At 43.8% G+C, this 72,089-nt stretch overlaps 1 protein-coding gene across 1 annotated transcript; it reads left to right on the forward strand.

Moving 5' to 3' along the window:
* Positions 1-10,534: 10,534 nt before the first annotated feature.
* On the forward strand, positions 10,535-14,471 carry DIRAS3 (DIRAS family GTPase 3). The gene is made up of 2 exons (XM_073358238.2): positions 10,535-10,654; positions 13,132-14,471. The coding sequence occupies exon 2, from the start codon at positions 13,222-13,224 to the stop codon at positions 13,816-13,818; it is 597 nt and encodes a 198-aa protein (XP_073214339.1). The 5' UTR covers positions 10,535-10,654; positions 13,132-13,221; the 3' UTR covers positions 13,819-14,471.
* The last annotated feature ends 57,618 nt before the right edge of the window (positions 14,472-72,089 follow it).

Here is a 72,089-nt window from a genome sequence, read left to right on the forward strand (position 1 = left end):
TTGGACTATCTCTTGGCATCCCAAGCAGGGGTTTGTGCCCTCGTCGGGCCCCGATGTTGTGTATATGTAAATGATAGCAGTTATGAAATCTATGAAAAGGTGGTACAGGCTGAAGCCCATGCCCGAGCCGGAGCACAGGTTGCCTATACTGCCCCAGAGAACAATTGGTTGCAAACCTTGTTTTCAGGCTGGGGTTTGTCGTCTTGGCTTGGTGGTTTATTTAGCCTGCTATTGAAAATTCTCTTTCCTGTATTGCTTGTATTACTGGTATTATGCTGTGCAGTCTCATGTGTCAGGGCCCTTTTGCAGAAGTTAATAAATCCTTCTCTTCAGGCTATCACAAAGTGCTTATGCAAAGTCATATTGTAAAGAAATAAGTAGCCCAAGTGAGAAAACTCAGAGCCAAGGCTGTTGAGTGTTCTCAAAGGGGGGAGTTGTTGGGGACACTGGGGCATGGCCACTAGGTAACTCGAGGGGATGGAAGACCACGAGTGTCGATGAAGCCCCCTCGCACTAGGCCCAGGTGTCCTTGGCCCCCCCTCCTGCCTGGAGGCACTCGCAGCAGCTCTGCGTACTAGGCCCAAGTGTCCTTGGCCCCCCCGCCTGGAGGCACACACAGCAGTTATGCTGAGAATCTGCAACAGTATGTTGCAGAGTCAGACTGCCTGAAACTAAACAAGGCCAAACAGGGGAGATATGGAAGAACAATGCTGAATAAAGCAGCTTTATGTATAGTTTAACAAATGATACAGAGAATCAGGGAACTAGCTGGGAACTGGATTGGCTAGCTATATGGATACTTGGGGCAGCTTGCTATTGGATAAGTATGCTGGGAAAAAGGATGTATAAAAGCCTGTGTAACTTCCTGCTCTGTTGTGCAGGATTTGAGATTTTATTCTCCCTGTACCTTTTTGCAGCTGCAAATAAACTTTTCTGCTTCTCCACCCCGTTGTGATTATTGGGTGCAGCACACCGGGTAACGAACCAACTCAAGCTGTTGTTCAGCCTCTTGGCACTGGGTGCCGGCAACACACTGTAGATTTTTCTCAGGCTAAAATGAATAGTGCATCATGGGAGTTACATGACTCAGGGTGCATTACATTGTAGACTAGCCAAATAATCTGGCCTATTGTGGGTAATGGGGGCATCAGGCTCCCAAACTACAACTCCCACAAGGCAATGCACACTATGTGGAATGCAGTTTAGTGTTGAACTGTCTCAAAACAAAGCATTTCAAGTCAGGTTAATAAACCAGAACTAAACATTTTGATGTTGGGAATGTCAAAATGTTCAGTTTCAATTGAAAATGTCTAAACAAATTTCTGAATCTATTCTTTTTTTCAGAATTTCCATATAATTCAAAATTTCAACTTTCTATCCCAATTTGGGGTGAAAATAAATACGGAAATGTTGGAATTTCCCAGGGGATAGAAATCTCATTTTTCACTCAGTTTTAGAAAAGACTCATTAGGTCATCTAATTCATGCTGGATGCAGAGCAGAGTGTTCCATGCTTAGTATCATCCCATTTCTCCTAGTTATATACCCTTGTATGACCCTAAATAACTGCTTTCAATCCTCAGAGCTACTCTTATATTACATCTTGAATACTGTCTCAGGTGGAAATCAGCTGCTGATCTCTGCTTAGATAAACAACCTTCTATGGCTAACTTCTGTATCAGATGCAGTTCCTGATATAAGTAAGGCACAATTGGACCCCTATTGTCAGTGTTGGTACTCTGTTTATAGGAAATCATTGTGCACCATGAATCACACATCTGTAGAAGAGTCATAAATAGACACCTGTACATACAGTATTATCTGATACAATAAAATGAAAGCTTGGCTATGAAGCGAAACATCTGTTTCTGGTGGGTGCTGCCACTCCTGTGGAAGGCTAACTACAGAATTTTGATCATTCAAAAAGCCCAGAACCTGTCCTGAAGATACAAGTGCTGAAGCTAATTCTGTCACAATTGTCTGATGGGACAAGACGGCTGTGCTACCAGCTGTTTGACTAATCACCTACCTACCATGGCTGTGGTGATGTGGCCCTAAAATGTTGCCCTTTTGACCCAAGTGGTTAGCCAAAAATGTAGGGTCTTGTGGAGATATTGGTGACTGAGTCAGGTATTTCTTTGATGCTATCCTGTTTATTACAACAAATATATGTAAAGGCCTGTTACTCTGAACACAGCAGGCATCAAACAAGAAGACCGTTTTGTTGGTCATAGTTCCAAGACCCTTTCCAGCCACTACTTTGCCCAGAAGCTCACTCTCCAGGCATTTTCAGGGCCACATTCCCAGCACTTGTGCTGACTGGGTTCTTGGTTTTCTGCTGCTTCTCTGTTTTTTCTGCCTCTCTCTCACTGACACACCTTCACAAGAGCTAGTGAAGCCCCTCTGCCTGGCACATGCCTTTGTTTTGGGTGATTTACATGTGCCCATCTTCGGGGTGGAGGCTGCTATTGTTTTAACTACCTGGTTAGATAAAAGAGCTTAACGGTTTCTTACAACTATTTTAAATGAAGGGAGGTGGTTACACCCCCCAGTTTCAATGACATTTAGGCCAATTCATAACCCCCCTTCCCTACCATCTCAGCTTCACTCATGACCTTTCTGGAGCCTAAAATGGTGACACCATAAACAACCCATCCCACACAAAACTGATGTCCAAACCAGAGGACTGCTGTAGTAGACTTTGTACTCTGACTAATGTTCTATAAATCATCAAAAGGACTGGGATATGTCAGTCCCATTCCCTTTGGTGCTGTTCTAAAAAGGTAGCCGGCTGAATCCCTGGAGTCTGATTAAATCTTTCCATCACCACATCAGACTGTGGGTGTGTAGGGTGGTGTGGATCCCTAGAATCTCACAAACCTGCTGAAACACTTTGATTTCAAAGTTTCTCATCTGAGCTGTGTGTAACTCACCTCCCCCAAATCTAGTGAAGAACTGCTGCCATGGCCTCTTAGTTCCTTACTGAGTAAGCCTCAGCCATTTTGTAATTTAGTCCCTAGCTATTAGCCAATATTGATTGGCAACCTTTGTCTTAGGCAAAGGCCCACGCACCTCAACAGCAATGCACTCCATTGTTGCTTCCACAAGATACAGCTTCATGGAACTCTCCCTGTCTTAAGTGGAACCCTTCTTTGCAATGCCCAAGATACTATGGTGCAGGTATTTTACTGATAGGTTGTGTACTTTCAAGTCCTTGTTACAGTGTTTCCCCAAATTAACGCTGTTTTCTTTTAATAGAAGTGTATTTGTTAGACACAGACTCTTCCTGTGAGTGGTGAAGCAGTCCCTCTTAAAGATGCCCGAGGGTTCAGGTTTCCCCAGTTACTTGTGGGGGTTTGAGCCAGTCCTGTTTTTCTGCCTACCCCACTTGGCAGAAGGGTTATGCTAGTTAGTCAACAGCACCTGCATGGTGAGGGGAACCCCAACAGTAGCTGCAGGAAGGAATGAGAATAACTAATAACCCTCCTCCTACATAACTAGCTCAGATAATGAGACCTGAGGCACATCTGCTAGCAGTCTGCTGTATCCACTCCTCCCATCTCTGAGTCATTGGCTGAGTCAGCTCTGTTTGCCACAACTGCAAAGAGGATTGGTTTTTGTTTGAATTAGTCAGGCACAGCTGGTGGCAAAACCTCCTCCTCCTCCACAGTGGCTAGAAATGAACTCTTTTTCAAGAGCTCCTAGACAAAATGGGAACAGGTGCTGTTTGGGAGTCTCTGTGTAATAGGCAACCATGCTGGGCCCATCAAGGAACCCTGGTGTGGAAAGCATAAATATGTGTCCCATTCTGCTCTCATTTAAATCAGTGAGAGTCAGTGGGTGTGACTTTGTACCAAAATGAAACCTATTTACAATATCTGGGGCCACTAGTGTGGCACCTACCTCTCTCCCTCCAGCCTGTGACCTATGGGAAAGAATCTGCAGGGTGGAACCAGCCAGAGACTAAAGCTAGCAGAGCAGCTGTAGAAGCAGTTTAAGCAGAGACTGATGGACACTAGTGGTGTTGTCAGACCCTCTTCTGTAGGGTTACCAGATAGCAACTGTGAAAAAATGGGACCCGGGGGCGGGGGGTAGGTAATAGGCACCTATATAAGAAAAAGTCCTAAAAAACTGGACTGTCCCTTTAAAAATGGGACATCTGGTCACCCTGCTTTTCTGCAGCTTTCACTCTGAATATTCTCTCCCCTGTGCTGTTGGCTCCAAACTTCTCCCTCCTTTTGTCTTTCCAATTAGCTAATCCCCTCCTAACAAAGCTCCCCTGAAAGATTTAAATGTCTAAAATGACAGGAACAACCAAAGTTGTGGCACTAACATATCACTTGCAGACCATCCCACTGTTATAACCCTAGCCTTTAGCCAATATCTGGTTAGATTGTAAGCTCCTGGGGCAGGAAACCACATCTTACTCTGTGGTTGTACAGCATCTAACACAACGGCCATTCTGCATTGGCCCCCAGGCACTGTTGTAATAAATATTCTAGCCATTTTATTTACTGAGCCTGAATAGAAATGCAGCCTCCAAAAGCCTGTGACATGGGATAAAGGAAGACTTCAGGGTGAGATGTTCCAAAGCTGCTGAGGGAATTTAGCCATACACCATCCCTTGAATGAATGGGAGCTGCATGGCTAAATCCTCTAATGAGTTTTGAAACACTCACATTTTTAGTCAAGTTCACTGGTAGACAAACTATCAAGCAGCTGGAACAGATCCATGCAGAACTGTGCGGCGGGGGGGCGGGGGGGGAGAATCAGCTTTTTTACTGAAGGGGAGCACACAATAAAACTGTTTCTTAATGTGCACTAATTCTGCAGTGGGCTGATGTGAGTGCTGGTAACAATTGCATCTCTGTACGTTAGAGGAGGGGTTGCCTTGAGGAAACATCAACCACTTTTAAATGTGTTGGCATCACTGGCCAGTACCTGCCAGTGTCGATGTCACTTCTGAGAATGAGACTTAGGTTGGTCTAAACCTAACACGTAGGTTGGCCTAGGTACGTTGCTCTGGGGTGTAAAAATTCACACCCTGAGAGATGTAGGTAAACCAACTTATGCCCCAGTGTAGACATTGCTAGCTCGACAAAAGAATTTTTCTGTCAACCTCGCTACAGCCTCTCGAGGGGACGGATTTACTATAGGACTGAAAAACCTCTTTCGACACAATAACAAGTGTCTATGCTACAGCTGTAGCATTTGTAGTGTCGATATACCCTTAGGTGCATAAGTTCCTGAGGCACTTTAGAAAATTTTTAACCTACACCTAAAATTGATCCTGGTAAGGCTCCGCCAGACGCCTCTTGCCACATTGACACTTTGTCATTTTCCATTATGCTTTTTGGAGGTCCAGAATATAGTTTCTAATCCACTTCCAGTCAAGGGAAATGAAATGGTAGATTCTCCATCTCCTGAAGTCATCAGATCAAGACTGGATCCTTCCTAGAAGATATGCTTCAGCCAAGCCCAATACTGGTGTAAGTGGATGTAATTCTATGGCCTGTGATACATAGGAGGTCAGACTGGATGATCTAATGGTCCCTTTTGGCCTTAAAATCTACGGATCTATGCCCTTGTTCCGATCAAAGCCAAGGTGAATTAATTTTTCATTTAACATTTTGTGAAATGCAATATTTAAGGCTTTATTCTCCAAATGCACGTAGAAGGCATAGGTACAGACTCTGGGCTGGAGCTACAGGGGCCAACTTTCCAATGTGCCAGGAGGTGCTCACTGCTCAAACCCTGGCTCTGCCACAGGCCCTGCCCCCACTTCACCCCCTCCTCTGAGCCTGCTATGCCCACACTCCTCCCCCTCCCCACACAGAGCCTCCTGCATGCCACGAAACAGCTGTGTGGGAGGGAGGGGGAGGCGCCAATTGGCAGGGCTGCCAGCTGGTAGGAGGTGCTGGGAGCGGAGGGGTAGAGCTGATGAGGGGCTGCTGATGTCTTACTGTGGCTCTTTGGCAACGTACATTGGTAAATTCTGGCTCCTTCTCAGGCTCAGGTTGGCCACCCCTGACATATTTCAAGGGACCACTCAAGGTGAACTGGCCATTAGATCAATAGTCTTTTTGTTTGCACTGACCTACTTTTTTGTTTTCTTTTTGCAGTTTTTCCCACCAGAAGATATCTTTTTAGGGTATTTTGGCATTTTATGAACTTCACTTGCTTTTCATAATGGAGCTCACAATTAGGGTAAATTTATAGGCCCAATTATTACAGCACCTCTCATGTCAGAGCTTGAAAGGTAGTCCTCAGAGAATAGCCTTACACTTATCATTAGCAGGTCTTGCATTGGGGGAATCCTGCCTCCCTAGAACTGGGGCTTTATGCTGCTATGGATGGTACCCATAGGCTGGCAGGTCTGTGGGGGACACAACAGTTAGCCACACCTAACTCCATTTAGCCTTCAATACAAGCTCTTTATTCTTCTGCTACATAAAAGCCTCCCTCCCCAAAAAGTGAGTGTCCTGACCTGGAATGATACTGCTGGGTCCTCTACACCTCAGTAGCCCATGGCTCATAACCCTCCTTAATCTCAAGGGTGTCACTGAACCTGCCTGCCCTGTTACAACCTTCTAACACTTACAGAGGTATTTCTTTCTTATGGGGCTGGGTGCTCACTGATGTCTTCCAGCTGGGAATCCAAGCCAATCATTTGCTGCTGCTTAGCTGGACCCACTGATTCCCAACACGTGCCTTCTAGGCTTCTCCTTAGGCCAGGGTTTACTGCTCCCAGGCTCTCCTCATGCCTTTAAAAGGGCAGCCCATCCTACTCTACAACATTTCACCACCAGTTTAAAGGGACTGGAGCAGCAATAATGACCCTCATTCTGCAGACTTAACTAATTAGCAGAGTCCTGCAGCTGGTGGAGGGACTTGTGAGTATATCCAACATTTTCTGCAACTAGGAACCTTGTGGCCTGCAAGGAGCAGCTGTATCAGGTAAACCAAAGTATGTTTCCTTCTCCCAAGTCATCAAGAGGTGTACTTGTACCAGCTGTGTTAGTCACACTTCATCAGTGCTCAGTAATGTCTCACTGATAAGACTAGAGTGTAAATAAGTAATAACTAGCCCTTTTTAAACCACAGGTTATTTGATATCCTGTACACCATTTGCTGATAGAGGATCCATCATCTGTTAAGCACGTATGTACAAGACACATATTAAGACAGTCCCTTCCTTGGAGAGCTGATGTTAGACATAGACAAGATGTGCTTGGAGGTGCAGACAGAGGAGTGTCATATATATATATATATATATATATATATATATATATATATATATATATATATATATACTTAGTATATTTTAAAGTGGAAAAAATCCAGATGCCTACTGGTGTGATGTCTAAGAGAAGTAAGGGCCATTTGTGTAGTTTGGGGGAGGTGAGAAATGGAAAGTCAGGCCATGAACAGTTGTTTATGGAGCACGATAATAATGTCCTTGCAGAGTTTTGGAAACACATTGGTTGGTTGATCTCTAAAGTGACACCTCAGACTCTATCCTATAAATACCTGGTTATGACATTTGTTAAGAAAAGCTTTCCATTGGCAGTTCAAGGGTCAGTTTGGGAGACATTATAGTCAATCAGTTCCATGTGTATGCTGCATATATATTGTCTCGATGGCAGCAGATCCCAACCCTGCCGTGCATAACAGTAATGTACTCAGACTCTTGTGACCGACATTCTAGGCTCCCTTTTTCCCTAGTGAAGGGTCTTCATCCTCCTGTGGATGAAGAGGAGACTGAGGAGACTTAGGTTCCATTCCCGGCTCTGCCACTGATCTGCTATGTGACTTTAGGCAAGTCACTTCCCCTCCTGGTGCCTCAATTTCCCCAACTGTAGCAGGGAGTACGGTCCTTGCTTTCCTTTGTGAAGTGCTTTGAAATGCGTGGATGAAAAGCTGCTAAATTAAAAGTCAAGTATTAACAATGGGCTTTGGCAGTGCCCACTGCACTGTCATCACCCGCATTCCCTTCAATCTGCTTTAATCGGCCGGGAAACCCCTCCAAAAACAAACTGCAGCTCGACAGGTTTAGGACATTCAAGCGCCATGGTGGGTTAGATGTACGCATACACCCTGGAATAGGTGGCAGCAGGCACTGAATCAGCCAAAGTTGGAGTCTAGTAATGTTACTCATACAAGGATGGAAACCACAGACTTCTGATCAGAAATGGGTTGAAAATGTGGGTGTAATAGGCTGGGTGGGTCTCCCCTTGTGGGTGGTCACCAGTCTGTTGTGTCAGATCTAACCGTTGGAACCATGTCCTCCTAAACTCCCCAGGCCTGGATGGCCCCTGATTGCTGCTCCTAACTCTGAGTTACTCAGCATACTCTCTAGGCCTCATGTTTTGGTGGTAGGCCCCTGCCATGCAGCCAACTGCCCTTGAAGTAGTGTCTCAGCCCTTCTGAGTCCCCGCAATAGTTTATGCATGCTCCCTTCAGCATTCTACCCTCGAGTACACTCCGGTGTATAGTCTAACTCTTTGGGAACCACATGACCATTAAAGTGAGGAACACAGGCTTTGCGAAGGAACTTCTTAAACACACTCATGCTTTACTCTTAGAAAGCACCAGTTATAGACTTAGGCAAAACAACAGACTCCTGAACACAATCCCCACTTAGTCTTGGGAATCTTGTGTCCCCATTTTGTGAATCTTGGGGCTTGGTCCAGGTCCTTCAGGGAGGCCAGGTCCCTCCTGCCTCCACTCCTCCTGTTGACTCCTCTGGTTCTGGTAATGAAATGGCTGCCCTTGCTAGAGAACATGTCACTTTTTAAATAAGCGACACCTCTTCTTTGTTCCTGTCCTTCCCTTGGGATTTTCCCTGCTGCAGCCCCATGTGGGATTGCTGGCAGAGAGTTGTTAAAAGCAAATGTTCTATGCCAGTTATAAAAGAGAGGTAATTGGCCACAGACCTATCATCCAAACTGTCACAGGGAGCACAGACACTCAGCTACACAGATGTAGTTTCCATTGTTCCGACAAAAACTGTCTCCACTAACAATGAGAACGTGTAGTCTTGGCTTTTTAGAACTTGTAACAAGGCACCTGTGACCTAGCGCTTTGATAGGCCCTTTTGCTAATCTAAATAAGAAAAACTCCATATGAAAATTTATCCTGAAACAAAATTAGGAATTTCCTGTCTCTTACACATATGAGGAAAGAAGACGAAATTGAATTGGAATAGTTCTATGGAAACAACCTCCATTCACTGGGGACAATACAATAGATGCTAACATAGGAATCCTATTTTTAGCTAAAGCAAATGTACACCAGCCCTATCCAATACATACTCAGGGATTTTAGCAAATAGCCAAGAAGAAGACAGGCAATTAATTTGTCTGCTTTTTAAATACAAATAAATAACGATAGGTCAGGATGTAAGAAAAAAGAAGCAGTGCCACACTGCACAACTAAATATAGAAAAATCTTCTCCCACTGTTATTTGTTAGTATAAAGAAGTGCTCAGAAAAGCCTTTTTATAATGAAGATCAGCACAGCTGCATGTGATGGGTTGGAAAACTTGTCCTGCTGGATAACAGAAGGTTAAATCACCCTGTCTCAGGCAATGAGGCTGGGACTATAAGGAGAAAGAACACCTGAGCTCTCTAATGAGGCAGCATAGCTTCCTTGAACTGCTGATCTACTAGAGATAGTCTTGGACTGCTTGTCCTGAACAAGATATCTGTGCAGAATGTCAGGAAGTTTCTGGCTGAATGTTACTTACGCTGCCCCTAAAGGAGGAGGGCATCTCCAATCTTAATAGCAGGTGATTTCAGTTTGAGGGGATGGAATAGAAGGGACAGTAGCACTCACAGTCAGCAGTGTAGTACTTATACCTTCAATTCCAGTGTTGGCTTCATTTTTTAAAATGATTTTTACTTGGGAGTAAACTGATTTTTTCACCCACGGGACGGTAAAAGGTGTAAAGAGAATTTGGGAAAGATCTAGCCACCACTGGGATAAGTACTTTGGTGCAAATAAGAAATGAATAACAATATTGGTTTTGGATCTGGCCGAGAAACACTTTAATGTCAAAACACCCAACTTGAGCCTAGCAGAGACAATAGCCTGCCTCAGAGAAAGCCCTGCTAGCATTTGCATTATACAGAGCTGCTTCTTCTAGCACTAAACTCTGTGTTTGGCTTTGGAAAAGTGCTCTAATAAACCCAGGCTGTTTTCCTCAGACAAGATAATAACCCTCCAGTGGAAGACTCGTCTCCTTTAACTATTATTATTCCACTCCAGCAGCATGAATGGGATGTTCCACTCCTAGAAAAACTGAATGAAATACAGGGTGACTGCAAGCAGGGGCGAGTCTGTGCGGCTCCATCACCTTGGAAATACAGCCAGGCAGCTGCTGGGGCAGGTGTGCCAGAGTGGCCCAGCTGCCAGGGCAGGGCAGGTCTCCCAGCAAGGACAGATTTGGAGGCTGGCTTTAGGGCTGCTACACAGGGGGAGCCAAGCTTGCCCTCTCCCTCGGTGCAGTGGTGCTTCCCAGCCTCTGCTCTCCATCGGGCACAAGTACAACAGTGGAATTTGTATTTCCATTGAGTGCCAGCCCTACACCAGCCTGCCTGTGGGTGTGAGCTGCCCCTGCACTAGCCAGCTTTTTGGAAGAGCAAAAGAATGAGGTAAAGATTCATATACACCTTTATTCTTTGTTGAGGCTTGGATGCAGAGAGTGGGGTGCTTTCATTGGCTGTTGCTAAAGCCCTGCGCTGTCTTCAGCTGTGCTGCAATAATCTTATTACTCATCAAAAAGCCAGCAGTGGTGCTGTTGCTTGCTGCCTCCTGGCTTTGGGAGGGCCTGGGGCTTCCACTTTCTCCTGCATATGGAGCTTGATAGCTGAACAGTACTGGCGTGACTTGCATGAGAGGAAGCTGCCTGTCTGGAGCTGGGAGCACTTGTTGTGTCTGCTTTACTGTTGGGGAGTGGAGGGGGTGAGAGTGGTGCATGTTTGGGGCTCGAATGTGGCAGGTAAGTGGGTGAAAGATGGAGCTGGCTAGGTCCTGCTGATATTTGCAGCCACACCCCCAAATGTATTACCAAAATAGCTACTTTCCTGCCACCAAAACACCCAGACCAGGACACATCCTGGTGCAACTGCTCTGGGTGCAAAACCCACCTGGATCCTGCCAATTTGGGCCCCAATCCCCCCAAATCTACCATGTAAGTAGAGAACATATCACTGCTTCTTCTGTACCTTTAAGAAGTCCAGACCTTGATGCAGAAACTTGGATCTGGGGATCCAGCCACATCCTGACAACTTTTGGCTTCATACGCAGAAATTGTACCATCAAAACAGAGAGCTCGTGTAGCTTTTACTATTCCTCCCAAGATATCCTCCTTCAAGAAAACTGCAATCCTCCACTTTGGCACTAGTGTCTTTGTAAATCTGGATAATTTTTGGCTGCATACTCTCCAGTCTTTCTACTTACACTTACTGTATATATGCACCTTCCCCTACATCACCATCATAATCTGGATCCTTACCTATCCTAGTGCAACAGCATTGCCAAAAAGGTGGTGGAGATGCACATTTCACAGCTCTCAGGTTTCAGAGTAGCAGCCGTGTTAGTCTGTATCTGCAAAAAGAAAAGGAGGACTTGTGGCACCTTAGAGACTAACCAATTTATTTGAGCATAAGCTTTCGTGAGCTACAGCTCACTTCATCGGATGCATTCAGTGGAAAAACACAACTCTGTAGAACACTGTAAACATACCATTGAAACAGCAACAAAATTAGGTCTATGTATTCTAAATAAACAGACTGCTAGAAACATCCTCCAGTCGGTGATGTCCCATAAATGATCAGAGGTGCAAGTTGTGAAATATACATCTCCACCCAGCCCCGCCCCCTAACTAAATAGGGCATTATTTCCTTAACAGCAACAAAATCAAAGCACCAGAGCCTAAACTGGAAAATATCAAGGCTTGGTGGCTTGACTGGGTACTGGGTGGGGGTGAAGGCTGTATTTTTTCCCTTTTAATATCACAGTTCACCTCTGTAGCTTTAAATGATTCCACCAGAATAAAACCCACACAGAAGTTCTGCTGATATACTTGACCAGTGGAATTATCATGGTTGGGGACAAAAATTGGCTAGATCTAACAGGAACCAGGTGCCACCTCTCGGTATCTGTCCGACTGTTTCTCTGTGGTGTATCAGAGTCTGGAATTTCTTTTTGGTGTAAAAGGTACCTCTGTACTCGTTCTCTATTTATTCAGTAGAATTTGAAGGTAGGAGCCAAAATGTGGCAGGATCCAGCAGAGTCCAGGTGCTGGATTTGGGCTTTGGGAGTCTGTTGTGTCAGGATGTATGGGGGTCCAGGCTTTCTGGGGCAGATTTTTTTTTTTTTAATCCTGATGGTCCAATTGAGGGGGGCTTGGATGCAAAAATCAGCAGGATCCAGGAAGATCCACCTTACCCCTTTTTTCTGAAGGGGACTGATGGTGCAGCCACTCCTGGTTATAGATGGCCCTAGTGTGTGACTGTCATGCCTGCATGCCTCACTGTTTGTACCAGCAGCTGAAATATTGCATTAGCTTAGATCGATCATTCGAGGTGATGCAGCTTTAGTGGTGGCCAGGTTGTGCTCCCTGTTGCTCTGCAAAAGCCAGTTTGGGAGAGTGCACAAAAACTAGAGAGAGAAAAACAACCCCCCCCCCCCCCGGGATTAGCATCTGACAAAAGGTGGGAAGTGAGGGAGCCTGTCGCTGGGATTGGTGTAAGCAGCAGGAGGTGATTCCAAGGCATTTGCTGAGCAGAACCTCTGTACCAGCTGCAGGGGAGTTAAGTGCTGCGGGACTCTGTTGCTTGGGCACAGAAGAACTTTAATGAGAGAAGCTGCCTGATCTCAGCTCTGATGGCTGATTTTAATCTCGTTTCTCCAGATGTTGGAGCTGGGGGCCACAGGTGAATTACAGTTTTCGCTTTCAATATGATGCTGTGTATGGGACGTGTGCCCAGGGGATTTGGTTTGGCTTTGTAATGCAGCAGAGAGATGAAGGATGGGAGGAGGGGGTGTATTTATCAGCATAGCAAAACCTCTTGTGTACTGTGAATGATGAGGGCTGTTTTTTTTCCTTTGTTTTTCCTCTCTGCAGGCCATCTCTGCATAAGGGCATGTAAACTCAAGAAACCTGGGCATTTGCAATTCAGACCTTCCTCACTTGTTCGGTCACATCAGAGAGAACATGCCAGAACAAAGCAATGATTACAGGGTGGTTGTGTTTGGAGCTGCAGGGGTTGGTAAAAGCTCCTTGGTCCTTCGGTTTGTAAGGGGAACTTTCAGGGAAACCTACATCCCTACCATTGAGGACACTTACAGACAGGTGATCAGCTGTGATAAGAACATCTGCACCCTTCAGATTACAGACACCACTGGCAGCCATCAGTTCCCTGCTATGCAGAGGTTGTCTATCTCCAAAGGTCATGCTTTCATCTTGGTGTACTCTGTCACCAGCAGGCAGTCAATGGAAGAACTACAGCCAATCTATGATCAGATTTGTCAGATCAAAGGGGATATCCAAAAGATTCCAATAATGTTGGTTGGTAACAAGAGTGATGAGACCCAGAGGGAACTGGATGCCAGTGAAGGGGAAGCCTTAGCTAGCAAGTGGAAGTGTTCCTTCATGGAGACATCGGCTAAAATGAACTACAATGTACAGGAACTCTTCCAAGAACTCTTGAATCTGGAGAAGAGAAGAACTGTCAGTCTCCAGGTGGATGGGAAGAAATCCAAGCAGCAGAAAAAGAAGGATAAACTGAAAGGCAAGTGTTCTGTTATGTGAGTGTACCTTGAATGGCTGGACTTGCATCACTGCATGATGTAATAAGAGCATGGACTTTCTCTCAAAGAATATTCTCATGTAAAGTGAAAACAGTCTGCTCATAGGCATTCGCTAGAAATCCAAGAAGAATAAATGTCCTGAAGGGTTTATTTAAGGCCCATAGTTTCTCTCTGATAACTCAGTTGGGTCATTTTAATCATTGACTTGGAAGAGAGAGATTTTTTTGAATGTGTCTTTTTAAGCAAATGGAATGTCCAGTGTTAGCCATTACACAGTAGTCCAGGTTTTGAACAAAAACGTTTACAAACGAGATCAAAATACCGGAATGTGTTAATAGAGGCAGAAATCATCTTTGTTATCCCTGAATATATATTGGTTTTTAAATAGTCTCAGATTATGTATTAGCCTGAAACAAAAATCCTGTTTTTGCCTACAGTGTGTATATACTTCAAGGAAAAATGTTTTCAGAAATATAGTGACCACAGCAAATCTTTCACAAAGTTAGGGTGTCTTATTACTAAGGAACAAACACATGATTTTTCAGAGATGTACGTATTTGGGGAGAGACTGACTGGCTTACCAAAGACATGCTTGTTGTTTCATAATAAAAATTAAATTTTGTGTATTGTTATGCAGCTACTAATATTTTACAGCTATGTGACTTATTAAAGCTATTCCTGCATGTAATTAGTTTGTTTGCTGGGCTTTTTTCTTGCCAACAATACTCATTTCTACTGCACCCTGTAACTTGGTTAATTCCCTATGTCTTTCTCACTGCGTTGTGCCTAGGGGCCCAATCCTGTAAAGTGGGACGCATCCTCAGTACCTTGGCTTCAGCTGGAGAGGAGGGAGCTCATAACCCCAGAAGATCAGGCACTTATCTTCTGTTACTAACAGAAATTGTCTGCTAACTTGCCTCTTATTGCATAGCTGAGCACCAACAACGGAAATAATTCTTGGCACTGTATATAGCATTCTTCAGCCATAGATCTCATAGCACATCACAAAAGTGAACAAGCTTTACAATCTCTGTGGAACTGCTGGGAAAACTGAAGCACAGAGGTGAAGTGACTTGCTTAAGTCTGCCTCATATGTGTGATATGGGCCACATTATCACTGTATCTGAGGTAACAGATTTCAGTCTGTCTGACTTCTAGGCCCATGGCCTGTCCCTTTCATCACCCTAAAGAGAGATGGCCTGAGTTCTTAGAGAGAACTTCAGGTAACTCCAAGCACAGGTATATTATTGGCTGCAGTGAGGCCAATTATTTTGTCTACCCAACCTACTCTTTTGAGCTGCAAATCCAGCTTTGTATACTCCTGGTGATGCTGCTTTTTTTTTTAATAGTTGTTATAAAGATTTTCCTGCTGTCTCTTCTAAATTGCCTGGCTTTGGTTGAAGCCCATGACAAGTTATTCTTGGATAAACGTTTACAGGAACATCCTGATTTCGGATTGATTTTTTTTTTCTTTCTGAACTGGAACAAGAGTCCCAGTCAATTTATATGCCAGCCCTCTCCTTTTTTCTGTCTCTGGCAAGTGTTTGTAATTGTGCCCTGGCTCTGTTTCCTTCTGCATATACAACCTTGATCTGCTGTCTGCAAATCAGTAAAGATATTTTAATGAGAATGAGGCTAAATCCTGTTGTGTCCATTACTAGCATATAGTATAGATATCAACATGTTACTTTTTGGTTGTACTAGTTTTAACGTCCCAAATTCATGAATGGACAGCTTAATATGATTTGAAGTGTCTTCATGAGTTTGGGGGGAAATAGTAATTAACAGCTGTAATCTTCTGGTCCCATGGCAAACCCTACTATTTTTTCCTAATGCATTTGTGGAGCATCTGGGCTGAGATACTGTGTTGTTGATAAATTGGCAAGTTATTTCATTCTGGTTTGTAATGGCTCTATCGGTAAGCTGTTGGTGTTAGAGGTTAAGAGCCTGACGCAAAGCCAGTTGAAGTTAGTGGCAGTCTTTCTGTTGGCTTTTATGTCACATTGGATGAGATCCTAAATTTCTGCATAAAATGACCTCTTGTTTTATGTTTTGTGAAGTGTCCAGAATTTGTACAATTTCTACAAAAGTTGTTATAACTAACAGGGAAAGAGTGAGGATTTAAAAACTCCACTGAAGCTTTGAATTTAATCAACAACATATTGTTAGGGCATGACAATATTACAGTGAGCAAAACTGACTAGAAAAGGGCTATCAAATGAAGGGAAAATCCACCAGTCTAATTTCATTGTCCAAGCTGAGTGCAGTACAAAAAGAAAACAATATAAATACTGCCAAGAACGTTTCATTTAAAAATTTTTTTTTTAATTTGTATTTTAACATCATCCCTGCCTCTCTTGTTTCCAGCAGTATGTCTGCTTTATATTGACAGTGTCCCTGTAAACACAGAGGGGACAAATGTTACCCACGCACCTCCTGGATGTCTGTACCCTCTAGTGGCAGCGAGACCACTTAGCTAAGGCGGTAGCAGACTCATTAATCTCTAAGGTCCACGTTCCTAGAGGCTCATTCATTTGGCTCCACAGGTCCCAGGTTTGATCCCGCCTGCTACCAACTGGGGTCTGTCAGTGTTACACAAGCACAACATTTTCGCTGATCAACATTTTGTTTGATTTGTACTGATCTACCTATTAATATAAAATAGGGCTTTTGTATGTATTACTGTAAAAAAAATGGAATTCAACGAAGCTTACAATATATTTCCCCACTTTAAAGCAAAGTCTCACATTTTAACAACTTGTAGTTAGACGCTAACACGAAGCAGTATATTGAATGTAAGGATAGCTATCGTGCTATTAATGTGTGTAGCTACAATGCTCTGTTAATTCTCTGTGCAGGCTCAATGCAAAGTACAGGTCAGGTGTGTGCTCCAGCTAGCCAAGGCACAGTACAGAATTCACAGTCCAGGCTACGTCCTCTTTTGCAACATTCTGATCCTTGCCTGCTCTGAAGCAGCGCCCAGCATAATTTAGACAGGCCCATAGGCTGCTCTATGGACTGCAGTGCTGCCTGGAATCTCGGAAGCACTGTCTGTTATGCCCCTCCGGGCCCTGACACACCCCCTACATCAGGGCTTATAAGGGGTCCTTGGAAGGCTGCCTTTCATTTGTCTTTGCCTTCATTCCCAGCCAGAACTAGGATTATTAAGTCCTCTTTATGCCCTTTTACCCAGCATAAAGTGGCTGGAGCAGGTATGAGGATGTCTCCCTAGATGTCTTCCAGAAATCTGAGCAGACTTAGTCAGCACTGAGCATGCAGTTAATAAATGTGCTGAATCTTCTCTCTCTATCCAGTCTGTCTCCAGAGTGCTTACTAAACACTGAAAGCTACCTGCCAAATTCGTTATTTGTTAAATCTGTATAGGTCTGGGAGGTAACAGGGAGTGCATGTTGCAAATCTATGACCCTAAATGGTCAGACTTACATTTGATCTTGGAAGAACTAGTAGTGGTTTTGTTTGTAAATAACCTTCCTTTACATCCAGGACTTTGATCTCTTTCTTCAGCATTTCTGAACAGTTACACAGTGCTTCCACAATGCTCTCATGGAGCGTTTGGCGGTAATGTTGCCAGGGACCACATTTAAATGCCATCTGAACCTGCTGTATTCCAGTCTGTGAAATCCTGATACGACGTTTTACATGTAAACCTTTAGAAAAATAGACATACAGCCTAAAAATGTCTCCATAACCACAATGCCCTCTGACTTACGGAAATGTCCGTGCATATCCAAGAGTGGAGTTATTTATTCACATTTACGATTCTGGAATGTGTTATCACTATTTTTCCTGCTTATCAAATGGCAATGATAACTAAACCAGGGGTTGGGCAGTGTACAAGGTACAAGTACTATTTATGGTAAAAGGGCTCAAGCCATCCTGCACCCTCTGAAGTCCAGGGCAAAACTCGTATTGACTTCAGCGGAGGCAGGATCACAAGTGAGAGATGCATGGCCCGGAAGTGCTCAGATCTTGCAGTGATGAGGATGGTATAAGAACCTATACAGAACAGCAGTAATTCCAGCATCCAAAGCTTCCCTGTTTAAATGTATATGTGCTGTTTCAATCATAACAGCAGGGACATTCTCCTCCATCAGCAGAGTCTTGAAACTATATATTTTTATAGTCCTATTACAAGCTGATTTTTCAGTCGTGAGAATAAGTACCAGAGACGTATTATACTGCCAAATTATCTGCCTCAGGGTAGCTGGTCTCTGTAACTAGTTTAGGCCCAGCTACCCTAGATCAGAGCAGGCAAGTCTAATCTAGCCCATTCAAGGGGGCTGGGCTATACCTGGGCCTATAAAGAACTGCTAGTAGGCAGGAAGAAATTGGGTTTGATTGAGACAGGTTGGCCCTGACGCTGTTGTGGGCCTGCCAGAGCAAGGGGGCTAGGTGCTCAGGTAAACAGCCCTGAGGCTACTGACCCAGAGAGGGAACAGAACTGGGAAGCTGCCAAGGCCTTGAAGAGGGGTGGAACTGAAACCTGAAAGTAAGGACTGAATTAAAATACAGTTTTTCTGTTTGTTTACTTGCTTCCATTAAGAAAATAAGCCTCCATGAAAGAAACTGACCGTGGCAGTGTATATTTTGGCGCTGGAGAGACAGTCTGCTTGGTGACAGTCTCATAAAAAGATATACATGGGGGATGTAATAACCCAATTATAAAGCTTATTAGACCTGAAAAGGAGCTCTGTGTGGCTTGAAAGCTTCTCTTTTGCCAACAAAAGTTGGTCCAACACAAGATATTATCTTACCCACCTTGTCTCTCTAATATCCTGGGACCAACAAGGCTACAACAAACACTGCAAATAATTATAAAGACACCCTCCCCCCCCCCTTATGAAGGGTCACTTTTATGGAACTGGTTTTTGTTAAGATTGTGGCTATTAATACTTGGTTACAAATATAAACTACAAGATATCTACTAAGCATTATTACAGCTACTACTATCTAAAGAATTGTTGGTGTAATTGCTGTATTGCTTTGTGACAAGTGCTAATACCATTATTAAAAGGCTTCTTGAGCACCTTCAGCCCCCTATTTAATTCTGCCCTTCTCAGAATCACACTCTGCACAGGGAAATTTACTGGCATAATTCTGGAATAAGAGAATAACTCCATGTGGAGGGTTACACAAGTATAACTGCAGGGGTATAATTATGCCAGTAAATTTCCCTGTGTAGACAAACTTTGGCTGCCTTTCAGAAGACACTTTAAGGTAGATCATAGAATGTCAGGGTTGGAAGGGACCTCAGGAGGTCATCTAGTCCAATGTTGTTGGACTGATTGTCAAATGCTTTATTAAGACCATAGTTTGAATAGAACCATAGAATATCAGTTGGAAGGGACCTCAAGAGGTCATCTAGTCCAACCCCCTGCTCAAAGCAGGACAAGTCCCCAGTGTTTGCCCCAGATCCCTAAATGGCCCCCTCAAGGATTGAACTCACAACCCTGGGTTTAGCAGGCGAATGCTCAAACCATTGAGCTATCCCTCCCCCCCAGTAATAATACTTGTTTTAGATGCACACATCCAGGAAGGTGCTAAGACACATAATGTGAGTCTATCCCTATGCAGGACAACAGTTAAGCAAGAGACTTAAGCATATACTTAAGTGCTGTCCCAAATAGCTATGCTTTTAAAAATCAGTAAAGTACCCTACAATGTACTGGGGACTCAGTTCACATGCTTGAAGTTAGTACTTAAGTATTTTGCTGAATTGTGATTTTAAATTATGATTACAGGTCAACAGAGTTGGTCAAAGAATTGTTGCAAAGAATCTTTGCCTTTTCTCAAAATATTGAGATATTTCAGTCAGCTTTGCATCTCCCTGCATGCTAGATTCGTGTGTTCCTGGCTCCTAGAATGTCAGTGGTGCATTAGGGCTGTCGGAAGCAGATGGTCTTTGTGAGGTAACAGTGACACATTCTCTGTGGAGATATTTATATGTTCTATTAATTCCCACACTTTTCTAAAACGTGCACTCTCTGCCTATGCTGTGTCACTTCTCTTCATTCTTACAAGCTGACAACAATGGCATTTGTTGTTTCTCAAGTTGATGCACTTTCTTAAGTGTTTGCCCAGCCTGTCCCAAAACTCATACTGTGGGGAGATGGGGTTAGGGAAGAAGATATGACAGGTTGGGGATCTGCTATTTACTTGTCCACAACACTTCTTTCCAGGACCAAGAGGTGAGCACATTCAACTATATTTTCCAGGTGTAGCTGAATATACTGGCTCAAGTAACATTTGTGGTAATGGCTGGTTGAAGGCAGCCTCACTGAGGCATTCCAGTCAATAAAATCGCAGCATACACTTACCCAACCTCTTCTATGTTTCTCAACACCCCTGTGAGCAAGATAAATATTATCCCCACACACACACACACACATAGAATAATAGAAGATTAGGGTTGGAAGAGACCTCAGGAGGTCATCTAGTCCAACCCCCCTGCTCAAAGCAGGACCAACCCCATGGTTTACTGATGTAAACCCCATCAGTCAAGTGGCATGCCCAAGCTCATGCAGCTCTTAGCAGAGCCGGAGTTACAACCCAGCTCCCATGTCTGCTAGTTTCTGCAGTGCCATCAGGGAAAGGAACTTGGTGCTGGTTGGTGTCATCCATTATTATGCTGTTCATCTATTTCCATCCAAACGAGCAGCTAGCTGAGGAGAGTGGCTGCAACACTCGGAATGAGGATAGGAGCCACAGCAGCTCTGGTCAAAGCACCATTCCTGTCATGGAGGAGAATTATAATTTCAAAAAAGAAAAGGAGTACTTGTGGCACCTTAGAGACTAACCAGTTTATTTGAGCATAAGCTTTCGTGAGCTACAGCTCACTTCATCGGATGCATACTGTGGAAAATAGAGAAGATGTTTTTATACACACAGACCATGAAAAAGTGGGTGTTTATCACTACAAAAGGTTTTCTCTCCCCCACCCCACTCTCCTGCTGGTGTTACTCCAGTCTGTGGCATAACTGTAGTGAAACTTGGAGCCTCCTCCCAAAATCTGGTTAACAGCAAACGAAGAAGCATAAGAGAAGCTAGCACTGATGCAGTGTAGCTGTCTCTATGTGGGATGCAGGCGACCGCTCTGCACAACCTTCCATAGGCCAGTCATGCTCTGACAGAGGAAGCTAGAACTGGGGGAGGCCAGATCAGCTGTTGGAGCAGGTTAGAGTACCTTGAGGGCTGCCCAGCTCGAATCTATTGCTGCCACAGCTCCTTTGGGGAGTGCAGCAGGTTGAAGAAATACCTGGGCTATTCCTCAGACATGCCATTCCACCACTCCCACCCCCACCAAGGAGAACTCAATGTGGGGACCTTCAATTGCTTTGCTGCCACTTACACTGGTGGCACTGGCATCAAGTCACTGCAGCATGGGAGGGTGTATTCTCTCCCTCATATATGATATGGTGAAAGGAAAGCACCAAGTGTGCCTGGCAGATTTCTGAGGACAGAAAGCAAAGCAGAGTTTCAGACTTCGTGAAAACGCACCACAAATGTTACTCTTAATAACCTAAAATAACTTTCTACTGCTTCAGCACCCTGACAACCATTTAAAAAATGTAAAGAAAACACTTGGCAGCTTAACCATACAAAACAGGTTGAAAAATAACCATACTAAAGGAGCGAATGTCAAGTCAAACGTGTTTTCAGGGGCAAAGAAGAGGTCTTTTGTTCGGGGGAAAAAAGTGGGTGCTTTAAAAAGCTCCCGTTTTAAAGCATGTCCAAGGGTTTTCTGCCCACAATCCAGATATTCAAACGTTTATCAGTTAACAGTATTTATTTTCATGCTACTCTTAGAGACTGGCTTAATGCAGCTTCCTTCCTGCATCTGGCCAATAAAATTACCTTCAGAAATGACAATGGTAATCATAAAACAGCTGAGCTGCAATCTGCAATAGAAAATGTAAGCAGCAAACTCAGAGTCCACCCACACAAGTGCTTAAAGAACTAGTAGCCAGGGAGATTTGCTGCTATTGTCTAATTCCCCTTATCAGAGTAGAGCATGCCCATGATTAGTATAATTAGCATTTTTAAATAAGTGACGTGGGTTTTCATGTCTAATGTTTCACAGCTAAAGGGTACTCCGAGGAGGAAATGGAAAGGGGGCTAGTGGAGTACGCATATGTCTGATTTAATCTTAGTCTGTCATTTTCTGCAGTTTGTTTTGTGACATAGGTAAATTAAGTACTCAGAAAGCATCTACAAACTAAGGAAACCTATAAAGATCTTGTAAAACCTACTCCAGCATGATAACCTGTTAGATAATTGATCTTAGCTGGTACCAGGATAGCATGCTAAGCTTAATTATGTTCCTATGATTTCTGCTTTGACCTGGATAGAATGATAGAAAAGAACAATTTGAACAACAAGAGAACAAGAATATTAGCTCTGATTTCTTTGTCATTTATCCATTCTGGGTCATGTCAAAGCACATCACATTGACCAGGTCAAGACAGCACCGGTTTTAGCCTAAATAGCACAACTGATCTGTTTTGGTACAGTACAAAGAGGCATGCTATCTATTTTGTCAGATCTTATTCACAATAGCTGTTACAGAACGATTGTTACATTTTTCTAGCACTGTCAGCTTGAAGGATCTCAACTGGCTGCACAAATTGTACCCGAGGATCATTTTTCCATCACTTTTGAGTCACCAGTTCCATCCCCCTGGTTCTTCAGATATTTGGGGCTAATTCTCTGCTGATGTAAATGGATGCAGTACCACCGAAGGGAGTTGCTCCCATTTACATCAGCAGAGAACGTCTGCGTTCATCTCAGAGAGAGTGTTTTATTCCTGGGTCTGGCTTCCAGGCTGGGGGATAGCATGGAAAGAAGTTAGGTTGGACTATTTCCCTTTTGTAACCTTTCTTCGTGTTGATATTTGGAAGGGATACATTGACAAATTAGAAAAAAAGGGAAAGGATCTTAGTTTTGGCAAACTGGAACTATTCACCATGAAAGTACAGCAATTATTTATTCACAACTTTCCCTGCTTATATTCGATTGCAGCAATTCTCAGCCTTTTCATACTGAAGCAACCTTCCTTTGCATGGCTCCTCTCAATCTAACAGAAATGTCCCTTGCATTCAGCAATCAGGGAAAGACAGGATGGTGGTCATGGCTGCCTCATGTTCTTTTCCAAGAGCAAAAGATAAAGGCTCAGTTAGTTAATGCAAACATAGGCATGGTGTCTTACCTATGGGTCAATTTTCATCCACAGTAGTAGTTCCTTCAGGTCAGGATTTGAACACATTGGCAAGGCCGTGTGGGGAAGTTTGCAGACCTGCTTCTTATGTTATACTTGCTCTGTCCATGGACAACGTCACTTTAGAGTAGAGGTCCCCAAACTATGGGGCATGCCCCTCTGAGGCGGGCATGGAGGAATGTTCTGGGGGCCACTGTGGGGCCTGAGCCAGCCCCCATGGGGTGCACGGAGGGAGAACCACCGAGCTCTGCTCTGATTCCAGCTCTGCTCCAGTCCGGCCACGGACCAGCTCCCGGCCTCGGCTCCTGGCCACAGCCCCGGCCCCACCCCAGCCTCAGCCCTCTTACCCTTGTCCATGGCACTCTGCCCCTCCCCCCCGGAGTCCTGGACAGGGGCGAGCGGGGGGTGACGCTGAAAAGTTTGGGGATCACTGCTTTAGTGTATTGTCATTGCAGTATCCTTTACAGGCATTAAATTAATAAAATGAAGACAGAAGAATCAAAATGAGAAAGCATCAGGTTCAGGGCCAAAATATTATCTAAACCAGAGTAAAGCAGAGGTTTACAAACTGTGGGGCGTGCCTTCCAAGCGGAGCACGGAGGATCATGCAGGGGGGGCGAGCTAGCGGTGAAGTCACTGCACCTTGGGTGGTGGGGCTGAAGCTTTCGCTTGAGTGGCGGGTCTCGAGCTTCAGCCCTTGCCCCTTGGCATGATATACAGGAGGAATAAAGACCCTCCAAATAAGGAATAAATGTTACCAAACTGTGGATCTCTTTCTGCTCAAGTGGAGAATCTGTAATACTTTGAAGCTGTGCCCTAGCAGACAGTTTTCTAAGTTCTACAGACTCCTGTCTGTTAGTAAATTATTCCTGACCATGCTTTAAGAAACAGCTTAACGTATCTGACTTAGCTGGCCCCAAAAGTGCTACTTAGGACATGAATGCATGAGAAAAGCTGGAACTTTACATGGTGTTTTAAGGTAAGTTTCACTATGTGTTAGATGTGTTTGAATATTAGCACTTATTAGAAAAAAAATTATGGTAGAAATATATAATTTATGTTAAAAGCATTCTGTAAGCTTTTTAATGCATTTACCAGCAGATTATAAATTAGCTAGCAGGGCCAGCCTGCCTCTTGGCTATTGTGTAAATATGTGTGTAAATATTTTAGTATTCTATAAGTATGTTGTGTAAATATTTTAGTAAATATTCTTAAGCAAACTTGGGTATAGATTAACACTAATCACAGCTCCTCCCTCCCAGAAAAATTCAGGGTGACCATTCATTAATGATCTGGAGGATGGTGTGGATTGCACCCTCAGCAAGTTTGCAGATGACACTAAACTGGGAGGAGTGATAGATATGATGGAGGGTAGGGATACGATACAGAGGGACCTAGACAAATTAGAGGATTGGGCCAAAAAAAATCTGATGAGGTTCAACAAGGACAAGTGCAGAGTCCTCCACTTAGGACAGAAGAATCCCATGCACCACTACAGACTAGGGACTGAGTGGTTAGGCAGCAGTTTTGCAGAAAAGGACCTAGGGGTTACAGTGGACAAGAACCTGGATATGAGTCAACGTTGTGCCCTTGTTGCCAAGAAGGCTAACAGCATTTTGGGCTGTGTATATAGAGGCATTAGCCAGCAGATCGAGGGATGTGATCATTCCCCTCTATTAGGCATTGGTGAGGCATCTGGAGTAGTGTGTCCAGATTTTTGTGTCCAGATTGGTGAGGCATCTGGAGTAGTGTGTCCAGATTTTGGGCTGTGTATATAGAGGCATTAGCCAGCAGATCGAGGGATGTGATCATTCCCCTCTATTAGGCATTGGTGAGGCATCTGGAGTAGTGTGTCCAGTTTTGGGCCCCACACTACAAGAAGGATGTGGAAGAATTGAAAGAGCCCAGCAGAGGACAACAAAAATTATTAGGGGGCTGGAGCACATGACTTATGAGGAGAGACTGAGAGAACTGAGATTATTTAGTCTGTAGAAGAGAAGAATGAGGGGGGATTTGATAGCTGCTTTCAGCTACCTGAAAGAGGGTTCCAAAGAGGATGGCTCTAGACTGTTCTCAGTGGTACCAGATGACAGAACAAGGAGTAATGGTCTCAAGCTGCAGTGGGGAAGGTTTAGGTTGGATATCCTTTTTCACTAGGAGGGTGGTGAAACACTGGAATGCGTTACCTAGGGAGGTGGTGGAATCTCCTTCCTTAGAAGTTTTTAAGGTCAGGCTTGACAAAGCCCTAGCTGGGATGATTTAGTTGGGGTTGGGTCCTGCTTTGAGCAGGGGGTTGGACTAGCTGATCTCCTGAGGTCCCTTGAACCCTGAGATTCTATGATTCAGCACTCTTGCATCCAAAAGGAAAAGGGAAAACTTTGAAAAATTAAATATGTCAACCAAGAGATCCCAAAAGACAATGAGTGGCATCCTGGCCCCATTACAGTCAATGGGAATTTTGCCATTGATTTCAACAGTAGCAGGTTTCATCTCACTTGTGTGGGCTATTGACAAATTGCCTCACTTTCACCCATCTCCTCCTTAGTGAAATACAGTGGTGGATGTTTCAGAGTGAAGCCTGTCATCATACCTGGCACTGGTGGATCATTATTATAAAAAAAATTGTTCCAAGTATAGGTGTTTTGTTTGCTACTTTTATTAAACAGGGCTGATTTTATCACTAATTTCCTTTAGAAACAGAAACTACTCTAATGCCCCTTTCTGGGTTTCATTTACAGAAGCTGTATCCTAGTCTAAACACTGGGGAAACCCTGGGTATCTCAGATTCCACTGTGGGTACTGTTGGCAAACACTGACTTTGTACTGGCAACCACGGGGACAGTGTTTTCAGCACAGTATCAAATTGCAGTGGCTCTGGCTTCAGTATATCACAAATGAAAGCCTCATTCTGGCAAAACACTGAAGCACATGCTTAAGTCTCATTGATGTTAATGGAAATTGAGCACATGCTTAAGAGCTTAGCTGAATAGAGATGGTTTGCTGAATCTGGGCCTTAGGGAGTTCCCTTGCTCTCACTGAAGTTGATGGGAGTTTTGCTCTAATGGTCTCCCATTTCATATTGTGGGCAAAATGTTCAAAATTGCCTGAATGACTTAGGCTCCTAAATCTCTTTGGCTATTTTAGGTCCCAGTGTACAGTACATAGTAGCAGCATGCACACTTGGCCTTCCAGGGAAGAGCTCATTCTATCTTTCTTGGTAGACAGGCCGACTACAGACTAGGTGGATATCCAGGATCCTAGCACCCTTAAACTATATAAAAGGAATCACAATTGTACAGCTTTCCTCATGTAAACTATATACCCTTTTATATAGTAACAGTAACTGATTTCCCCTGTTCAATCTGTATATTGGCTAATTCACTGCCAATGTAAGCAGGTGCAATGCTAACTCTATAGTAAAGTGCTTGCTTATATCAATGGAGAATCTGGCCCATCAACGAAATATTGTGTTTTTAGCAGCTGTATTTTTTTATTTTATTGATGATAAAATATACTATTACACATCAGAGATAAAACCCTTATAATTCATCTGAGGCCAACATACTTTCTTCAACAAGAGAAGTGTTTTATATGCCTGTAAATTTTTCCCGGGGTGGCCCTAAAACAACAGACAAACACAGCTGACAGCAAGGTTTATTTGTAGAGGACAATCTAAAAGAAAATGAGTCAACATCTGAACAATGGTCAAGGTTAAACAACTGGACTTTACAGTGGTATTGAGCGTTATCTAGGATAGATGAGTGGTTGCCTTTGATAGTTCATCAAACATAAGTGAGCAGAATTTAACAAGCAAATATTAGCTGCCCAGAAACTGCTTTGGATTAGTTATATCCAGTCTGCACAACACAGGCCTGATCCTGCAGCAGAGTAAGTGGTACAGGATTTGGCTAAAGACATCTAAAAATATCTCACTACAGCAGTGCAGTAAGTTGTCAGACTGTGCCCTGAAATTAGGGACTTGAGAATTTGACCATAATTACAAGCAAATCAAGTTTGAACTAAAGGTGTGTCAGACTACTGTACGTTGATCAGTCATGCTTTCTGCGTTGGCATCAAGAGCAATGTGCACCAATGGATAAGGCATCAGACTGGGTGTTAGGAGATCTGTGTTTTCTTCGCTCCCTGGGTAACATAGGGCTTTGTGCATCAGTTTTCCCATGTGTAAATGGGAATAATATGGATGAAAATGGTAAATGTATATTACTTATTATATGAGCGGAGAAGCTCCTCTTTAAAAAATGAGTCCTGTTTTTCGATCAACTTTACTGTAGGGTCAGGTTCTCCTGGGTTACTCCACTGGGGCAACACCATTGACTTCCGTGGAGCTGCTCTTGATTCTAGCTATGTAAGTGAGAAGAGAACCACGGTTGTTTGTATTTGGCCAAGGATTTCCCAGGATAAGTGAATAAGCTCATGTACTTATTAAATTCTCCACTATGTTCTCATTTTTCGCAGGCAGGGCTTTGATCTCAGGAGGTGCCTGAGCAAACAGTGGGAAGTGAATAGTTCACTATAGCAATCTAAGGCCATTTTACTTCTGAGCAAAGGAGTCCACACAGGGGTTTAAAGAGCTTTAAAACTTCACACCTTGAGTTAATTTTCCTGGGCATCCCCATGTAGACAAGCTCTCACAGTTTTCACCCCAGACAAAGAAGAGTGAACTTTCAGTTGTCACTGTTCTTCAGTTCTCTTTTCCCAGAGCCTTATGTGTACACTTGGTATTGTACCCATGTTTAAACACAAGGCTTATACTGCCTAAGAGAGAGGGATTGTTATATATAACCTTATAGGGTTTCCACCTGGCTGGTATTTGACTGGTCTGGCCATTTTCTTTTTAAATGGATTTGCCAGTTGCCAGAAAAATAAAAAAAAATAAAAAACCCTGGCAGATTAAATTATGTGGATCTAAAGATTTGCATTATTATCACAATACACTGGGCTATCTAATGTTAAAAGTTTCTGTGTCCAGCTAAAGATGCTGCAGGGTTCCCACTTCCACAGTTTAAGGGATAAGAGATCAAAACTGTTGAAAATGCAGGAGCTGTCTGCCCACCAACACGCAAGTGAACCGCGGGTGTGTGTGTGTGAGAGAGGGTTTGAGTAACACGAAAGTGAGGAGATGTGCAATGTTATCAATCTTGTCTATATGTGTTATCTTTCCAGATACTAGAAGTGGCTGTTGAAGATGCGGGGGATGGAGGGTTTGTGGTGTTGCCTTGTGGTTGTGGGTAGAGGTTGCGGTGGGGAGGTGCCGGGGGAGGCGGGGGCGTATTTCAGAGATGGAAACCTTACCTGCTTAGCATGATCATTTGTGAATCAGTAAGCAGCATCTTCTTCCAATGCACAGCAATGTTATGGTGGTGCTGATGTCTGGGAACAAATGGAACAGTTTTCATTTGCTGGGAGCCCTCTGAGTTCTGTCAGTGCGATATTACATGGAGAGAGGCACATTTTTATTCTGAAAAGCATAAATGTATCACTAAAAAAGGCCTCCTTCCCTCTCTCATGTGGGGACTTTTGTAGAATTCTGTTATACAGGCTCTGCCCACATCTCACTTCACCATCAGCCTCCTTTTCACTTTCCTGCTCTTCAGAGTAGGAGTGGGGGACTCTGGTGGGGTGAAATGGAACCAGTTTAGGAAAAGAGCAGGCTGCCTTTCCGCTCACATGGAAACACCCTCAGCAACCTCCACTTAAGAGAAATGTCTGACTTTGTTCTGGAGAAAAATTGTGGTGGGAGCATTTCCCACCCACTGGCTGCTAGTGTAGACAGTAGCATATTTCATAAAATCATAGGGTTGGAAGGGACCTCAGGAGGTCATCTAGTCCAACCCCCTGCTCAAAGCAGGACTGATTCCCAATTTTTGCCCCAGATCCCTAAATGGCTCCCTCAAGGATTGAACTCACAACCCTGGGTTTAGCAGGTCAATGCTCAAATCACTAAGCTATCCCTCCCCAAACCAATTAGGTTACCTCATAGCACCTGGGATGTAGGGAGAGTTCTCCGGGTTTAATTAGAGATTAAGCCCAGATGGGTAGTGATTATAAAGAAAGGAATTTCAAAAAGGGGGCTGCAGGTAGAGTTTGAGGAATTTTACAGTTAGTCTTTGAGACATCAGATGTTGTGAGGAGAAAGTCTAGGGGACAGAGTTGACCCTTCAATCCATTCCTGAGGGGAGAAGTCTGGTAAGAGGCTGGGAAAGCAAGACAGCAGCTACTGGGAGTGAAGGTTGTCTTACTAGTGAGCCCTGATAGAAGGGCAGGATTTGGACTACCAGGGAGGGAACACTGAGGTTCCTTGGGGAGGTGCTCAGTGAAGGAACAGAGGAACACAGAGGTATATGAGGTCAAGCCTGAGCCTGAGGAAGGCAGTAATGGCCTTCTTTGTATGCTTTTCATTTTGTGATTCCTCTTAGGGTGGAGCCCTCAGAGCCCTGGTCCCTGAGAGGGGGATAAGGATAGTGGAAAACTCTAAGAGAAGGTTATGAGGACCATAGAGCTCAGAGATTGGGCTGAAGACTCTCTTGTGAGGACATTAGACTGATTTATGTTGGACTTCCTGTTATCCTGAAAGGGGTAAACTAAAGTGTGCTCTGACTGGAGGGCTGAGTCCCAGGAAGAGAGACTGCTGGAGTGACTGTCAGCAAGGGATGCCAGGTAGGGAGACTGTCCTTATGAAGTGCCTGACCAGAAGGAGGTATTTTAGTGGTGAGTCAACCCTTGCAAGCTGTCACAAGGAACTCTGGCTCTGGGGCACAGTTGTGCCCACATGCAGTGATAAGCCACTGTAGGCACAACAACTCTGAAATGAAGTGGGGTGTAAATTCCTTAGTATGTCAGTACCCAGAAGATTCTTTTAGGTTGCATCCATTTCATATCCATTCTGGTCTCTGAACACACTGAGAGATTTAAGGCTTGTCTACGTGGCCCTGTACAGACCACACTAATGCAAACTAGGTACCTTTTAGAGTAGCAGCCGTGTTAGTCTGTATCCGCAAAATCACTGAATGCATCCGATGAAGTGAGCTGTAGCTCACAAAAGCTTATACTCAAATAAATTTGTTAGTCTCTAAAGGTGCCACAAGTACTCCTTTTCTTTTTGTAGGGTCCTTTTAGTTAGCCCTAGCAAAGTATACACAGAGTGATTACTGTACAACACTTCAGTGTGTGTGCTGTAACTCATACACCACTAGACCCTAGTCTGGGCTTGGGATTTCACTGAGTTCTCAGCAAACTAAAACAATGGATATTTTTTCCAGTGCTTAGTCTTCATAACTTTCCATTTCCAAAGTGAGAAACATTTCACTCTAATATTTGGGGGTGGAGAGGCTAGGGGTGGGAGATAAGATGTATTGTCTGTTATCAAATTTGATAAGATCTTATTCACTCTGTTAAAGGTTTCAAGCTCTGAATTTGTGTATTGGTCATTAAACAGTAGCTGATGGTATTACATTATTTGTGTAAAAAGAAAAGGAGTACTTGTGGCACCTTAGAGACTAACCAATTTATTTGAGCATGAGCTTTCGTGAGCTACAGCTCACTTCATCAGATGTTTACCGTGGAAACTGCAGCAGACTTTATATACACACAGAAATCATGAAACAATACCTCCTCCCACCCCACTGTCCTGCTGGTAATAGCTTATCTAAAGTGATCAACAGGTGGGCCATTTCCAGCACAAATCCAGGTTTTCTCACCCTCCACCCCCCCACACAAATTCACTCTCCTGCTGGTGCTAGCCCATCCAAAGTGACAACTCTTTACATAATCAAGTCGGGCTATTTCCTGCATAGATCAAGGTTTTCTCACATCCCCCCCACCCCCATACACACACAAACTCACTCTCCTGCTGGTAATAGCTCATCTAAACTGACCATTCTCCAGGTTTAAATCCAAGTTAAACCAGAACATCTGGGGGGGGGGGTAGGAAAAAACAAGAGGAAACAGGCTACCTTGCATAATGACTTAGCCACTCCCAGTCTCTATTTAAGCCTAAATTAATAGTATCCAATTTGCAAATGAATTCCAATTCAGCAGTTTCTCGCTGGAGTCTGGATTTGAAGTTTTTTTGTTTTAAGATAGCGACCTTCATGTCTGTGATTGCGTGACCAGAGAGATTGAAGTGTTCTCCGACTGGTTTATGAATGTTATAATTCTTGACATCTGATTTGTGTCCATTTATTCTTTTACGTAGAGACTGTCCAGTTTGACCAATGTACATGGCAGAGGGGCATTGCTGGCACATGATGGCATAGATCACATTGGTGGATGTGCAGGTGAACGAGCCTCTGATAGTGTGGCTGATGTTATTAGGCCCTGTGATGGTGTCCCCTGAATAGATATGTGGGCACAATTGGCAACGGGCTTTGTTGCAAGGATAAGTTCCTGGGTTAGTGGTTCTGTTGTGTGGTATGTGGTTGTTGGTGAGTATTTGCTTCAGGTTGCGGGGCTGTCTGTAGGCAAGGACTGGCCTGTCTCCCAAGACTTGTGAGAGTGTTGGGTCATCCTTTAGGATAGGTTGTAGATCCTTAATAATGCGTTGGAGGGGTTTTAGTTGGGGGCTGAAGGTGACGGCTAGTGGCGTTCTGTTATTTTCTTTGTTAGGCCTGTCCTGTAGTAGGTAACTTCTGGGAACTCTTCTGGCTCTATCAATCTGTTTCTTTACTTCTGCAGGTGGGTATTGTAGTTGTAAGAAAGCTTGACAGAGATCTTGTAGGTGTTTGTCTCTGTCTGAGGGGTTGGAGCAAATGCGGTTGTATCGCAGAGCTTGGCTGTAGACGATGGATCGTGTGGTGTGGTCAGGGTGAAAGCTGGAGGCATGCAGGTAGGAATAGCGGTCAGTAGGTTTCCGGTATAGGGTGGTGTTTATGTGGCCATTGTTTATTAGCACTGTAGTGTCCAGGAAGTGGATCTCTTGTGTGGACTGGACCAGGCTGAGGTTGGTGGTGGGATGGAAATTGTTGAAATCATGGTGGAATTCCTCAAGGGCTTCTTTTCCATGGGTCCAGATGATGAAGATGTCATCAATATAGCGCAAGTAGAGTAGGGGCTTTAGGGGACGAGAGCTGAGGAAGCGTTGTTCTAAATCAGCCATAAAAATGTTGGCATACTGTGGGGCCATGCGGGTACCCATAGCAGTGCCGCTGATCTGAAGGTATACATTGTCCCCAAATGTGAAATAGTTATGGGTAAGGACAAAGTCACAAAGTTCAGCCACCAGGTTAGCCGTGACATTATCGGGGATAGTGTTCTTGACGGCTTGTAGTCCATCTTTGTGTGGAATGTTGGTGTAGAGGGCTTCTACATCCATAGTAGCCAGGATGGTGTTATCAGGAAGATCACCGATGGATTGAAGTTTCCTCAGGAAGTCAGTGGTGTCTCGAAGGTAGCTGGGAGTGCTGGTAGCGTAGGGCCTGAGGAGGGAGTCTACATAGCCAGACAATCCTGCTGTCAGGGTGCCAATGCCTGAGATGATGGGGCGCCCAGGATTTCCAGGTTTATGGATCTTGGGTAGTAGATAGAATATCCCAGGTCGGGGTTCCAGGGGTGTGTCTGTGCGGATTTGATCTTGTGCTTTTTCAGGAAGTTTCTTGAGCAAATGCTGTAGTTGCTTTTGGTAACTCTCAGTGGGATCATAGGGTAATGGCTTGTAGAAACTCGTGTTGGAGAGCTGCCGAGCAGCCTCTTGTTCATATTCCGACCTATTCATGATGACAACAGCACCTCCTTTGTCAGCCTTTTTGATTATGATGTCAGAGTTGTTTCTGAGGCTGTGGATGGCATTGCGTTCCGCATGGCTGAGGTTATGGGGCAAGTGATGCTGCTTTTCCACAATTTCAGCCCGTGCACGTCGGCGGAAGCACTCTATGTAGAAGTCCAGTCTGCTGTTTCGACCTTCAGGAGGAGTCCATCTAGAATCCCTCTTTCTGTAGTGTTGGCAGGGAGACCTCTGTGGATTAGTATGTTGTTCAGAGGTATTTTGGAAATATTCCTTGAGACGGAGACGTCGAAAATAGGATTCTAGGTCACCACAGAACTGTATCATGTTCGTGGGGGTGGAGGGGCAGAAGGAGAGGCCCCGAGATAGAACAGCTGCTTCTGCTGGGCTGAGAGTATAGTTGGATAGGTTAACAATATTGCTAGGTGGGGTGAGGGAACCATTGCTGTGGCCCCTTGTAGCATGTAGTAGTTTAGAAAGTTTAGTGTCTTTTTTCTTTTGTAGAGAAGCAAAGTGTGCGTTGTAAATGGCTTGTCTAGTTTTAGTAAAATCCAGCCACGAGGAAGTTTGTGTGGAAGGTTGGTTCTTTATGAGAGTATCCATTTTTGAGAGCTCATTCTTAATCTTTCCCTGTTTGCTGTAGAGGATCTTGATCAGGTGATTCCGCAGTTTCTTTGAGAGCGTGAGGCACAAGCTGTCAGCATAGCCTGTGTGGTATGTAGATTGTAATGGATTTTTGACCTTCAGTCCTTTTGGTATGATGTCCATCTGTTTGCATTTGGAAAGGAAGATGATGTCTGTCTGTATCTGTACAAGTTTCTTCATGCAGTTGATAGATTTCCACTCCATACGGCTAAATGCAGTGCCTTGCATAATGACAGGTTTCAGAGGAACAGCCGTGTTAGTCTGTATTCGCAAAAAGAAAAGGAGTACTTGTGGCACCTTAGAGACTAACCAATTTATTTGAGCATGAGCTTTCGTGAGCTACAGCTCACTTCATCAGATGTTTACCGTGGAAACTGCAGCAGACTTTATATACACACAGAAATCATGAAACAATACCTCCTCCCACCCCACTGTCCTGCTGGTAATAGCTTATCTAAAGTGATCAACAGGTGGGCCATTTCCAGCACAAATCCAGGTTTTCTCACCCTCCACCCCCCCACACAAATTCACTCTCCTGCTGGTGCTAGCCCATCCAAAGTGACAACTCTTTACATAATCAAGTCGGGCTATTTCCTGCATAGATCAAGGTTTTCTCACATCCCCCCCACCCCCATACACACACAAACTCACTCTCCTGCTGGTAATAGCTCATCTAAACTGACCATTCTCCAGGTTTAAATCCAAGTTAAACCAGAACATCTGGGGGGGGGGGTAGGAAAAAACAAGAGGAAACAGGCTACCTTGCATAATGACTTAGCCACTCCCAGTCTCTATTTAAGCCTAAATTAATAGTATCCAATTTGCAAATGAATTCCAATTCAGCAGTTTCTCGCTGGAGTCTGGATTTGAAGTTTTTTTGTTTTAAGATAGCGACCTTCATGTCTGTGATTGCGTGACCAGAGAGATTGAAGCCGTCAAGAACACTATCCCCGATAATGTCACGGCTAACCTGGTGGCTGAACTTTGTGACTTTGTCCTTACCCATAACTATTTCACATTTGGGGACAATGTATACCTTCAGATCAGCGGCACTGCTATGGGTACCCGCATGGCCCCACAGTATGCCAACATTTTTATGGCTGATTTAGAACAACGCTTCCTCAGCTCTCGTCCCCTAAAGCCCCTACTCTACTTGCGCTATATTGATGACATCTTCATCATCTGGACCCATGGAAAAGAAGCCCTTGAGGAATTCCACCATGATTTCAACAATTTCCATCCCACCACCAACCTCAGCCTGGTCCAGTCCACACAAGAGATCCACTTCCTGGACACTACAGTGCTAATAAACAATGGCCACATAAACACCACCCTATACCGGAAACCTACTGACCGCTATTCCTACCTGCATGCCTCCAGCTTTCACCCTGACCACACCACACGATCCATCGTCTACAGCCAAGCTCTGCGATACAACCGCATTTGCTCCAACCCCTCAGACAGAGACAAACACCTACAAGATCTCTGTCAAGCTTTCTTACAACTACAATACCCACCTGCAGAAGTAAAGAAACAGATTGATAGAGCCAGAAGAGTTCCCAGAAGTTACCTACTACAGGACAGGCCTAACAAAGAAAATAACAGAACGCCACTAGCCGTCACCTTCAGCCCCCAACTAAAACCCCTCCAACGCATTATTAAGGATCTACAACCTATCCTAAAGGATGACCCAACACTCTCACAAGTCTTGGGAGACAGGCCAGTCCTTGCCTACAGACAGCCCCGCAACCTGAAGCAAATACTCACCAACAACCACATACCACACAACAGAACCACTAACCCAGGAACTTATCCTTGCAACAAAGCCCGTTGCCAATTGTGCCCACATATCTATTCAGGGGACACCATCACAGGGCCTAATAACATCAGCCACACTATCAGAGGCTCGTTCACCTGCACATCCACCAATGTGATCTATGCCATCATGTGCCAGCAATGCCCCTCTGCCATGTACATTGGTCAAACTGGACAGTCTCTACGTAAAAGAATAAATGGACACAAATCAGATGTCAAGAATTATAACATTCATAAACCAGTCGGAGAACACTTCAATCTCTCTGGTCACGCAATCACAGACATGAAGGTCGCTATCTTAAAACAAAAAAACTTCAAATCCAGACTCCAGCGAGAAACTGCTGAATTGGAATTCATTTGCAAATTGGATACTATTAATTTAGGCTTAAATAGAGACTGGGAGTGGCTAAGTCATTATGCAAGGTAGCCTGTTTCCTCTTGTTTTTTCCTACCCCCCCCCCCAGATGTTCTGGTTTAACTTGGATTTAAACCTGGAGAATGGTCAGTTTAGATGAGCTATTACCAGCAGGAGAGTGAGTTTGTGTGTGTATGGGGGTGGGGGGGATGTGAGAAAACCTTGATCTATGCAGGAAATAGCCCGACTTGATTATGTAAAGAGTTGTCACTTTGGATGGGCTAGCACCAGCAGGAGAGTGAATTTGTGTGGGGGGGTGGAGGGTGAGAAAACCTGGATTTGTGCTGGAAATGGCCCACCTGTTGATCACTTTAGATAAGCTATTACCAGCAGGACAGTGGGGTGGGAGGAGGTATTGTTTCATGATTTCTGTGTGTATATAAAGTCTGCTGCAGTTTCCACGGTAAACATCTGATGAAGTGAGCTGTAGCTCACGAAAGCTCATGCTCAAATAAATTGGTTAGTCTCTAAGGTGCCACAAGTACTCCTTTTCTTTTTGCGAATACAGACTAACACGGCTGTTCCTCTGAAACCTGTCATTATTTGTGTGAAAGTTACATTTAAAGGCCCTAGTCTGCTCTCTAGTGACACCATGAGGGAAAACATGAAAAACCTGCGTAAGCTTAAAAGCTTGTTTCTTTCACTAACAGAAGTTGGTGAGAATAAGTTATAACCTCGCCCTTTTTGTCCCTCTAATGAAAAGAGCTAATCCAGTTTCATCTAACTTTGACCACAAATGGAACTGTGATGAATGCCTTGTGGTATGAGTATTGTGACTCTTGAATAGACACATAGGCATGCGCAGCACATTTCATTAGGGTGTGCACCCAGGGAATTTTATTTATTTATTTTTAAAGGCGAACATTTATTGAATACTCAATCATAAAGGACATTATTTTTATTCATCAAACAAACTAAAGAAACTAAAACTTAACTAAACTTAATGTTTTTTAAATTAACAACTAAACTTTACTTAAAAAATACAAACTTAAAAAATGAGACAAAATAGCAAATTTTTGCTGTAGTGATAACCAGGCGTATATAAAGATCATGAAAATTGACTGTATCTTTAACCAGATAATGAGCTAACCCAAACTGACCAAAACAGATTAAGGTTTCTTCATCATCCTGTCCTAGAGAATGAGACATCACTCACCAGGTGTTATGGACTTAAATTCCTCAATCACATCATTGTAATTAACTGACGAAGCCAATTCTTGTTCAATGTACAAAATCACGAGTGAGTCGAGGCACTGTTGGGACATTGTACTTCTTAGTTTGTTTTTCACATGTGCTAGTTTTGAAAAGGCTCTTTCACATGAACAGCTTGTAACAGGTAAGACTGCAAAACATTGAATAGATTTGTAAAAGGCCTCGAACATGGAAGACCGATTCGATTTCTTTAGCCAATCAAGCCACTCTCTGGTGGTGTTCGTAGTGCTACCTTTAGGAACGGGTCCGTCATAACCCCGAAGCAATCTGATTTCAGCTTCCAACTCATCCAAGGACACTTCAAATTTGTTGGCAATGATTCTCATATCATCCCTGCCAATGTCTAAGCTCTGCGGTTTTCCCACTGCAGTCACAATTTTACAAGTCTCCTGTTCAAATCGCTGGTCAATGCTGGTAATCATTGAGTCTAGAAGTGGGTAAAATGAAGTTATTCTCTCTTGCTCCTCTTTTGTATCAAAGTGATGCTGGGACTCAAACACATCGTCAATACAAGTGGATGTTTTTCTCTTCTTAACTGGAGGAATCGATATCATTCTCTACACACGTTTTCACACTGTCATTGAAAATAGATTGAAAATATTCTGGGCCACTTCTCATTGCAGCCAGAGTTACACTAGCTTTTCACCCCTGTCATTGCAGTAAGTAAGTTGAGATCTGGAGCTTGAAGAGCCTTACTCACTTTTACCACCATCTGGAGAATAGGGTGCATCATGTGAAAGGCAAAGATGAACTTGAATGAATTTAGTTCATGGATAAGGCCCCGGCTTTTATTTTAGAATCAGCAAAGTGAGTTGTTTCGATAATCTCGTGTAAAGCTTGTAAAATGATGGAGTAGTTTTGTTTTACAGCAGCCACTACTTCTGCTCTGCATGCCCATCTTGTGTTTGACAGAGACTTCAAAGTCTTCAACTGAGATCCTACTTCTTGTGAAATCTTCTCCATTACTGCATGTCGCACAGGATTCCCCTCCATGAAGGCATAAAGAGTCTGAATAACATGAAAAAAATCAGACAGTTCTGTTTTGTTTACTTGCAGTGCATGCATCTTCTAGGACGAGGTTCAAACAATGCGCATAGCTGTGTACGTAGAGTATTTCACTGTTTCTTTCTTTACATTTCATTTGAACTCCCACAGTACATCCAGACATAGTAGACGCGCCATCAAAACAGACAGACATCACTGATGTCCAGTCAATTTTAAGAATGCCAAGGACATCATTTAACTGGTCAAAAATAGACTGAGCCTCAATTGTTAATAGTCTCTGAACAGACACAAAATATTCAACTGGACTATGTTTTTCATTGTCAAAATACCGCACCACAATGGACGTCCGTTCATGGTGTCCACAGTCAGTAGTGTCGTTGGCAATTATTGAGACCATTTTTCTATTTAGTAAAGACACAATCTTTTGTTGCACAACGTTGTGCAAGGCCACAATTCACTCATTTTGGATGCGGTTACTCAGAGAGGTAGCGTTTCGAGGAGATTGTTGCATATGCTTTGCCATTACAGGATCATATTTTTGGAGCATATTGACAAGATTTAGAAATAAACCTCTCTCAAAACTGTCAGCTTTTTCATTGTGACCCCTGAATGGTCTCCCATCTTTCGCCAAACACAGAACAATGTCAATCAGTCGCTCCATTACACTTCGGTTATGGCACCGTTCTTCTTGTTTAGACAGATAAGCCTGCTTGCCTTCATCCAACAATACATCAATAGGTTTCCCTTCATTAAAACTTGACCATGAAGAACACCTCAACACATGAGATTTTGACAGTTGGTGGTTTTTTAAAACATTCATTAGCCCTATGCCAGTTTCTGAATCCCTTATCAATAAATGCTGGATCAGTGTGACCTTTGTTTGCTGCATCATTAGAGGAGACGAAACGGCAGTAAAAGCAAAATGCTGCGTCCTTTGATGGGCTATCTTCTAACCACCTAACCACTTTTTATACCAATTGGACTGAAAACTTTTGTTTATTCCCTATTTTACTTCTAGGAAACATACTCAATCTAGGCTGATAAGGACCTCTAGATAATTGAGACTGGCATTCTAATCTATTTTTTGGAATATCACAGACCAGGTCATCAGATGGAATGTTTGATGGCTTTGAATAGAAACTACGTTGACCTGAATTAAGAGACAGTCTGTTTCTGTTGGTCATTACTCAGTTTATTGCATGCACTGGAACTGGTGGCGGCATTATCTTCATGTAAGTTCTTAACTGAGGAGTCCGAGGTATTTGCATTCATTATAATTCAGTTTGTCTGCTCCTTTTCTTATATTAACAACAAACCGATACCCCTTAAAATTAAAAGGGGGTATCATACGATTGAATTAAAACATAAAACCACGGGCTTGTTATGCTATTTCAGTAGAGTACACGCGACAAAGATTACAAACACTGTAGACACTGTGCTGGGCACACCTGGCATGGCCGCTTATATAGGTCAAAGAATTTTCTAGAATAGTAGTCTGAGAGGCAGGAGAGGACCAATGGTAATGCGGCGCCTCAGTAATGAGGACGCATGCTGTGAGCGAACGCGGGCTTTTTATACATTTCTACAACATCTAAATTACGCAATTGGGCGCTTATTGCATAATACAACATAATAAAACTGCAAAACTAAGCATTTCTGATGGTGTCCTCTAGACTGAGCACTGAGTCCCAGTGGGTAGATAGAAAGATTAACCTAAGTAATCTATACAGAAGCCTGTGGAACCCCATAAAACTGGGTCCCAAATCCATGAACTATTAGAACTCATTTACAAAACTTTTCTTAAACATTACGTTAATATATTGTCTCATACTATAGAATTAGAATTTATAATCCCTATTCCATGATGAGATATAATGTATCTTAATTAAAACTACCTTTAGATATGTTTTGTCCTCAAAAATCCAATTTAAATAAAAATAAATCAAAAATATCTGATTTTTTTTTTTAAGTCCTTGATTTTTATCCACCCTAACAGCTGGGCATGGTGGGGACGGGGGGAAGGATTGGTCCTCAGCTGGAGCGAGGCAGGGGCCAGGGGCAAGAGAAGCACAGTGGGGCATATGGGGAGGATTAGTCCCTGCTGATTGGAGCAAGGCAGGGGGTGGGGGCAAAAGCACAGCGGGGCAGGAACTAGGGTTGGTCCCTGGAGCAAGGGAGGGGCTGGGAGTAAACTGCAAGTGCAGCAGGGCTGGGGAGGGGGTTAAACAGGATCCCCCCCACTCGTGCTCACATATATCAGGTACCTACCCTCTCCCTAGTTCTAGTCCATTCTCTTTGTCTCCGCACTGAGTACAGGGCTGGGGATGCAGGGTCTGGGAGGGAGTTAGGGTGCAGGAGCAGGCTGGGGTGCAGGGTCTGGCCAGGAGCCAAAATGAGGAAGGGGGCTCAGGGTTAGGGCAGGAGGTTGGGGTGTGGAGTGCTTACCTGGGGCAGCTCCCCTTCGGTGCAAGGGGTGCAGGTGGAGATGTGGGCGGGAGGGCACAGGACCTCCCCGTTTGGTGCTCGGGGTGGGGATGTGGGGGGGTGCAGGAGTCAGGACATGGGGTGTGGGTGGCTGGGTATGTGTGGAGGTGCAGGGGTTGGGGTATGAGGGGCTGCAGGGGGGAGGGCAGGGTGGGGAAGGGGGGGCAGGGCAGAGGGCTGGGTGTGTGCCTGTGGGTTGCAGGAGTCAGGGCAGGGGCGTGGGGTGCAGGAGTCAGGGCTAGAGAGGTGGGCTGGGGTCGTGGGGGGTGCTCCTAGCCCCCTGCCCTGAGCGGCTCACAGCAGGGGGCTGGAGGGGGGATACCCCGATTCCACCTCCTTTCCCAAGGCCCTGTCCCCGCCTCTTCTCCACTTCCTCCTCTCTCCGCCCGGCACAGCGCGGACCGGAGGCGGGGGAGAGAGGGAGAGGAGGAGGGGCAAGTCCGCAGCACGCTGCGGGGAAGAGGCGGGAGCTTGGCTGCCACCCGCCGAGGAACAGCGGGACAGAGGCCGGGGCGTGCAGCCCCACCAAGCTTCTGCCCCCGCAGGCGAGAGCGGGGGCGGAGAAGAGAGGCCAGGCCGGACCATGAAGAATTTTCTGTGCAACACAAGCGTGAAAGGGATAAACTCCAGTATAACTTAATCCACCCGTCTATCCTCCAATGAAATATTACTGTTTAAATAGCCCATGGAGAAAAGCATAACAAGGTCTGATTACTAGTTTTTTTGACGTTTGAGAGCCTCAGTTGAACATTTGCTGAGATGCAATGCAGAGCTTACAACACATCTAATGAAATGCCAAAAATGTCTTATCTTATAACTTTGGAGGACATCCAGTTCCTCCTGTGAGATGGTTAAGCTCAAGGTGATAGAAAAGGGGGACGTATCACAAAGCATACTGTGTAAAATCTGGTCTGCATCACCCCATCTTTTCTAGTAAAGCAGGAAAGGAGCCCGACCTCAGGCTTGGTTAGGATAACTGAGGGTAGAACTGAACCTGGTAAAAGATCCAAATCTGTTACCTTTCTCCATAATGGATGGAATCCGAACTCTTTTTGCTTAAAGTCTGCAGCATATTAAGTCTTTATACACTACTGCCGGACTTCTGCACATAAGGACTTGTGTGATGAAGTTTTCAATGCCTATAAATTGCTTTCCATTTACCCAAATTCCTGATTCAGAGCAAATGTCATTTCTCTCCTTACATTCGGCTAACTCAGCTTCCACTGTACCAGTATGTGCAGTAAAGTGCTTTCAGCAGTCCTATCCGAACAGAATACAATATTAGTTGACTTAGCCAAAGCCAGGGGCCACCGGGCATATAACACCAAGAAGTGTGTTGTTAGTTAGTGGGACATAGTTATAAAAATACAGAACAGGGTCCCATGAATAGTCCAGTTACACATGGTACCTCCCTGCCCATGGTGTCTGCTGAAGCCAAAAGCAGAGGGGCTGGTAGTAGCAGCAGCATGAACAGGCTCCTGTGTAGAAACGAGTGAGTGAAGGTGGTAGGAGCATCCTTGTGAGAAAAAGGGAAATGAAGCTCCCCTAGACAGCCCCTGCATCTCTAAATGCAAAATCCTCATCAGCTGATTTAGATGATAGATGGTGTAAATACCCCCGTAAGGGCTGATTCCCCACTCTGGCACTTTGAGTGCAGAAGGTGGGGGCCCACAAGGATTCTAAAAATTAATATTGGCCACTCCAGGCTTGTATTAAACTCCCAAGGTTACAGCTATTCTCTGACCTTGGATTGGTAGATTCTGCCACCACCCAAGTGAAGAACCCCTTTGAAAGCTCAGGAAGGTGCACTTGGGAATTCCTTCCTGTGGGGTACCCTCAAGTCCTTTCACCTCCCCTCCAGGGAATTGCGGAGAAAAAAGAAATCAGCTGTTGCCACCAGCTAATAAAACGTGCACAAACCTCTTAAGACACACAAATCCAATGCTGTTCTTAAAAAAAAAAGAGGGAAATTTCATTAAAAAAAAAAACATCTGGGAACTTAGGCATTTGCGAGATTTAAAAAAAAAAAAACCCTACAATTAAGCATCAAGAATAGCTTTCTTGAGGTCCAGCTTAAAGGTTACAAGTAAAACAAAAAAGCACCTGGGGTTAGCACAGAGGAGCCCACAAGTCATAAAGAAATAAAAGGAATAAACGTAATCACGTCTTCCTAGACACTTCCTGATCCACTTATATACCTGGGGTTTCAAATGGGTAGTTTCTAGGTATGATACTGATTTTTTCATACCCGGCCCAAGCGTCTCACAGCATAACTGCTCTGTGGCTTCTCTTTGGGAGAACAACCACAGACTGCCAAAAGGGGAGCCTTGTTTCAATTTTAAAAAGTTCTAGCCTTCTCCTTGGCTCTTTTGGCCAGGTGCCCACTCACTTTCTTTTACCTATGCATATCAATGAGACTTTTTAACCCTTTACAGATAGAGCAATTAGAGAACAGCTACTAAGAGGGATTTTATAGCTGCTGGCTGGCTGGGTGTCCATAAAAGGGAGCTACCCCCACCCCCCATTATCACACCCCAAAGCTCAAATATGGCTATGTTTTGATTGCTCAGTGTGCCACAAGACCTTAATGCTCTATGTTCTTAAATACTTCTCCAGCTGATCAAAGCAGCAATTAATTAATGTTTAGGAGAGTGAGTAGTCACTTTGTGCATAGGACTCAAATGTTGGCATAACTAGAACTGCCGTCAGTTTACTTCAGCAAAAGTTTTACTCAAATACTTTGCAAAAATTAGAGTTCAGGACCACAAAAGTCAAAGAAGGGCAAGGAGTGCTTTGAATTGACAAAAGTTAAGGTGTTAATTGTCTACTAATTTGGCACTTATAATAAGTAAACAGTCATAGTCATGGGACTAGTGAACAAGTCAATCTGCAACCTGGGATCCCAATGGGATACTAGTTAAATCAAATGTTGGTGGCCTACATAATTCGCCTTATGAAATTTTTGGGATACCATTGTTCTTTTCTCCACTTGATTATTTATCTCTATATTTCTCCCACATCCTTTCTTTTGTTTATCAGTCTCCATTTCTACCTCTATCTCTTTCCTTTCTTACCCAGTACTAGTATGTGTAGAAGGCCATGTGAGATTTGTAATGACTACAGGTGATCAGGAGGACTTTGATTTTATGTCTCACCTGAAAGATGTCACCTCCAGGAGCAAAGTGCCAATTAACATCATGCTGGGCCTGTGGGTCAGTAGTAACTATGGGCACCTAGAAATACCAGTCAGATTTTCCAGTGATGAAAGCATGTTTGCTGGTTTTGGTGCGCTTGCTCATGTGTGCTTTCTCTCACAATCTTTCTCTCTTATAGGCTCGCCTTTCAACATTGCTAATTAATCCCGAGATTCTTAAGAGACATTTTTTAGCCCTAAGGATTCTCTTTAATGGATTGATAGTGCCTGGAGATCTGAATGCTCTTTCTGAGGAAATCTTTATTTTCTTCCTACTGAGAGGCAAACACTGACCAGGGTGAGAAGTGTTATGCAATGAATATTGTATACAGCTCTCAATATGTATATTACCCTCTGCTGAGCTGTGCGGAAGGAAGCTGGCAGGCACCAGGGTAGCGTGTTCAGGAGAGCCAGCTTGCTTGGCTGATTGAAAGCCAACATTCCATGGCAGTAGGAATGGGAATAACTTGTCTTTCACACGGCGCTTCTGGGCCTGAGTGAAGGCCTCGGTTGAGCAGTGGCTCTCAAATGGGGTTATTAATGGTTGTCTTGCTGCTTTGTGGCCTGCAGTCCCACTGTTGAACAGAGGTGGCTCTCGGCCGTATTGCTCCTGTCGCTGCTCATGACAGCTCCAGATTGTCCCACTCTAGGGGGTAACTTGAAGGACTTGGGAGCTAGGCTGCTACTGGGTTTGAAAAACTCTGGATTTAGGGGTGGGTTCTTGTTTTTCCCACAGTGGACTCTTAATTTAATGGCTAAAACAGACTAAATCCCACCTCTGTTTCTTTACAAAACCCCATATCCTTGAGTTCACTGTTACCAATGTTTTCATTAGATCATTTATTTATCACTTTTAATAATCCTGGAGGGTTTGGAAGGACTTGCTCCAGCGAGGGGGCAGTGGCTAGTCCTCATATTAGCTGAACCCAGCAGAGTGTGTGTAACCCACACACTTCCTGGGTGTGGTGTTCTGTCCCCTCTAGTGGCACCGAGACCACTTAGAGAGAAATTAATGAGTCAGCTCTACAGCCTTAGCTAAGGGACATGTGGTGTTTAGCTCATGCAGTAGACTCATACATTTAGCTCCAGAGGTCCCAGATTCAATCCCGCCCATCGATGACCGGAGTCTGTCAGTGTTACATATATTACAACATTTTACACCTCTGCTATACCAATGTCCTCCAAATAAAATGTACAGGGTGGGTAGACACATGGCCTGCAATGGGTCACTACAATGATCAGAGAATGGAAAGGGTTAGTCAGTGACTCACCAGCCAATGCCAGATGCAGCTATTCAGAGTGATACAGCAATGAAGCCCAGAAAAAAAAATTACACTGGTAAACACCATTTTATAAGTTGGACATGGTCCTATGGAGCCCTTCTCCAGGCAATCACTTTGCAGGCTGCAACCCAGCACTGGGTCTCTCCTAGAAATGCTACTGTGCGGGTAAGTGAGAAGGGAAGACAAATAGCAAACAGGATGCTATAGATTCAATATTTAGGATTTAAATGGAAGACGGGGGAGTGGAGAGTTGAATTACCCTTTCTCTCCAACTGACTATTACAATATAGTTATGAGTCATTAGCCTGTCCTTATACATTCATAACATTTCATCACTAGGGAGGAAAGCCAGCAAAAGGCGAGGAGGAAAACCAGAAGGAGAATGTGTTTATACTCAGGCTGCATTTCAGCCATTTCTGCGCTGAGATGCTTTTTCATAGATTCTAAGGCCAGAAGGGACCTCTGTGATCATCTAGTCTGACCTCCTGTAGAGCGTAGGCTTCAGAACTTCCCAAAAATAATTCCTAGAGCATATCTTTTAGAAAACATCCAATCTTGATTATTATTTTTAAATTGTCAGTGATGGAGAATCGCCCACTACCCTTGGTAAACTTATTGACTGCCAGCTGTGCTGAACAAGTATTAACAAGGCTGATTTATTAATTAACTGGAAGTTATCCAGAACATGGAACACAAATGGAAAACATTAGTATAGATTATAAAATATTCTTTGCTACAAACATAATTCTTCCTATTGATTCACCAGAGATTTTTTTGTCAATTGCTCTTCAGAATCAAAAAGTGTTTCAACTGTGGCCACTGTATCCTCATAAAAATGAGGAATGCTTAGAGAAGGATCGTTTATGTGGTCGTTAACATAGCAAAGGATACTCGTTATCCTAGCAACAGCATTTCTGGGCGGCCCTCTCTGTAGAGGGAAAGAATGGTCTTGTGGTTAAGGCACTAAATGGGGACTCAGGAGATAAATTCCAGTCCCCGATCTGCCATGGACTTCCTGGGTGATCTTGGATAAGACACTGAATCTCTGTGCCTCACTTCCCCCATCTGCAAAATGGGGGCAGTACTTCCTTTGTCTCCTTAGATTGCAAAGTCTCAAGGGCATGTACTGTCTCTTACAGTGTTTGTACATTGCCTAGAAAATGGTGCCTGAACTTGGGCGCTAATGTAATATAATGCACCCAGGCACCATCTCTCCTGTCTATTCATAATGGGTATGGATTTAATTTTGTCTGTTTTTGAAGCTACTAACATGCCCAGTTTAGAGGCAAAATAGAGAGGAAAGGAAATTTCACATGCACTATGTAAATCAGAATTGTCAAACACTGCACTGGCTATCTCATACAAGCACATGTATATAAAATTAAATATAATTGGTTTGATTGTGATTGATTTTTATTTTAGTGGGGGAATCCATTTAGGTCAGTTTTTCTATTTATATGCACTATTTGATGTAACATTTTAGTTTGGTTGCATGTTTTGAGATAAATGATACATATGAAAGGTGGACTTTGAGAGTCACTTTTAGCTTGTGCATGTTTTGCTATAATTTCACAGTGCGTAGATGCCTTTCTAATGGACACTACATAAGATGAGGCTTTCTTATGGGACATCTTGAATGTATTACACATGTTCTTTTTCTGTACAGTCTTTTCCAATGAAGGCTGATCTCACCAGCTCAGCACTATGGGCTTATCTTGGACACAGCTCTCTATCAAAGAAAGAGACAGTAAAAGGATATAGGGATGCAACCAATCCTCTGGACCTAATTCCCCAGAGACTTGGGGCTGATATTTCTCCAGAGAATTGGGTGAGCAAGAAGGTAGCAAAGCCAGAAGAGAACATGTCTGTGGCTTATTTTCTTCTCCTCACCTCCCATCCCTACATTGTAACTGGGCAGCACCTCCCTGGCATGCTGTTCCCCTCCCTGAGAGCTTGTGGAAGCCCCTCTGTCCCATTGAATCAGGTCAGGCCTCCAGAGCATTGTGGGAGGGCCATATCTGTGGTGGGAGGGGTCAGGGCTGGGAGAAGCCTTTCTCTGTAGCATAGTGCCATCAGAACCATGTAGCTATCCACATGGGAGTTAATACTGCTCTTGTCACCCTTAACTTGTCCTCCATGACTGCCCTGTCACTGAAGATACTGTGAAGACCAGGTGCCAGCTCATGTCAGGGTCCCTGTGTCTCATAACACTGACAGATACATGGCTGAAATCTGTCTGGCCCACTTGTTGGTCTTGTTAAAGTAAGTACTAGAATTATAAGAATGTGTATAGTCTTTAGATTTATTGAATGCTTGTGAGCATGCATTAATCTCACTTACAACATGGGATACAGATGTTGCAATACAACCACTTAGATATTACCTTATAAGTTTCTGACTGTGTCAATCACCAGACAGGAGGGAGCCATTAACTAGTGTGAATTGCTATTCTCCAACAGAACATGTTATGTCCTGCCCAACAGCAGGGCCGGCTCCAGGCACCAGCGTTCCAAGCAGGGGCGGCAGTTAGAAAGGGGCGGCAGAGTTTCCGTGGTGGCAGCAATTTGGCGGCAGTCCCTCTGTCCCGCTGCCCGTGGCGGCAATTCGGCTGCAGCTTCTCCCTTTTGCCGTCCGCGGCGGCAGTTTACTTCACTGCTCGGCGCGGCAAAAACTGTAGAGCTGGCCCTGCCCAACAGGAAAGCTCTGTGGACACCTGTCTTACTATTGTGGAACACTAAAGAGGACAGAATACATTTTCCCCTCCCCTAACGGAGAGGCAAGTTTTTCTAGGCACAAGTAGAGCCCTGCGTGGATACAAATTTATACCTGCAGAGGCAGCTATCCGCAGCTATAAATCGGTATCAACAGAACTGCAGGGCTCTCCCAGGGACCACACTGGCGAAAGGAGCAGAATGTGGGGCCGCTGCTCCCAGGAGCCAACGCCCCAGGCCAGCAGCTCTTCTGGCTAGCCCCACCCACTGGGGCGGGCACCAGGCTCACCAGCAGCAGTCCCTGGTGCGCTAGTGCGTGCAAGCAGTGTACACGCCCCCAGATAGGAGACGGACAGCTGTGTAGAAGGGCTGGGGGCAGGACTGGGGGTGGTACAGCCGTGCCGGAGGAGCTGCTACGCAGGGTGCTGGCTCCTGGAAGTGGAGGCCCTACGTTCTGTTCCTTTGGTTGCTGTGGTTCCCAGGAAAGCCCTGTGGTTCCGCAGATACCAGTTTATATCCATGGATATCTGCATCCTCAGATATACATTTGTATCCACACAGGGCTCTAGGCATAAGCAAGAGGTCCCCAGCTTCTTAGCCTGGGTTAACCCTACAGGACATGTATATCTTGCTTATTACAGAAGCGTCTATTACTTTTTGAAACTTAAGATTGTAACTCATTTGTGTGCGTATATTTACCTGCTTTAATCTTGTAAATCTCATTTTCTTTTCCTATTTAATAAACCTTTATGTAGTTTATTATAGGCTTGGCTGCAAGCATTGTCTTTGGGGTGAGAGATAAGGTGTGATTTGACCTGGGGAAAGTGAGCAGTTCTTTGACGGGAATAACCTGAATATTGCTGTGATTCTTGGTGTAAGGGACCATCTCTCACAACGATTACCTTAGCTGGGTGGCAACATAGACCAGAGTACCCAAGGGGACTGTCTGTGACTCCATCATTAAGCTGTTAGTGCATAACACTTGATAATTGATTGGTGAAATCCAAGTCTAGAACTCACCCCAATTTGGAGTTTGTGCCCTGGTTCCCAACAGTGTACCTTGAAGTTGGTACTCACGCTCTTAAGCCACTGCAGGCAGCTGGACTGGTACTATTGCAGATCACAGCCCCTGCCACTTGCTGTGTTTGGATTGGATTGGAGAGGTGATCCAATGGAGAAGAAATGAACAGCAGATTTAAGAAGCACCACTTCCCTCATCCTCTCCATTTCTATGCTGGCATCCTTTCTCCTTTAGCAGAGTCTATTCAGCATCCAACAGAATGGCTAAGATGCTCATTTTGGGGTCATTAATTCATGTTCTGAACAACTCCCTGTTGTCTTTGGGTAACAGGCAGGCCAAGATACCCTCAGACCCAGGAGAGAACCTGCTGAGAGCAGCTATTTCAAATTCTATCTTTCACTTCACTCTTGAAAAATCCACAGAATTCTGTTCTGAGTTAAACAGAGACAAGGTGGGTGAGGTGATATCTTTTATTGCATCAACATTTGTTGGTTCAAATGAATGTTTTCAAGCTTCACAGGGTGCAATACAATATATTACCTCACCCACTTTCTGTCTCATCTCCTGGGACAACATGGCTACCACACTACTAATGTCAAATGAACAGTTTCTTTTGGAGGTCAGATTCAATTAGCTGTTAATTCTAATGGCTGTTAATGGGAAAGCACTTAGAAATAGGGGGCTAATGGCAAAGGTGAGGGAAATCGCTCATGAGACCCAGGCAGGGAAAATCACACAGCCAGAGTGACTCAGAGTTGGGGATGGTGTGGGAGAGCAGTAGTTCTATTTTAGGCACTGAGCCTACTGAGAAGAATTAGTGCCAGTGGCCTTTGTGAAAGAACTGTGGGGGATCCCCCTCAAATCTGCTTTTTGGCTGGCTAGAAAATGCAAAAGTCAAATGCTTATGTGTCTGCTACAGGCTGCTGTATGTAATGTCTCTGCTGACCCACTGGCAGTACATGCCCCATGGATATGGGGGTAGAAGCACAAGGAAAAAGCAGGCCAAAACCTCTGCTGGGGTAAAGCAGTGTAGCACCATTTTCTTCAAAGGAGTCATGCTGGCTTACGTCAGATGAGGATCTGGATCACCAAATGAACCACATTTCCCCTTCCCCCATCCTTTTATCTCTCCTTCTCATTTTTGCATTTTCTGCTACAGCCTGGAGAAGAAGTGGTGCTGCATGCTGATGAGATGATAGCTAATAACACCACTTAGTCATTTAGTCATTCCCAAGCATGAGGGCACAGCTCTCCTCCTAGAGTCACGTAGCAGATCTTGACTATGACAGTTTGTTCTCTATATATGCACACATCTTCCTAAGCAGCCAAGACAACCTAAGTAGACTTTGTTAGGAGATCACACCTGAGATAATCCTGTAGCAGCCAGCATCAGAAGCACTGTAATGGATCTAAGCCATGTGAGATAGTTGGAAAGTTATGTATCATAGATGCATATGAATGAGTTTGAATGGTATTTGGGCTCCTAAATCCCTTAGGTGATTTAGAAAAATCTGACCCTAAATACCAACACTTGTGACTTTGTAGAGTGAGTTTCTTGTAGGACTGATGGGCTATTTGTTGTAGTACAGTGACCCAAATCTGGATTAGGGACCATTTTGCTAGGCACTATATAAACTTGCATGAGCCCCAGTTTTGTGCTCCACTGCAGCCCCTTTACAGCAGTTGTGTGTAGGACTGGCTTAATAGTCATATGCCATCCCTTATGGGGCCCTCTGATGGGTTGTTTACCCTACAGGAGGCTTCAGTAAGTAAAAAGGGACAATTAACTTGTGACAGGCTGCACTTAGAGGAGAGGCAGGGCTGATAAGGTCTAATTGATGAAGCCCAGCTGTGCAGGGGCAGGCTTAGCTGGTATAACACCAGGAAGTGGAGCACAAGAAGGGGACTGTTGGAAGGAACTCTGCAGGCCCTGAGAGAAGGGGTATTGGCTAGAGAGGTGGAGGTGGAGGTGGTCTAGGGAGACACTAGGTCCTGGGATGCTTCCCTACACTACAGACTCTCACAAGAGCCCAAGAAGGGTGAAATAGCTGGAGGGAGCTCCAATGGTAACTGCGGGGTGGGACTGAAGCTAGAGAAGAAAGGTAGGAAGCAGTCCAGAGAAACAGGAATGGGGTCTGGGGTTGTGCACAGTGTTGCTAGTCATAGCCCCTGGACTGGAACCTGGAGCAGTTGCCAGGCCTGGGCTCTGCTGCCACTCACTGGGGAAGTGGCACAGTCTGGGCAGTGGATTGGAAGGCTGCCTGAGATACTTAGTCCAGAAAGACTTTGATATCCTGGAAGGGGAAAACTACAGTGATGTGGTCAGAGGGCTGTGCCACAGAGAGGGAGTGATCTAGTGGAAAGAGATGAGGAGAGCACCACTTGACTGGCCCCCCAGTGTAGGGACATGAGGGGTGGGGTGTAACCAGGGCACACTGCACTCCAGCTATTCTGGGCCAGTGCAGCAAACCATAGTCAAGTGTGGGAAGCTGCTGAGTGGGCACCCCACTCTGGCCCATGATTTGGGAGGTGTCAAAGTAGCATTAAGCCCCCTTTGCCTCCAGTCTGAGTGACTTCAATTAGATGTCTGAGTACTCAGCAACTCTCAAAATCCGACTATAGTTGGGCACCCATAATGAGGCCAGTTCTGTAAATCTAGTCTTAAATGACATGCCCAAGGTCAGAGCAAGTACTGCAGAGCTGGGAACAGAACCAGAACTCTTGCCTCCTCGTTAAGCCCTACAACACACCAGTGTGTAGCTAGAGCCCACTGAGACTGTTTATAGGGATTAGGTTGGTGCCATGAAATCTGTGACTGTGCAGCACTATGACAGGTTTCAGAGTAGCAGCCGTGTAAGTCTGTATTCGCAAAAAAGAAAAGGAGGACTTGTGGCACCTTAGAGACTAACAAATTTATTTGAGCATAAGCTTTCTTGAGCTACAGCTCACTTCATCGGATGCATCACGAAAGCTTATGCTCAAATAAATTTGTTAGTCTCTAAGGTGCCACAAGTACTCCTTTTCTTCTTACAGCACTATGGTTCTCCATTGTACAATACTCCTTGCACCCTAAGTCAGGACAATACTCCAAAGGTGACTTAAAAAAATTCCCACCATCAACCTGAGGCTTCCTGGGGTTTCACAGATCTAAGAAATATAAATATGAGGGTTCGGTTTGTGGTGATTAAAATTGTGCTTTCAGCTCCTTTCCAACAGCAACAGGCTGTTGGTTTTGCCACATTTTATAGAAATACTCTGCAGTTTGTTCTCCCTTTTCAGCTGTCTGTTTTCCCACAGTGAAAGCTATTCTATTTTCTGAGATGTAGACTATGGCTCTCCCCAAAGCTCACTGCTGTAACTCTTCATTTACTTTCAATTACCACTGTAATTGCCTGCCTTGTGCTTGATTATCTTACTGCTATTTGATGGTGGTTATACAGATGTCGCATTTCCCTTTCATCTATCTCTGAAATCCATTCAGCCATTTATTATCTGTTTATCAAGAATAATCAGTCACTAAATTCATATTGGAACACGATTTCAGCTGCTTTGAATTAATATGGGAAGCAGGGTTATGTATATGAAACATCGTTTGTTTTTCTTTAAATGTCAATTATATGATCATTCTGGTTTTTTACATGACAAGTGCAAGGGGAAGAAAGATCTCCGACAAACAGTAGATCATGTTGCAGTACAGGCCATCAGTGGCAGAAATTACTGGGTATGTCTGGACAGTCAAGCCCCTGTGACAAAGCTTTTTTCTATTGCAAAGCATCACCATTGTGTGAATGCTACATTCCGAGCCATTTTTACATAGTATGGAGTAGCAGCATTGCAGGATAGCTACAGGAAATGAGTCTCAAGAACAGAGCTTTAAACATGGTGACTTTTTAATTATACAGCTATCTCTGAAGGCAGGCAGCTGTAAACTGGGTCTCTCTTTAATCAAGACACCAGTAAAGTCCCTTCCCTTTTCTGCTCACAGAAATCTTTCTAGATATATTGGCTGAATACAATCAAAAGGGTTCACTGAAGATTTACATAGCTGTAGCAGGAGAGAAATAAATAAGGTACCTCTGTTTACCTTAACCTGGACTAGACAGTACTACTTGGAGGGGTCAATAATAAATGTAGTGGCAGGTGTTATCCCTTCATTTAGAACAAAGGCTGTAGTCCAGTTTGTAATGCTGCTGAGGGCTTATGTAGGTGAAAGCCTCCGATGAGTCTAATAACCAAATCAGTTATGTTTAAATGGCCACAGAGCCTTACATTTTCATTGACCATTAACTTATTCTCTAATCAGCAGCCTTCTCTGAATGACTTGTATGACATTCCTCTCAAGCAGTAGGACTCCACTGTGCTAGGACCTGTACAAACATAGACCAGGAAGTCAGTCACTGCCCAAAAGAGCTTAGTCTCTATATCCACATACATGAAGAAAATGAAACAAACATCCAATATTGACTCAGTCCTGGACGTGCAACATTCCCACAAGTCCATGGGAGTTTTGTCAGGATGGGAAGGGCAGAATGACACTGCTTTTTTTTTTTTTTTTAATATTTTTTATTTTATTTCCATGGAGACTCACTCTCCACAGGTAGGTATAAGGCAGACTGGGAAAGAAGTCACTAACACCTCACCTTTTAAAAAAAAGAAAGAAAAAAAACAGGCCTGTGAGCCAAAAGTACATTAACTGATTGAACTCTCCATTCAACTCTCTGATACAAGAGTTATGGCATGTGTCAATAGTGTCTGTGTTATGAGGCTCTAATTTTTCACCATCTCATCTTGGCCTGCATAATTTACAAATAGTTGTGGGGTGATCAGGATCTTATTTGAGACATTTACATATGTGCGTCACTTTATTACCACAAATAGTCCCATAGATTTCAAGGCCGGTGCATGACTTTGCAGGATTAGGGTATAGGTCATGTAAGAAGGCTTTGACGTCAACTGAAAAGACTTCATGAAGGCTTACTTGTCAATTATATTTCATTGTTTCTTCTACCTCTGGTTCACCTTGTAGATGCTATAAGCAGAATTTATTACTGTCTTCAAGCTCAGGGAAGAGAATGCCCTTGCTTAGCTGCTGGCTGTGGACACCTATTTATTTTATTTACAAAGCATCTGTCTCTAACTAGCAGCCTAGACCCTGTGCAATAGACAAAAATTAAAGCAGACTGGCTCGATCCCTGGGGGGGAAAAAGCCATGAAAATATCTGGGCAAAAAAGAAATATCCTCTAAACAAAGGGAAGGGAAGGAAAGGGAGGGCAAAATGGTCTATATTTACAGACCTGCCTGGTACAGCTGTGAAGGAAGCCCCATAGGGACTCCAGGGGCTATCTGCAGGTTGGGAGCTTTGTGAACTGAGCAGGCTGAGCCCCACAACCAGTTCTGATAGAAACTTAGAAGATAACGGGGTTAGCCCAGTCAATTGCAATTAACTAGAAGGACATGAAGGAAGAATGGTTGCCAAAGTACCTCATGTCTAGCTTACCACAGGCGCAACCCCAAGAAGTGCTGAGTACCCTAACCTCCCAGTGTAGCCAATAGAAGGGGACAGCTGTAGGCAGCTTGCAGAGCTGAACCAAAGACCTTATGCAACTGGCAAATTCTTGAATTGAATTCCTTGCTTTAATCCAGTGCAGATTATGGTAAATGAGTTTTGCCAGCTCTCTTGTCCCTATAGTAAAATATGTCTAACATTATGGGTGAGAAAATATGTTGTACATGTGTCAGCCAAGTGAAGGATTTGGATCCTGCATCTCGAATCAGTTGATGCGGAAAGCAGACTTTGACAAGTTTCACCACTGTTTTATGTCTATTACAAGGACCAAGAATAATGAGAAACATGTCAGGAACTTAATGGGTATTTCAAAAGTAACTTTTGTAAATTTTTGTCCAGAGAAGTGAGTTCAGCGATTGCCATTCCATGCTGATAGGCAGGACTTGTGTTAGAATGAGATCTGACGGGACGAGTTAGCTGACATGATGCTGACCTTGACTTTGTGGTCAGTGTGGATTAGAGCACATTGGATTCACCATCATGTCAGCAGCTTGTGAATAAACTTTGTTACCCACCCCAATACTTCAGGAGGTGGCGGGAGAAGGAAGCCCATCTTAAACTACAAGGCTATTGTGTCTCCAAGGGTTGCATGGTCTTGTCCTAATCTTATGATGTGATGAGTATTTCAGGGACAGAGTTTCCATGAGAAGTCTTCTCTATTAGTATTACACAGGGTCTGATTCATATGTCAGATGCTAATGGGAATCAAGATTAACTCCACTCAGGTCAACTGGCTTGATTTTCCCCTTGCCTTGTTCCTTGTGTAATCACTTATAAGTTTGCAAAATGGATGTGAAATGCTTACCAAATAAGAATGGCAGCATTTCATACAAGTGTAAAAGGAAGATGCTGGAGCAAAGTATTTGAAAATCAGACCCAGTAGAGTCTTTACCCATTGGTGTAAAACTGCTATGAGGTCAGAATCAGGCCCTCAGCCACTCTCCTTCAGACATAACTGCAACTCTTACTTAAATTTTCAAATTACCCTAATAATAAATTCTAGTCAGCAGACATCTGTGATTCAGCAATACAGATACCCCTGGCCACATCTATGGTCTTGACTAAATTTAGGCAATCCACTTTTGTGTTCTCCTCCTTGAGGGTTTCATTTTTGCTTCAAAATGAATAACAAAGAGTGGGAACTTCTTATCATTTGCACAGTGTGTAGCCTGTTATTTACAGACTTAAACTGAATGGCAATGATCTGCTGAGAGCACATTTTTCCCTAGGTGTGCTCCCATTCTATTCACAACCTACCTCCTCTAGGCTTCTCCACTTTAGAAAAGGTCACTAAGAGAATGTTATGGAGGCTCTCAAAATATCACTAACCCCATTCCCATTCCTGTGAAAACCACCAGTGGTGGGCAAGAAGACTATCACTACTCGTTGTGAGCGTAGAACACCACCGCTGTTTGTTGTCAGTGCCTGGCTTAGCAGGCCAATAGAAACTTTAACTAGAAGCCAAAGGGCCTTATATGATATATTGGATTTGCAAATTCTGTTGGTTTTTTTTTGTTACTGAGAGAAACCTGGACTGAAGGAAGCCCTTCCTGTGTTCTGAGTTTAGTCAGTGGTGTCATGAATCTCCCCATTGAATTTAATTAGAACATGGCTGTGAAAAATCTTTTTTTGATATTTTGGATTGACTGGGAGCAGGAAGCCTTCTCCCAATAGACACTGGACCTGAAGGTCCACTGCTCTGTGCCTTTTGCAATGATTCCCACCAATGGATAGTAGAGTAAAACACTACCAAATCAAAATGTTGGCATTTAACCCATCCTTTCTTGGTATAATTGGCTGCACAAGGCAGAGGGTAATGGAGAATCAGCCATATTATATTCTTCAAATGTTGTGGAGATGATCCCTTGTCTCACCCTTCTTATGCCCTCTCACTACAACTGGCTGCTACTCACCTGACCTGTCACTGAAGGCCAGATATAAACAGTCACAAATATTTTGAAGGAGACTGTGTTGGATACAAGGCAATAGGTATTGAGATGATCCATGGAATCTTGTTGGCTGGTGTGTTCAGTTACACCATGCCTCACACTCTGATAAATGAAAAGTAATGTTTCCATAGGAATCCATGCTAGACCAAGAAAGCAACTGCATTTGTCTTCTGACAAATAAATGTAAACAGAAGGAACTGGTCTGCAAGATTAGGATCTAGTGGCAAAATGATTCCCATCTCTGGTAGCTGTGACCTTTTTGTTATGTCTATACATGCTAAATCTTATTTTTGCCAACGTGGCCCCAGACAGCAACTGGAAAAAGTACATTCAGGACTGTCTTATCCAGTGGTGGTTATTACAGATGTGTGCTTGAATTTTCAACACACTTTTATCTGAATCAAACTAGGGTCTGCTCTACATGTGTCTCCTTAGTTCCCTGAGCCACCACTCTCACTATGCAATTAAACTCTTTGGGGCAGGGACTGTCTTGTTCTGTCCTTCTACAATGATCTGGTCCATAAGTGGGACTCTTGATGTTGCCACAATAGAAATAATCATTTCAATTTGTGAGTTTAAAATTTTTCCGTGCACTGAAAAAAGTACAATTATCCTTAGAATTATCACAGAATCTTTTAATTTGGTTGCTTATGTAGAGCCTGTCAAATGTAAGTTTATGTAACATTTAAAAATCAGGGCAAATAGTAGCCAGTCTTTTCCCCTCATATCTAATTTTCCTAAAGCTGGGACTGTGCCACAGAACGAGCTGAATCTGACCTCTCCCAAAACTTTAGAGGGTGTTCAGTTGTGGAATTTCGTTTTGAGTCCTTGAGTCCAGAATTTTTTTGGGATGGATGATCAGGTTCAGATTTAAGCTCTTACAGAATGGCTTATGGCTAAAACAAATAGAAGAACTGGGTCACACTGACATTGCACTCCATATGTTTTATGGAAATATGCTTATGAGTGTGAATATGATGTAACTGGAGTATGCTTTATGCAAAAGGTCTCTTGTAAGGTATCATAACAAAGGTTATAAACTACTGAATATATTCCTCCTATTTGTATGCATGTATCATTCTTGTATCTGAAACTAGAAATATTAAGTATAACACTGAGGTCCTATTGTAGTTATGGAAAGTGTGGGCCATTAATGGTTTAGAATCTTGATGGCTCCCATTGACTAGGACAATTGGTTGTAAATAGTTTATTTATCTGCAGGCCTTCCTGTGTATGTGTGGGCCAACACAGGAAAAATGGAGACTAGGGGGTCTTACAATGACATGTGACCATGTCACAGGATACTGGAATCTAGCTTAATCATTGTACTTTTCCATTAATGAGGCAGGGTTGGGAACAAGCACAGACAAAAGATTCCTGCCTTGTGCCAAAGCTATAAAAGGGGGTGGAGCAGGACAAAAGGGGTGGCCAGTCATGAGAAAACACCTGCTTATCACCTGAGATGTCTGCTGGATCCAACAAAGACTGTACTGGGGAAAGGATTGGGCCCAGACTAGGAAGGAGTCTAGTCTGTGAAAGAAGCTTATTGGAACATTCTTGAGGGTGAGATATTACCTGTAATCAGTTTCTTAATGTATTAAGCTTAGACTTGCGTAGTTTTGCTTTATTTTGCTTGGTAACTTACTTTTTTCTGTCTGTTATTACTTGAAACCCCTTAAATCCTATGTTTTGTACTTAATAAAATCACTTTTGTTTATTAATAAACCCAGAGTAAGTGATTAATACCTGGGTTGGGGGGAGGGGGCAAACAACTGTGCATATCTCTCTTTCAGTGTTATAGAGAGAGGACAATTTATGAATTTACCCTGTATAAGCTTTATACAGAGTAAAATGGATTTATTTGGGGTTTGGATCCCATTGGGGTCTGGGTGCTGGAGACAGGTAACCTGCTGAGCTGTTTTCAGTTAAGTCTGCAGCTTTGGGGGCGTGGAAGGTTCTGGAAGTCCTAAGCTGACAGGGAAAATGGTCTCAGAGGTAATTTCAGCACATCAGATGACAGTCCCAAGGGGGTCTCTGTGACTGAACCCATCTCACACACATGTCACAAGGTAGCGCTATTATGTACATTGTGTACAAGAAGCAATAGCTTTGAATGATTTGTGATGTAGGAGACAACATACCATGTGATTATATAGACAGTAGCTTTGCAGAATTTTCCTCAGCCACCCACCTGTGATGAGTAACTTATTTAACAGGTAAGTTAAAATATCTCTCGTTTTTTTGTCACCAGGAAATTATGGGTAATAGACTTTGTGGCCTGCAGTAGGAACTCCCTGAGCTGGATAACATTTGATGCACATTGTGAACAGAGCTGACACCTTTCACTTTACTCCCATGCAACCAGTTAAAACAATACAGATCTCCATATTTAGCTCTGATTCAGGGAAGCACCTAAGCACATGCTTATATCCATACCTGTGTAGAATAGCTCTTAAGAACATGCTTAGTCTGTGTGCTTAAATCTTATTGACTTCAATGGCACGTACTTTTAACAAGTACTTAGAATTAAGCAGATGTTCAGGTGCTGTCCTGGATAGGGATGCTTTCCTAAATCAGGGCCTCCGAAGTGTATTGCACATTCTATAGACACTCAGCAGAGGTCACAATGCAAATATACTACATGAATTCACCACTTGTAAGATGGCAGCATTGTCTGTGATAAAATGATGCTGAAATAGATATTAAATAGACGGGCCCCAGCTGCAAATGTTGAATCTGGATCCAAACTCCAATAAAGACTGTGTTTGGTTCAGGTCCATCTCTAATAATTGTTCTGGAGTAACAATTTAGGAAAGTGCAAACTATGCTTTGCTGGAATTGAAGTCAAGATTTCAGCCTGTGGCTCTCGTAAGTATCCTAGTTTGTCTCTGGGGAGATAACATCTGTTCTGCTTTGCTTTCCTTATGAGGGAGCTGGAGAACAGGAACCGGAACAGCATTTCCAACCCCAGGGCTAAGGTGCCAAAATGGTTGCTTCACTTCTCACCTCCTCTCAGAGGGAAATTATCAGGGATGAGTAATAAAGCAAAGCCCCCTCAAAATGAATGAGACTCCTTGGGAAAATTAGTGCTTAGATATGTTAATCTGTCAGCAAGACTTAGGGTGACTAGATGTCCCGATTTTATAGGGACAATCCCGATATTCGGAGCTTTGTCTTATATAGGTGCCTATTACCCCACACCCCCATCCCAAGTTTCACACTTGCTATCTGGCCACCCTAGCAAGACTAGAACTCTTTCTTAATGTACCTTCCTGGAAGTATGTCACTGGTGCATGTGAAGAGGGGCATGGGATAAGGGGATAGGCGAGAGCCAGGTATAGGTCAGGTGAGTACTGTGTAAGCTTCCACACGCAGTTCTACTTGAATTCTGACCTGCAACAGCTGTGTGTGGCTCAAGTAGAGACTAAACTGTCCTCAGCTGCATGGTAGCTTTCAAAATGCCACAAGGGGCTCTGTGGAGGGACTTGGAGAGAGTGCAGAATTGTCGTTGACTGTCCAGATAGCAGAGCTCTGCTGGTGGTAGCCTTTGATTTTAAGGTTGTGTTCTTGTCAGAGAGACAGTGGAAGGTCACTTAAGTTCCCTCTGTGCAGTCCTTTCTTCTAGGACAGCACATTCAAGCAGTGACCTTCTTTCGTGGCTCATTGAGAACCACGAGGACGATGCTAATGTTAATTTAGTCAGGGGTAATGTTATTGTGGTTGTGATTTTCCCACCTGACTGCAGCAATCCTGGCAGCGCTTTCCAGTGCTATAGAACTTATTAGCTAGAGCTACCGTACTCCACTTTTCATTTCAAGGTCTATTGCTTCTGTATTGTATAAAGTGCTGCCTCATTCTCTGGCAGAGAACAAGCAATATGCTCATCCGGGAAATGTAATTATTTGAAAGTCACGCCCTCATTGGCCGCCTCAAATTTCGGCTGCTGCTCATCTAACTGTAGTTCTCTTAACAGAGTTAATGGGAGATTTAAGCAATCATTCATATTTCTCTGATTTAGATAGTTGCAGATGGCTTGCTCTAAAAGCCAATTTTTATTTTATTTTTTGCTTAGACTCAGGCCTGCTGGGTGCCTGCATGGTAGTGGTAGCTGCTTAGCACCTCTTAACACTGGGGCCCTGTGACGGAGAAGACGGCTGGCAAGTATCCCTTCTCCTTAGCAATGGTACTCTGAACAGTGCAATTGAACCTCATTCTGGGAAGAGCCTTCTTATCAGAATGGTTGATGCTTTGATGGCCTTCCCAGCAGCCACACAAACCTATCTTTGTTTCCAGTACTTTCCTGGAAATACATTTTCCTTGGAAGGAGAGGAAGGGAGGCTGGTCAGGAAGCTGAAAGGATATGATCTCCATGCTCAATACTCTTACATTTTCTCATGTACCCAGAGTGGTGAATTTCATTTCTCTAGCCATTTCAGAAAGTAAACAATTGGCCTGGTTATACAGATGCCCCAGGTAGCTTACAAGGCCTGATCTTAATTAGTTTTCAGTCCAAAAGCATAATCTCTTGAAGAAATTTGTCTCTAATATCTGAGATCTGAGTAAGAAAGATTTAAAAGGCTCTTACTGTAGCTCCTTTAATGAAATTTATTTAATCTCTTTATTAGAGCATTGCAGAGATATCTAACTGTTTATGAATTAGATCGTCTACACTTTACAACAGATTATTGATTGAATCAGATACAATGCATCAGGAGAGTAAAAGTTGATATGTAAAATAAAACAAAACCCCCATAGCATTAGCATGACCAAACTGCATTGCTGAGACTAGATATTTTTATTTTCATGGTTTGTTGCTGTAGCATGTCCCTTGGCTGAACTCTAAACTTTGTTACATGTGACATAATAAGGACTCAGCAAATGTGACTGAACACACTAAAGAGGAAAAGATCAAATTATGGATGAGCACAGAATCCCAGAGGCGCTACTGGTGCTAATGATTCATATTCAAAATGGATTTTGTGCATTTCACTATGGGCTAAAGAGGGCAAAGTGGGAGAAAAATCAAATACTGTAGTAATAAAAAGGCCTTACAATTGCCTAAGTTAAAATACAGCCACTTGTTAGAGGCAAGTTGGGAGAACAAAGGATTTTTTGCTTTCTTTCCTTTTCCTTAAACAGGTTTAAGTCATAAACAAGTATTTAGAAATTTCACTCAAGAAAAGCAGAAGAATGAAGTTAGGATATTTTTCTATATTAAGGAAATGTCATGTAATGGACCATGGTTCTATGAGAATGAATCTCTTGTCACTTGTTTGTTTTTCACCTGAATTTGTCCCTGTTGGAGAAATGTACTTAATGTTAAACTATCAGGAGACAGTATAGGCTAGTGCAGTGGTTCCCAAAGTTTTTCCGCCGCTTGTGCAGGGAAAGCCCCTGGCGGGCCAGGCCAGTTTGTTTACCTGCCGCGTCCGCAGGTTCGGCCGATCGCGGCTCCCACTGGCCGCGGTTTGCTGCTCCAGGCCAATGGGAGCTGCTGGAAGCGGCGGCCAGTTCGCCCCTCGGCTCGCGCTGCTTCCAGCAGCTCCCATTGGCCTGGAGCAGTGAACTGCGGCCACTGGGAGTTGCGATCAGCTGAACCTGTGGATGCGGCAGGTAAACAAACTGGCCCGGCCCGGCAGGGGCTTTCCCTGCACAAGCAGAGGAACAAGTTTGGGAACCACTGGGCTAGTGGATAAGGCACTGTGATAGGAGTCAGGAGGCCTGGGTTCTATTTACAGCTCTGCTACTGACGTGTTGTGTGACCTTGAGCAGGGAATCACTTCACCTCTGTTTCTCCTCCCATCCTATATCTATTTAGACTCCAGGATCTTTGGAACAGGGACTCTCTCACTGTGTATGTGTGTGTATTGCTTAGCACCATGTTGAACTTGACTGGTGCTATTGTTTATGCAAATAAATAATAAATGTTAACATTTGTTTTTGGAGGAAAAAGGGAAGTTGCAGTCACGTAACTCTAGGAAGAGTTGGGCCGTGTGTGTGTCTCTCTCTAGGATAGCTGGCAAAGTCGCAATGTACTATGTTGAAGTAATAAGATTGTGATACAAGAAGCCTATCAAAAACCAAGAAATGCAAAACTAAGACTGATGTCTCACATTGAATCTTGACTGGATCCTTGTGAAAAGAAAAGCCCAACAGTAGGAGTATAAAATGGAGCATCAGCCTTATAGTTAACTTTCCTCGCTTCTGTTGCCTGGAGTCAGAACTATAAAGTTATTGACTATGCATTGTAGTTTTATGCAGTTTTCTTGTTTTTTGTTTTCAAAAGGTATTTAAATCTATAAGAACCCTTTTCAGACATTATAGCCTTTCATATAAACATATAAGTCTCAGGTAGTTACATCACATTTATTTACTACCCCAGAGGAATTTAATCTTCTGGAGCCACTGTTGACTGTCCTATAACTAAGATCTATAAAACCAAACAAACCTAGATTTAGCGTTTGGCATCCTTGGAAAAGGGTATCCTCGATTTTGCTGTAGAAAAGGTAAGGCAGCAGGACAAGCTTTCCCATACTTCCCTGTGCTTTAGTCCTGATGTGAAGGGACCCATCCTGTTTTGTGAGAAGGGAACTCCTTAGATGGCTGAATCTCTGGCCTCTTCTGAGATAGCAAAATAGTGCTAACGGTTATTATGATTGTCATAGTCATTGAGGTCAATGGAACTTATGTTTCTAAGGCCTGGGCTAGGCAGTTTTAGTACAGATTTAACTATTTAGTTTTGATGTATGGGTTTTTTTTAAACAAAAATTTTATTGACAGACCTGTACAATCCATACCACAAATGCATTTGTACTGGTATAAAAATGCCTCATACCAGTATATTGTTAGGCAAAAAGGTGCTTTTCCCCAAGAATCAGGCAAGCACAGACAATACTGAAGGGGTTTATTTACGGTACCGGGAAGACTGACAAGCAGCTTCAAAGATATGATGCCATAGTGGCCAGTTATATACTTTTTTTTATTAATTCATTTGCGTTTATTTGTACATACAGAGGCAGATATTGTTACAAATCAAGAGAGAACCCTAAACAAAGATAAAAATAAGAACAGTATATATGTATAGAGGTCATTCTATTGCATTAAGCCTCCATGGCTACCTTGCGGGGGAAGAAGGCAGGGCTGAGGGCGGGGGAGGTAGGGATGAGTGCCTACAGATATCCAGTGGGCTGTGAAGGAAGGGTTTGTCCTGTTCTAAGAACTGAGTTACCAGATGGGCATTGACCATATAAGCTCAGCTAAGTTATCAGGTTTTGACAGAAACTATGTCCTTGCTTTTCAGCCGTTTCTGTCTTTTCTGCTGGCTGAATTTTAACTCCTTCCTGACAATTCCCTCCTTTTGACAAATCGAACTTTTAAGTGAGATAAAGTCAATACAGTACTTTAAATACTTTGATATACATGATTTGTTTTAGGGTTGCTTGAGGAAGGTGGGGGGGAGGGAGAGGGGAATTGGGGAAGGGGGTAAAGGTAGGAAACATAGTAAGATTTTTAAGCGTGTGTTTAAAGTACTTATATACGACAAGAGAGGTTAGTAACACAAATACAGAAGCGGCAGCTATTATTTGGATAATTGTCCACTAGGAGATGGCGCTGTAAGATGCATTACAAACAGGATTTTTTAGCTGGATGATGGTTTGATTGAAGAGCTGGACCTGAATGCGACCTTCGGTGACGTGGTTATGAATGGTGATAAACGCAGACGCAACAGCCAGGACCATTTTTAGAAGTAGCTTTTTGGCCAGTTGAACTGGTGTATTGTCCAGATGTATTGAGGAGCTGTTGTCATTCCAGTGAACACACGGCCAGGGAGGTGCACATCACCTAGGGTAAATGAGTCAGTAATTTGCAGGCACATGGAAGCGTTTGCCTGGCACTGTAATGGTCTGTACATGTAATAAGATGTAGTGGTGATGAAACACCACTGGGTAGGGGATACTTGGACAGCAATTTTATTATTTGCAAGAGGAAGGACATTCATAACAACAGAAGAGGACAAGGTTAAAGGACAAAGGGTAGAACAGGAGCACACGATGTAACTGTTCTTTTCTCAGCAACAGTTTGAGGTTATTATTAGTGTAGCATTGTCAGGGGATGATGTCAGGTATTTAGATAGCCCTACTTTATACACTATATTATTAGCTACATATTTAATAGACTTGAAACGGAAAGAAGAACTAAACACATGAGTAGGAATGACAGAGAATACATAAGAAGGAAATTGAAGGATGAGGGTGAGTCTGGAGGAAGTAGAGAGGCTACTATTAGTTGTGTAGAGATGCCTGCAATGTGGGCAAGGGTGGGGGGAGGAAAGGGTATGGGATGGGGGAAAACCCAGGCATACATTTAACATGGGTTTTTTTGCAATGTTAAACAGATTACGAGCCAGCATATCACAAGCATGACTTTTAGCTTGTGACTTGGCCAGGTTGACTACAGCATTTGGGGTTTTTTTAATGATTTTGTAAAAAAATGTTATGGCTGTATTAATTGCAGTTTGGGCATAAGATAACCCAGTGTTAGTATGCTTAAGGGCTTGGGTGGTTTAGCCTTTGACCCAAGAATTGTATGACCTTGTATTTCAAAATTGGGGGTCCTATATGTGTGTGCCCACATCCCCTGAAGCTAAATACCCAGTTACAGTCCAGATCCAGTGAAATGCTTGGAGGGAGCTGAAGACTGCTCCCGGGCTGTGGTAGTCAGATTGAGACCTTAGAGCCTGGATGTTTTTGGAGGCGAGCTGTAATCACGATAGGTCCCAGGTGGTCTGGTCTCAGGGTAAGCCAAGTGTTTGGATTTTTATTTATTTTCTGCTGTTTATTGTAGGGAGTTGCACAAACTGGCCAGCTTTGAAACCGGTATTTTGTGTAACATGTACCAAGGGGAGATCCCAGGAGGCTGCATTAGGTTTGTTTGCTAGGAAGATTAACGTGGGGAGTTACATTTCATAGAATCATAGAATATCAGGGTTGGAAGGGACCTCAGGAGGTCATCTAGTCCAACCCCCTGCTCAAAGCAGGACCAATCCCCAACTAAATCATCCCAGACAGGGCTTTGTCAAGCCTGACCTTAAAAACTTCTAAGGAAGGAGATTCCACCAACTCCCTAGGTAACGTATTCCAGTGTTTCACCACCCTCCTAGTGAAAAAGTTTTTCCTAATATCCAACCTAAACCTTCCCCACTGCAACTTGAGACCATTACTCCTTGTTCTGTCATCTGGTACCACTGAGAACAGTCTAGAGCCATCCTCTTTGGAACCCCCTTTCAGGTAGTTGAAAGCAACTATCAAAACCCCCCTCATTCTTCTCTTCTGCAGACTAAACAATCCCAGTTCCCTCAGCTTCTCCTCATAAGTCATGTGCTCCAGCCCCCTAATCATTTTTGTTGCCCTCCACTGGACATTTTCCAATTTTTCCACATCCTTCTCGTAGTGTGGGGCCCAAAACTGGACACAGTACTCCAGATGAGGCCTCACCAATGTCGAATAGAGGGGAAAGACGTCCCTCGATCTGCTGGCAATGCCCCTACTTATACATCCCAAAATGTCATTGGCCTTCTTGGCAAAAATGGCACACTGTTGACTCATATCCAGCTTCTCGTCTGCTGTAACCCTTAGGTCCTTTTCTGCAGAACTGCTGCCGAGCCATTCGGTCCCTAGTCTGTAGTGGTGCATGGGATTCTTCCGTCCTAAGTGCAGAACATTTGTTACCTAAAAGGATACAATATAAACAAAATTAATTTATTTATACATTTTAATTTTGGTTTTATGAACCCATGTTGGAATTTCTTGCACTTTTACAGAGGTATTTGTATGGGCCAATACCATGTGCAGGCCGGAGTATTTTGGCTGAAGTACTCCGGGGTTGTATGTTTTTACCATGACCTGATTTCCCTCCTGTTCATTCGCCCAAGAGGGGGTTTCTGGAGGGTTTTGGGCTTAAGCGGGTGCATTTTTACAAGGAACCAGTATGCCTTGCTGAAGTAAAGAGTGAATAATGTTACCTACCGCATCCAGGTTTGAGAGGGTATTGCTTGGTAGGTGGAGGGAATTGACTGGTAGCCTGGATGCGTGGGCAAAGATGAGTAGGCATTGAACTGCAAGACAGCTTATTTTTTGCCCAATCAGAGGGGAACCTGGAACATAACTTTTGAAAAGGGTTAGATGTATCCCAAGTAAGAGCCACAGATTTGGCAGTTGCATCAGAAGAGAGGGATGTATTGTTGTGGAGGGGGATGGTATGAGTACGCATAAGTTTATTAGTAACTGTACTTTGAGCGAGGTTAAGAGTTGCTGCAAGGTCGCAGAGGGCGACCATGTCCAGAATAGTCCCCTTTGCATTTGGAGCTACATTAAAAAAAGACTGAATCCAGAAGAATAGATTAGATTTTACAAGAACAGGATAGCTTTTATAAGCTATGAGTTGAGCGCCTCCTACCCCTGAAATAATAATATACTGTTTAGTAGTGGGGAGGGGGAGTTCAGTAATGGAAACAGGTGCTTTCGTGTCCACGAGAATTGTGCATGGCCGACCCCTTATTTATGCTTGTAAGTGTGGCCGTGAAGGATTTATATCTGCATCAGCAGTATTGACAGGCAAGGGGGGGGCTGCTGGATCCTAGCGGGTCATGGAATTTAAAAGCCTGGCCATTTTTTTTTTTTACTTAGGTGTGAGTAAGGGTTGGCAGCTAGCTGAGACACTGGTTGGGGCCATTCGCCCAAGGCTACTTGGCTTGGGCATCCAGCTGCTCAGTGTTTGGTTTCCCCACATACAAAACACTGTGAGGTAGGGGGGAGGGTGGGGACGGGACCAGGACCAGATTGAAAGGCAGTGAGGTGCTGCAGGGATTTAACTGGCCGTGATTCTGTCCCTGACTAGGCTTCTGGTTTTTGTGTTTGCAGTTTTTTGGGGGTATGTTTAAAACATTTACAGTTATAACAGTTTACTTTATTTTTTGCTGTTATTATGGCAACTCGAATAGATTTGCTTTTTATTTTTTTGGCCTGTTTGGCTTTGCATTTAGAGGCCCACATACAGATGGATTTATAATTAGAGCCTGGGTTTACTCCCAAATTAAGGGCTGTTTGCAGGTGGGAGTTAAAACCTTTCTTTAACATTTTTAAAAATGCCTGATTTGTTTTTTGTTTTTGTTTTTTTTTGAGGGGGGGGGGTCTGCAATGCCTGCATTGCTGGAATACATTTCCCATTTTTTCCCCATAATATTGAGAGGCAGGCTCGTCCTTTCCTTATACGCAGCTCACGATCAGTCCCCAATTACTGGCTCTGTTCTCCAAGGCTTTTTGGACAGCTTCTTTACACTCAGTGCAGGCACGGGTTATATTATTTTTAGATTTAAATTTAACAGAGGCCCAAATGCCGTTTCAGTGTCCTTTTGTAGGGATCTTGATTCATGATAGATTGGGGCAGCTAGCTTTTGTTAAGATATAAAGATTTCTGGGATGTAATGTATAGGTGGTAACCATTTGGCTTTTTTTTTTTTTTAAGCATATTAAGTTTAGGTTTTTGGGCTTTAGATTAGGGAGACTTTTTAGTAAGCCCCTCATTTCCTCTGTGCTGAGAGGAGTGTACTTATAAGTATTATGAGCCACTTTGTTTTTACCTGTTCCTGACTACCGAGTGGTCACTTGGAGAGGGGCCAAGGGAGCACTGGCACCTAATTTTGGGTTAAAGTGGGGGGAGGAAGTGAAGGGGACCAATTATTTTGATTTTTTTTTGCATGTGCCAGGTTCCAATTTTGAATTTGTTTTTTAAGGTGTTTTCAATTAATTTTATTTTGGTTTTTATTAGTAGTGCTGCTTGAGTCAGGGTTAGTAAAATTACCCTTCTGTTGTATGCTAGCAACCATACAACGTGCAGAGGAGTTTTTTTTTTTTTTAGTTTTTCTTTTAGAGCCTTGTTTTTTGCTTTAAGCTCACTCAGCTTGCGGCTGCTATTTGCCTTTTGATTTAGCTTTGATGTAAGAGCTTTTTGGAGTGTTTTTAATTTTTGTAATTTTTTTTGTATTTGCAATACATTATTACGATTAAAAATTTTTTTTGTTTGACTAGATCACCATAACACGCTATTTATTGTACTCATACCTTTATTTTATTTATTTATTGAACCCTTTTATTTATTTATTTATTTATTTTAAATAGAATTAATGAGTCTTCCTCCCGTGCAGGGTATTATTGATGTTCCCTGGGGCCAGTCAATAAGTCTTTTTTTTTTTAGAGGGTATTATTGGTGCACCCTGGGGCACGCCAACCAGTCTCTGCCCCCCCCCCGCCATGGAGGGTATTGTTGACGCATTTTGGGGCAATTTATAAGACATTGTATCCCAGCTTCCTGAAACCCACTTCAGCGGCACTTCAGGGGAGACTGACTGAGCACACCCTTGTCCTCAGTTTACCGCAGCTCACACCCTGGTGCTCAGTACTTGGCAGTGCAGCCTTCACCTCCAGCGATCCCTGCACCCCAACAATCTTGGCCACAAACACAGTTCCGTTCAGTCCTCTTGCCTGTGCGTCCTATATGAGGTTCGGATTAAAAAAGGGGTGTGGAGGGGTGCCTCGGGGAGTTCCAAACCAACGTGTGCGCTAGAGGTGGTGAGTAAAAGGGTACTTACCTCTATTCCGGGTTGTGAGAAACTTTTTGAGGATTCCCATCACACCCTGCTCGCTGCGCCAAAACTGTTAGGCACAAAGGTTCTTTTCCTCAAGAATCAGGCAAGCACAGATAATACTGAAGGGGGTTTATTCAGTCGGGAAGACTGACAAGCAGCTTCAAAGATATGGTGCCATAGTGGCCAGGTATATACATTTTTTATTAATTCATTTGCATTTATTTGTACATACAGAGGCAGATATCGTTATAAATCAAGAGAGAACCCTAAACAAAGATAAAAATACAAACAGTGCATATGTGTAGAGGTCAGTCTACTGCATTAATTATTTATGGCTACCTTGCGGGGGAGGGAGGCGGGGTGGGCAGAGGGTAGGGATAAGTGCTTACAGATATCCAGTGGGCTGTGAAGGGAGGGTTTGTCCTGTTCTAAGAACTGAGTTACTGGGTGGGCATTAGAATAATAGAATATCAGGGTTAGAAGGGACCTTGGGAGGTCATCTCATCCAATCCCCTGCTCAAAGCAGGACCAATCCCGAATTTTTGCCCCAGATCCCTAAATGGCCCCCTCAAGGATTGAACTTACATCCCAGGTTTCGCAGGCCAATGCTCAAACCACTGAGCTATCCCTCCCCCCAATTGACCATATAAGCTAAGCTATCAGGTATTAACAAAAGCTATGTCCTTGCTTTTCAGCAGTTTCTATCTTTTCTGCTGGCTAAATTTTAACGCCTTCCTGACAATATCTTATTCTCCTTTCCCAAAGGGAATAAGCTACATTGATATAAGCACCGTTCTACTGGTATGAACTGTCAACACTAGGAGAGTTGTATCACTTTAAATAGACTGGTCTAATTAAAAGCAGTCCAACTTTTATGTGTATTTAAGACTTAAATCACTTAGGCACTTTCAAAGACTTTAATTGTGGGGACCTGTCCAGTAGGGATTGCACTAAGGCCACCAACCAAGCTTTCAGTCAATTGTCTGCTTCCACTTTGTGGAGAAGTGGGACCGAGGGATGCATAACTGTACCTCTCACTGCGGAGGCCACAAATAGTCTTAGGAATAAGGATTCTATTTTATTAAATCCTGAATTCTAGTGATCACCCTGGCTGTTTGCTACTCTCCTTCCTGAAGCTCCAGCCAGCCTTCAGTGGAAACCTATGTGGTTTTGTGTCTGAGGCGATGTCCTCACTGCAGAGTTAACACCTGAATAAGAGTTTGGGTTGCCCCAACCTAGCTTCCAGCCACACACACAAACCTCTGAGTGGAGCTGAGTGGTGCTTTTAACCTGAGCTAGCTGGCTTGCCTGGGGCTACAGACTAGAGCCAGCTTTAATTCAGGCTGGTAACCTGCCCGCTTTGCAGTGAGGATGCAGGTTAAACCACTCAAGTGCTGATCATCCTCCCATGCCTTCCCACAAATCACCCTGTGTGCCCAGAAGGAGACACAGGTTCTCCCACCACTTACTGGGAGGGAATCATGGAGTGGCTCACTTTACTGCAGCACAAAGAGCCATAAGCTATGTCTCCACAGGTCTTGGTGACACACACATGGGAATGCAGCACCAGTGAGGATGCTGTGGCTAGGCTAACGTGAGTGCTGTGACCCAGGAATCTCTAGGTACCAACTAGGCATGGGATGCATAAAGTGTACCAGGGATCCCATGGGTCAATATATGAATAATTATTCACTATAGCAGGGATCAGCAACCTTCGGCCTGTGGCCCGCCAGGGTAAGCCCCCTGGAGGGCCGGGACAGTTTGTTTATCTGCAGTGTCCGCAGGTTTGGCCGATCATGGCTCCCACTGGCCACAGTTTGCCGTTCCAGACCAATGGGGGCTGCGGGAAATGATGTGGGCTGAAGCTTGTGCTGGCCGCGGCTTCTCGCAGCCCCCATTGGCCTGGAATGGCGAATCGCGGCCAGTGGGAGCTGCCATTGGCCAAACCTGTGGATGCAGCAGGTAAACAAACCGGCCCGGCCCGCCAGGGGACTTACCCTGGCAGGCTGCGAGCTGAAGGTTGCTGATCCCTGCACTATAGGGTGTCAGGTGAGGTCTCTACCCAAAGCCCATTGTGAATGTATGTCTGGATAATATGTAAGGAGTTATATCTGTATTGAAAATTAGGTTCTTAAATGCAGGTAACCAGGAGGGGACACGTCTCATACTGGTTCCTTTCACTCAGGAGGTAACAGATGCTTTTCTCTGTGTTTGGTCATGTGCATATTGGGCATTGTGTATGTCTCACAATGGATGTCTGTTTGCATACTGAGTCGAATGCTAATCAAGAGATTATGAAATCTTTAAGAGGATATTTACAGGAAGAAATAAACACAGAAGGGGATCCGGTTTATGAATAAAGACAATGACTGGGGAATATTGGGGGGGTGCAGCGGTGTACCCTGGATCCTTCACTGAGGAGGCACATTGACATTGTGTTTGTCTTATGAATGGAGGTCCTGTAAAACACTAGAAGAAGGCTGGGTGAGCATTGCTTTATAAGACATGAAAGTGTCTAGTTAAGTAAGTCTAGGTTCTAAAATGCATGTTATGGTTTTATTTTATATGTAACCATTTGTTTCCAATACTTCTACGTCAGGTCATTTGAAGTGCTATTCTTTGTTTCAAAACTTTTTTTTTTACTTTTCACTATAAACATATCTACATGCTGCGTGTTAAGCAGAGCGGTGATCTGAGGTGGAGCTGGTAAACTCGGGTGTATTGCTTCTTTGGAAGCAGCGAATCTGTGAATTCCGTGTGTGTCCAGTGGAACAGGAGGTGGGCACTTCAGTGAGATGCTTAAGAGTTGGAGCATGCCTATAGCTAACCTGCAGAGATTGAGAGTAGGGCCTGTGTAGGCTTAGAGGGGCGAGCTTGTGTTGCCCGGGGCAGGTGGAGTCAGGGACCTGAACCCTGGCAGGCACAGACAAGGCTTCCTCATGCTAAGGGCAGATGGTAGCAAGGTGTCTCTCAACCCTGGGTACCCCTGGAAGTGTCATAGGTGCCAATCACCCATTTTAACTCTGCAGTGAAGATATACCTTGAATATGGGGCTGGGGGCCAGGAATCCCTGCACTCTCACTGACTTTGGTCTTTAGCAAATTACTTATTCCCTTCATTTCCCCATGTGTACAATGGAGGTGATAAATACCACTCCCCCAGGCATGTTGTAAGGGTGACTAATTGTTAATGTAGGCAAAGCCCAGGTGCTGTTAAGCATTTCTAAATAGTCATTAATAGCAAATCTGTGGAAAAACTCCACATTCAGAAATCCCCTACTTTGCACTTGTTTCCTGCACTGACTGTCCCCAGAAGTCTTCTGTAGGGGAACCAGTGAGTCCTGCTTATTTCATAG

Source organism: Lepidochelys kempii, chromosome 8, assembly GCF_965140285.1.
Source record: "Lepidochelys kempii isolate rLepKem1 chromosome 8, rLepKem1.hap1, whole genome shotgun sequence".
Taxonomy (NCBI): domain Eukaryota; kingdom Metazoa; phylum Chordata; order Testudines; family Cheloniidae; genus Lepidochelys; species Lepidochelys kempii.

Bases quoted from the DNA above. Each gene is read 5' to 3' on its own strand.
- DIRAS3 (XM_073358238.2), top strand. From the start codon at position 13,222: ATGCCAGAACAAAGCAATGATTACAGGGTGGTTGTGTTTGGAGCTGCA.